Source organism: Zalophus californianus, chromosome 9 (genome assembly GCF_009762305.2).
Source record: "Zalophus californianus isolate mZalCal1 chromosome 9, mZalCal1.pri.v2, whole genome shotgun sequence".
Classification (NCBI taxonomy): Eukaryota; Metazoa; Chordata; class Mammalia; order Carnivora; family Otariidae; genus Zalophus; species Zalophus californianus.
The window spans coordinates 40820611-40892699 of record NC_045603.1 but is presented as its reverse complement, the minus strand read 5'-3'; positions in this window follow the sequence as shown (position 1 = coordinate 40892699).

The following is a 72089-nucleotide window of genomic DNA, read 5'->3' as shown; positions in this document are numbered from 1 at the left end:
GTTGTTATGAGGCCTCTGGGAGAGAGAAATATGATTCTGAGCACTGATGAGCACAGAAATGCAGGACGCACAGCTGGCCAGTCTTGCTCATTTTCTTCTGGGTAACCAAGGCTATAAACAAGGGGTAGTGGGAACGGCCTGGAAATCAATTTGCAGAATATTAAAAAGGTCACCATGGTGCAGAGAAGTATGCTGCAATATTTGGAATATATGATGTGCTAAACGTGTGTGCCACGTCTCTAACAACAATAATTGTTATAGGAGAGGGGAATACATCGCCAATCTCCCGTTAATGGTTTTTAGAACAGACTGAAACCTATTTTCAGGACCCTCGTTATAAGCTCTTTTCCTATTATGCCTTTGGGTAACTTATTTTGCAGCAATTTTATTAATCATTTTTTAATTAAAAATTTAACTTTAAAAAATCTTAAACCTGCAGAAACATTACACATTTATTACAATTCACTTCTATTCACCTCTGTCACCTTTCATTAACGTTGGTCACAATTGCATCCTCTCTCCACATATATGTATATGGAGATACTTTCTTATTTTCATGGATAAATAAGAAACAAACCTTCCTATTTTTAAACAAGCTGTGTGTGTGTGTGTGTGTGTGTGTGTGTGTGTGGCCATTTCAGTGTAAGTTCAGCTGACATCTCCAAAGAACAGGAACATTTTCTTATGTAACTTCACTGCTACTTTCAAATTCAGGTAGTTATCTATTTTTTGGGGGGAGTCCTCTGATTTGAAAATTGAGCTTTTTATTATCTTTTCCATGGAGATCAACTCCAAGATGAAACAACCCCAGATATCTGTGTATGACTGACACTGTCCAAATGAAGGCCACCTTACCACTCACAGCAACTCCCTTCCCGAATGTTCCTACATGCCCTTCTCGTCATCATCTTTATCTACTTTTTGTTCCCTTTACATTTCCCCTTCACAATTGATATTTTTAAAGGCCACTTACTGCTGTTCCCTGTTCACCTAAGCAACTTAATTACGTTTCTTGGAGCTGCATTGCTTATATAAGTGTATATGCCTATAAAAAGAAATCTGTGTGACATTTTGCAGTTTGGTGGTGACTATTATTTCCCTCCAGCCTTGGTAGGAGGAGACTTCATTCAAACTTGAAGAGCTTTCCAGAGGAAGTAGTTCAGTAGCCAATGCAGTAATTAACACTGCAGCTATTTGAAAAAGCACAGGCAAACGCACGCTGGTAGATCACTCTTAGAAAGCCCTTCTCCTGTCAGCAACTTGGCACCTGATGTTGTGGCTGACAGCTCTTTTAGGACCCTCTCCCCGGAGCTCTCATCTGTTAAACACAGAAATGCCATTGATCCTAAAGAAGTCTCAGAAAGAAAATGCAGTTTAGCAGTCTATTTTGGAACTTTTCAAAAGCAATTGCCAAGTAGAGAGGCAGGGTCTCATCCTAAGAAAAGGAACTTGTCCCCCAAAGATTCTCCCCTAAAGGATCCAGGTTAGTAGCCTGAAATCAATTCAGGCAGCTAAAAGGATGAAAGGAGATTTCATGGTCTGGGGTGTCTTCTTTTGAGTCTCTGGTTGGGGGTTTTCTTTGGCTGCCTGACTAGAGGCAAAGATTAGTGATACAGTGCTTGCTTTCAGTGATCTGCGCTTCTATGCTTTTCCCTGGAAGGAAGCCCGGGCTGTGGGAACCAGGGGTTCTTTTAATGTTTGTAGGTTAAGATGGACAGAGTTTGCTTAGCTACTTTCACACCAAGGCACCAAGAAGAACAGTATTTACTTTTTGAGAATGGCCAGGTTTTTCTTTCTTCTTAAAGCTACTACAGAAAGAAGAGTCCCCTCTTTGGGGAAAGCAAATCGGCTCATTTGTGTAGCCAGCGAGGGCAAACTTTTCATCAGCTTTTATGCTCTGGATCTGGTGGTTTGTTTCGAGGAGAGAAGGGATCATCTTTTGTTCCTAAACTTTTTGTGTAATCTAGCATAGTTGCTGAACTCTTCACAGCCGTATCTAGAACTGTGGTGCCTGCAGCTTTTAATTCTGAATACTCATTTTTTTTGACCCAGTATATAAGAGTAGGTAAAAAAAAATATATATATATATATATATATATATACATATATATATATCACACATATAATCTTCCCATAACCTTTTACTCTTGGGAATTAGGGACAAGAAATTTCTTTTTATAAGCTTGATGTAGCCACAACACATTGGTTTCATTTTGAGATAAGTTCTGACGGGGAGCAGAATACATGACCCCAAACTGTGGCACTTGGGCATGTGGGTTATTTTGAGTGGAAGGCAGTTGAGACCCATCAGACTCAAGGAAAAATTTTTTTTGCCTCTTTTTTCTTAATTAAAAAGAATTTATATGGAAGACCTGGACCAGAAATGGATGTCAAAGATAACTTTTGTATTAGAAACATTTATCTGTGTGGATGGCAAACATTTGTCTACTAAACATTTGCTTTTTTCATCTTCCTGTGAATTGTCTTCTTCTCCCTTGAAGCCCCAGACCCCTAACCCCTTCTCCTTAGCTCAGGTTAGTGTCTGTGCCTCAACTGCCTGTCTTTGGGGTCTTATGTCTTTGGGGCTCCCATACATACAGAATTTGTTTTTCTCTTGTTCATCTGCCTTGTGTCAGTTTCACTATTAGACGTGCCAAAGAAGCTAGAAGGGAAGACAGGATGTTTTCCACCCCTATGGTCCCCTTTGAAAACAAAAAATAAATCTCAGGATTCTTAATACTTAATTATAGGGACTGGCACATAATGGGACAGTGGTTCTCAAAGTGTGATGCCTGGTTCTACAGCATTAACATCACTAGAAACTTGTTAGAAATGATTGTCAGAACCACCATAGTAAGAGCTCAATAGATGTTTGCTGAAGGTAATGCTGAACTCTTAGTTCTAAAGGAGAATGATGCCATGAATACCATGTTATAAGGCAGTGGTCCCCAAACTTCAGTGTGTATTAGAATAATTAGGAGCACTTGTAGAAATAGAGAGTGCTGGAGCCCACCACAAGCCCTTCTGATTGAGTGGATCTGAGGTGGGAGTCAGAATCTGCGTTTCTCACACGTTCCCAGGTGATGCCCATGCTACTGTTCTGGGGACTGCTTTGAGAACCATTGCTCTGATACAGTGATTCTTAACCCTGGCTCAGCATCAGAATCACCTGGGTTGCTTTTAAATATAGGAAGGACTGGGCCCCACCCGGGCCAAATCAGAACCTCGAAAGGTGAGCGTGTGCACGGTAGCCTTTTACAATTTCTCAGGTGATTCAAATGAACAGCCAGATTTGAGTTCCATTGCAGACCATCTCAAAAGATGTGATTCTCAGTCCTGCTTCCCCATTAAAATCATCTGGAAGGCTTTAAAGATCCTGATGCCAAGATGGCAAGCCTAGAGGTTCTGATATAGTTGGTTTGAGGTGCAACTTGGGCATTGAGAGTTGTGATAACTCTGCAGGTGATTTCAGTATGTAGCTAAAGTTATGAACCACTTCCCTTAAAGATCCCCTCCAGCTGTCCGAATTTCATGACTTTAGCATAATCCTATGTAAAGGACACAACATTCAAGGAAAACAAACATCGCTAGAGGAAAGTACTGATTTATTCTACAGTCGTGTGGTTCCCAAGTTTATATAGGACTGATTTTATTAGCTATGAAAATTGGTATATTTATAGAAAATTAGCTAAATTTTTGATTGCAGACCTATCCCAAATGTCCATAATATCCAGTTACAAAAACAAGCTCACTTTTGTTTCATGTGTGTGGGGGGGGGGGCGGGGTGGGTTTGGATAAATAGCCAAAGGGAGCACAAATTTTATTTATCATACTCTTAATATATTTACAGATTTTCTTGCCAGTTAGTGTTTACCTCTCTGATAGTAAAATGTAGTATAATGGAAATATAGACAAGTAAAGGACTCTGTTCTGGTCTTGCCAATATAACAGATGTTTATCTGTCTGGTTTGGTTGGTCGGTTAAAAATCTATATAGCATTAAGGATATGATACAAAGGTAGAACAAGACCACTCAGCAGCCCCCCAGAGAGGCCCTTCACATCAGTAGACTGTTGAGTCAGGGGAGTTTCAAAAAAGCCATAGAGGTCTCTACCTTAGCCTGTGAACAAGACCCCCTTCTGGAGGGGAGGGAATGAGAGGTCAAGTGATCCTAATCAAAGTAACAAAAACTTGTGCATGTTAACAGGCTACCCATTGAACTTATTTTTACCTGTGGAAAATTGCCTTTATGGTGCTTAGAGTAAAGTATATCCTTCCCGCCTTAGCTCCGCAACAGCCACCAAAAGGCTGTGCGCAATTGAGCAAACTCCTGAACTTTTCCATGCAAACTCCTGAACTTTTCCATGCCTCGAATCTCTCATATGTCATTTAATATTGATCTTGCAGGGCTACTTTGAGGAATAGAGGAGGTAATAACATTGTCTTAGTCTTCTCAGGATGTTCTAACAGAATAGCAGACCCTGGGTGACTTACACAACAGACATTTAGTTCTCTCAGCTCTGGAGCCTGGGAAGTCCAATATCCAGGCCCTGGCAGTTTCTGGTGTGCACAGACTTCTTGGTTCATAGACGGCCGTCTTCGTACCGTGTCCTCAAATGGAGGAAGGGGTGAGGGAGCTCTCTGGGGTCTCCTTTACAAGGGCACTAAATCCCACTCACGAGGGCTCTATCGTCATCACCTCATCACCTCCCAAAGTCCCCACCTCCAAATACAATCACTTTGGGGGTGGGTTTTGACATATGAATTTTGGGGGGGACACAAACATTGTCTATAGCAAGTATGCCAAGCACTTAACTCTGTCTCTGATATATGCTGGAAGTTAAGAAATGTTAATTCCCTGTTTTTCCTCTGTCCTTTCTAATGTTATTACTACTTCGCTTATGTCACTCTTTTGTCTTTGAACATCATTACAATCATCAGCAATGAAAAATGTCATCTCTCTTACTCTGCTCCCATTTATTGAGCTGCAAGTTCTTTACCAATGTGCTAGGTGCTTGGGGATACAGGGATAAATAAGCTATAGTCCCTGACCTTAGCATACCCAGGCTAGTGAAGAAGCAGACAAATATTCAATTATTACACTTAAGGTGTGAAAAATGGGTACAGAGGCAGCACAGAGTGGGACCTAAACTCAGATGTGGGACCCGGGAGTGTTTGGCAAGGCATCCCGAAGTTTTGTTTTAGGGGTTGAACCAGTTTTCCAGATGGGGCAGTGGGACATGGGGAAGAGTGGAGGGAAGAGGATTCCTGGCAGAGAATAGCATTTGCAAGGTGGGGCTGAGTGGGTACTATTTGGAAAGCATAGCATAGGTTAGTAAGTTTGCCTTGCTTGCGAACTGTAAGGTAGGTGGGAGCAATGAAGCTGGAGAAATAAGAAGGGGCCAGATCATAAATGATCAAAGCCAGTGGTTCTCAAAGTGTGGGTCCCAGACCACAGCATCAACATCACCTAGGATCTTGTTAAGTATATACATTCTTATGCCTCACCCTAGACCTATTGAAAGGGAAAAGTTGAGCATGAGTATGGGCCCTAGAAATCTTTTAATAAGGCCTCCTCCCGGTGATTCTGATGCATGCTAAAATTTGAGAAACGCTGTTCTATTCCATAATAAAAAAATGGCCATTTTCCTGAAGGAAATGGAGAACTATAGAAGAATTTTAGATAAGACTACTATATTTTGAAGGCTTGCTCTGGAAGACAGGTAAAAGACAAACAAGATGGACATATGGAGCAGGTGTGAGTACTGGGGGTAACACTGTAGGGAGAGGTAAAAAAGAAATTTAAGACGTTGGCGTTAGAATGTAGCCTCTGTGCTTTGTGCAGGGCTCATAAAAATATATAAGGTCTAAGATATAGGAGTAATACAGGACTCCTGCCCACAGGGTGTTGATAGTCTAGACATAGATGCATTCCTTCTGAAAATACTTTCTATCAACCCAAAAGAGTGTCATTCGCATTTATTGAGCTTATTGAGCATCTGCTACTCTATACACAAGTGACTCTGTGGAATCAGTTTGGTTGATCTAGACAAGACCAAAGGGAGAGTCTCCTTATTGTCCCCCGTCCCCCCAAAATTTGGGTTGAACTTGTACCACAAAAAGAGAGTTAAGTATATAAAGCACTGAAAGGTGCTTGTTAGAATAGCAAAATAAATTGATTGGATTTCTCTGATGTTTCAAATAAATACATGGTGGCATTAGACCATGTAAATTTAGAAACACATTCTCTTTGGACTGTGTGTTGGAAACAGCACAAATGTGAGCCTTATTTGCAACAGCAGCGAGAGAAGTGCCCAATGAAAGCTGGTTTAGCTAGGGATAGAAAAGGGCCCGATAGACGCTTCTTTCTGCTGGATTCTTGCTTATTATCAGCAACAGGAGGAAGCTTGCATTCATGGCAGTAGAGAAAAGGTGCAGGCTGGAAGGTGGTCTGTGGGAGGATGCTGAACCACAGGCTGGAATATACCTTCAAGCCTTTTCTCCAGGGCTGAGAGAGAGAGAGAGGGGAAAAAAAGGAGATGCTTCGTTGGCTGAGAGAGGAAGAGAGAGAGAGAGAGAAAAAGATTTTTCTCGATATTTGACAGCTATATCTTCCCGCCACCACCTTCCCTCCAAACCCATGTGTCTTTGCTTGGAGTCTGACATAAAACAAGGAACGAACCTCCATTTGTCTCTGTGCTTTCAATGAAAAAAGTCGGTGCACAAGGACGAAAACGAGCGCAGCTGAAAATAGGTGCATGACTTGTTGAGCATACAAATCATTTCCCTCTTAGTCTCCAAGGGAGGGAAAAAAAAATCCCTCTTACTCTCTCCTTGCAGCTTATGGTCTACATTCCGGAGAGGAGGCCGAGGCAGGTCTTCACGTGCTCCCACCGCCGTCCCCGCAGGAAACTTTTCTCTCCGGGCCTCCTCTGTCCATCCCGCCCGGGCGGAGACGGTGGGCGCCCTGCGTGCTCCTCTCGAGGGCACCAGCCCCAGACCCCGCGAGGCGTCTGTCTCTTTAAATCCAGCTGCGCGGCTGGGAAACAGCGCCACTCGGCGCCCAGGCCGGCTGGCGGCTGCGAGCTCGCTCGCGCTCTCGCTCCCGGCAGCGCGCCGCGGAGGGCTCGCTCGGCCCGCGGGCTGCTCGGCGGCGGCGGCGGCGGCACGGGGTGGGGAGGCGCGGCCCGGCCGAGGAGGGAAGAAAGAGCGAGCCGGGCCGGGAGAGGCGCCGCGCCCGGTCCCGCGCCCGCGCTCGGCGGCCCCAGCAGTTTCCTTCGGAGTGACGAGGCTGTGCCTGGGCTGCGGGTTTTTTTTTTTTTTTTCCTTCTCAAGACGATTTCTATAATAACCTGATCAAGTGGCTCAATATCGCAAACCTGAGGATTTCCGCGGCCCGCCGGCTTGACCTCAGTCAGGTAACGCTGGGCTCCCGTTCTCTTCCATTGCAAACCGCAGCGCTCCTTCCAAACTTCCTTTTGTGGAAAATCGCCCAGCCCAACGCAGCCCGGGGTATTTGCAACAGCGTGTTCCCCCCCAGGTGCCTGCCACGGGTCTTTTCCCTGATGCTCCCCCAGGACCTATTACCACATTATTAAAAAAAAAATTTTTTTTGGTCGCCCCCTCCCCTTTTTGATTTTTCCATCTCTCTCTTTTCCCCACACTAGTGATGGGGGCGCGGGGAGCAGTCTGGGGCGGGGGTGGCGAGTGCGGTCCAGGGAGTGGCGGGCTCGGGTGGGCGGGCTGCGGGGGGCTACTTGGGGGCAGCTCGGCGTGGCCTCCGCTGGGTTGGGGTCGGCGGGAGGGCTGTCCGCACCAGGGCGGCGCAACCGGGGAACCCCACGGCTCCAGACGAGCGAGGGAGGCAGGCTTGGGGGCGATGGAGCGCTCGGCTGGGTGGCTGGCGAGCGTCCAAACATCATAGCTTTCCTTCCTACTCCCCCGCCCCTCTTCGGGTTTCTCTCTTTCTCTTTCCCCGTTCTCATTTCTTTCTTCCTTTTCTCATCACCAGCTCCATTCTGTTCCCTCCCTTCCCTCTTTTTCCTCCCCTCGTTTCCTTTTATCGTCTCCTTCTTAAAAGAAAGGGGGGATCGTTGGTAACCCTTCCGTTCTGCCAACATGGGAAGAGCTGTGAAACCTGCAGCGTGGCCACCTCAACGAGGTCGTTTTCAGACTTGTCCTCATCCATCAACATATTTGTTTCCTGAGTCTATTGATCTCCCTCGATTCTGCAGAAATGCATTCTGAGCTGGGCGTCTATGTCAGAATCAGAGTTCTGCAGCTCGCTTCTGTGCTCCAAGTATGACATGTATTGCAAGGGCTGAATATGTTTTTAAATCCACATATGCCATGGATATCAAGAAATCTATGTTTTAAAAAATCCAGTCTTATTCTATAGAAACTCCCTTCTTAAATTATTGATAGACACTTTCCCCTCTTCGATATTTCCTTTTAGGGGACTTGAGAGACAGCCCCCCCTCCCCAGTTTATGAGGAACATGCAACTTCTGTTGCCTTAATTATCTTCTCTTTAACCCTCATTCAGTTTTACACCTCCCAGTTACTGGAATGAATAGATCATAATGAAGGTCCAGAACCTTGCTTCCCAAAGTCCCAGCTGGCTGAAGTGGCAACTTCTGGTGGAAGGTGCTAAGACAATCAAGGGGGTGGGGAGTACAGACGACAGACCTTGCCAAAGATGAGATAAGGCATAGCAACTCCTGGGTGAAAAAAACATAAGTAGATTCAGACTTCGGTACTGAGGGCATGATAGTACAATAAAACCAGACTTTTGTTTTTGGTTCTTAGCATGTGTCTAACTATGCTAGGTAGGTATAAGTTAGAACTTATTTAAAAGTGGAGCCACTCTAGTATAGAACCCATTCTGCATTGTTTATGGTGAGGCACTTCCTCACACTGATTTTATTTTTCTTTGAAACATAAGATGTCTGTACCATGTGGAAACAAAGGGATAAAACAGGACAGCTTCTTTTTAACCAGAAATAGAATTTATATGGATTTTTGTTTGTTTGTTTCCCAAGAGATCAAGTTGTTATGCTCTCAAGTTTTCCTGAAGTCAAAATATTTGAGGGGTGAAAACAATACTAATCAATGATTATCCTCCGCTCTGTTTCAGTGGTATATACATAGTTCGTATGGGAAAAGGTCTCTGTTTCAGTGAGCTCCTCTTGCCTCCTTTCCTTTGTCTGCACATTTGTTTTTGAATTCAACTATCAATATAGAAGAAAGGGTCTTGGAGCAGAGAATGGATCAGGAAGAAGAGAAACTGCTGATAGATTGGAATATATAACCAATCCTAATCTAGAAAAAATAATTACTGCCCTGCCTCTCCACACTGTTGGCTTTGTTTTTGGCCAATTAAGAAGCTGTAGGTTTTAATATGTATTTTCATCTTCTTAATTCTACACCTAATACTTTTCATACTGTAGGTCATATTTATCCAGTTCAGATGAATATTTACAAAAGACTTAAAATTCCCTTGCCAGTGAAATCTAAAAAAGCATGTTTTTTCTTTCAACATGTTCTTCCTTGTAGTGAGCAATGATAGTAGTAATGGTCCTGCATTATTGTTTTTACCTGACTCCTGATTTTGGTGTTTCCTGGTTGGGTGGGTTCTCCTGACATGTACAAGATGCTCCTGGCAGACTGCATGGAACTTGAATGCACAATTAATTGTAGATGCATTAAAATGTTGATTTTTTTCTTGCTCTTGGTTTAAGAGCTGTCATGCCCTCCTGTACATTTAATATTTTGGTGAGACTGTCCCTCTTTTTGTATGTGTACATGAATGGTATAACATGAAGTCTCTTCTGATTAAGCCTTGCATGATTTGAAGTTAAAAGGTATATTAGTGACAAGCCATAAATTATTCTCTTATTTTAGTACATTGCTCCTGAAACTGCTTTTCCCTCTTGTGATTGCATCTATATATGAATCATTTAATGAAAGATTGGTAATAATGAGTTACCGGTTTTATAAGAGGGGGAAAAAATCCCTCAAGTTTACTTACTGCAAGTCCCCATTTTCATGCAGAGGGATCAACAAATATTTTTGATCTGGTATTTTAATAGACTGTATTGCTGAGCACTGCTAATTACCAAGAATATATTTTGTTAATTCTGAACATGGTACAAGATAAGACATCTTTCAAGTTGTCTGGAGGGCTCCAAGTGACTCATCCTTGTAACCCATGGCAACAGGAAATGGTTGTCCTGGGTGCAAGCTGAAATGTGGACACAAATCCACACTTTGTGATCATTCGGGGACTTGATGGGAAAAGCGTGCTGGCTCCTATGGATCATCTGATGTTAACTTTTTGACGTGAGTCAGAACAGTGATTCCCAGGCCTGGGTTTGCAGTTCTCTTTAGCTCCTTATTTCCTTGAGGAGTGTTCTAAAATTCTCAGAAGACACCTAAGTTGAATGTTATTTTTGTAATAGAAAAGAATTTATGGAGATGTGTGCACGTGTGTCTGACTTTGTGTGTAACTGGGATAATTAGGGTGAGAGTATCGCCAAATCAAATGAGAGGCTGTCAACTTTAGAAATGCTGGGAGTCAGGGAGCTGTGCATGAGGCAGGAGCCAAGAGATCAAGGTTATATTCCTACTTTTCACTGTATCACGGAGTTACTCTTGGGGTGGTCTCCTTATTCACAGATGTCACTTAGCTTTGTTATATCCAGAAGAAAAATGGGCATAATAATCTTTTTTTCCTGTTTTTGAATTCTCAAATATATATATATGACATAATCATATATACACACAGGTATACATATGTAGCCTTGGTGGATACTAAGATACATACCACACAAATATTCAGAGGCAGCAGACAAGACTTCTGAACAGAGAAAGGAAATCTTCCCTTACACGGTGGACAGATGGGTAATGGTGCTGAATATTTCTTTCCATTCAGGAGAAGGTGATTACTCTCTGTATTCTAGGGATATAGGTAGTAGATCCTTAATGGCTACTCACACAACCTAATGTGCAGAACTGAATAATCCCAGCAGGTATCACCCTTTTACTTGAATGCAAGTGAGTAATAAATTTCTCCCACTTTTAAAAAAAAACAATTTAAGATCTCCTTCTCCCCCTCCCCCATTTTGTAAGGAAAAGTAATTTTCTGTAAGGTTAAGTGGACCTCAGGGTAGGAAAAACTCCCCAGAGCTTGCTTTCTGCTCAGACATCATTTTTTCCTTCCAAGCCTGGCTGTCAACAATAATATCTGATATGAGCCTCTGGTGGTGGTGTTTCCGTAGGTCACCATCCTTCTCTGTCCCAGATGAAGTCTCAGGACAAGCAATGCAGTAACATAGATTCTGAATTTAATGCATCATTCAAATTGGTTATGTAACTGGGCAGTCTTGTTTAAAAAATAAAAACAAAAAACTCCCAAGTCTTTAAAATTATATGTGTTTACTATTATCTTAAAATGATTTTACAGTGTTCAGAGAAAATAAGCCTGGTCCCTGTAGGGATTTAAGAGCTGCTTGTTCATGTCATTAAACAGTGTTTGTACAATGATACTTTTTGTTAATCTGTGCCATGTTTTCGTAAGAGCATAGCAGTTGGGACAATTGCTAGTTGTGCTTGTTTGGATAAGTACTTGACATAATGGGGACCTCGAGATTTCACGATTTGGAAATGCTGCCAATGATATATAGGGCCAAAGTTTTCTTGAGTGAAGAAGGGGAAAAAAACAGCGTTTTTACAAGAAGTAATTTATAATTGTTCAGGTGTAGTTAGGATTTGAAACAAACTTTTACCTTTCTTTTGTCTTGTTTTGTATATATTTATATGTAGTGCATTTATATATGGAACCATGGGCCTCATATTCAGATTTCAGTTTTACGTACTGGGGAACATCATCTAAATCTCCAGCTTTACTTGGTGTCTTTTGGTAGGTTTGTAGGGTTAGCGTTGAGGAAGAAATGGTATCTTTTATATGCTAATGTTGCAAATACAAATGAGACCACAAAGTCATACCATTAGGAGTTTTTTTCAATCAAAAGAAACATTGTTCTTGAACACCCTCTTATGTTACTTTATTAGATGGGATCAGAACATCATGGCTGCTTAATTTTATGGCTCCATTTATTGCATAGCACTTAAAGATGCAGCTTCTGGAGTAAACTGCTTGAGTTTGAATCTCAAGTCTGTCACTTATTATGTAGGTTATCACTGGTGATTATCTTAATCTGAGTCTGTTTCCCCATAATGTTTGGGGGACATGTCAAATGGTTGTTGAGAAGGATTTTTGTGAAGATTAAATGAGAGAATATATTGATTTCATGTTTAGGAGTATTCCTGGCATGCAGTAAGTGTTCATTGCATAGTCACTATTATTGCTGTTGCGGCTGTTTTCCGAACTGTATTAGAAGGCTGTAGTTATTTTTATGTTGCTTTCCCTTCCAAATCTGCTGTGACCCCTATAGAACACTGGTCCACGTAGGAGCTATCCCACCCCCTTCCTTCCTTCTTTCTCTGCCACCCCATCTGAGCTTTCCCTAGAGTCTCAAGCTGAAAATAATGACCAGGTCCCTGGGAGCAAAGAGTACCTCTGTTTTTGGAGGGGAATCCGTTCTTCTGGTTTCTAGAAAAGTTTATCCTAATCTTTTTTTTTATATGTAGTATCAAGATTATCCATAGATTTTTTTTTTTTAATTCAGTAATTGAAACTGGAAATCAGGATTAGCTATGGTAGTATTATATCCACTAAAAACAATCTGACAAACAGAAAACTCCCAGCTTTAGTGTTCTGGTGCTTTTTATTCACAAACTACAACTGACTACGGTTACCCTAATGTAATCCTAAAGCAACAAGCCCTTGTTAAAGAAGGTTGCTGGAATTTTTTTTTTTTTTTTTTTTTTTTTTAGGAAGTTACTTGAGGTCTTAGCAATAAGATGTTATTTGTTTAAACGATGTCATGTTTCATCCTTTTTATCTTGTGGGTTTTGCATTGGATAGGTAAATTTCTTTATATATTGAGGGATATCTTCATCTGTAAAAAGAATGTTTTGGATTAGTCTACTTCTTTAAAAATATTTTTATTATGGAAAGTTTTGAATAAACACAAAAGTAGAAAGGATGATATAATGGATTCCCAAGGACCCATCATTCATCTTCAACAGATTAGATGACCTCTTAAGATCCTTCCTGATTCTGTGATATACTGTGACCATGGAAACTCTAACTACTCAGGTTTTGAGGATCTAGAATATTTGCTTTCAATAACATAGTTGTTAAATTACAGTGTTGAGCATTTAATGGCAAGTCAAAATAACATACATGTCCTATTTAAGAATAATGGTTAAGAAATTGGGCTATAAAAAAGGAGGTCTGAAACTATACTGAGTGTTATCTTTCTTTCATTTGGAAGCTTATTTCAAGATTGTAGGAATAGCCAGCCTCCAGATGGTCCCCAGTGATCACTGCCTGTTGCTATTCATGCCCTTGTCAAGTCCCCTCCCACATTCTATCAGGGTTGTTATGTGTGATCGATAGGCTATGGCAGATGTGGTGGCGGATGACTTCTGATGCTAAGTCATAAAAGATATGGCCACTTTTGCCTTGTTCTCTCGGATGACCCACTTTGGGAGAAGCCAACTGCCGTGTTGTGAGGACATTCAAGCACTCCATAGAGATTTATGGAGAAGGGAGTCCTTCTGCTAACAACTGGCAGTTTACCAGTTTATCAGCCGTCTGAAAGATCCACCTTGGAAAGAGGGTCCTTTAGTCCTGGTAAGGTCTTCAGATGATGGCAATCTTGGGTAACACACCGACTGTATACTTTTGAGAGACCACAAGCCAGAACCATCTAGCTAAGTCACTTGTGAATTCGTAACTCACAGGGACTGCCTGAGTTATTAAATGTTTACTCTTTGAAACTGCGAAATTTTGGAGTAATCTGCTATGCAGCAGCAATATAAATACCTTAAACGGCCTCAGGGTCGTTCTTATAAATACTAGTTATTGTTTTATAGATAGGTAGAAGTGCCAGTTAATAGAGTTCTTGTTGACAGAATGCTGTTTAAATTCTGCACTTAACCACAGTGAATTACTGGTATCCTGATCTTTTACACTTTAACTCCTCGGAATGAATCTTTTGTGGACATTATCCGTAATTAAATGAGGACAGAAGACCTGATGTTTCTTCTTTCATTAGTTGCTAACCTGGGACTTAATCCCAACCCTTCCTTTTGGCAATGGTATGTGCGAAAAGTTCAGCTGTCTTGGAATTTTGAAAGCGATCACGGTCTGGGGGTTGAGGACTGGGACATGTTTCAGCTGATACTTGGGTAAACTTTGACATAGTATCATAGTTTACCTTCAGGTTACTCCCAGCACGCACAAAATCCTTAATGATTTAGGCTTTCGTGGTCATACAGACTTTTCTTCTGTTGCCTACTAAACAGGGTAAGATTTAAGTGCCCGAAATATAATATGGCCCAAATGATGCCTGGTGACATTGCCTCATGTAGCCATTCTTTATGAATTTGTACTTCAGGCTTTTGTGTGTGTTACTAGGTTTCCCTTCTAAGCGTGGTTCTGGATTATATGTATCAATCTTTTTCTCATTGTTATATCACAAGTTTAATGAGCTCTAAAACTTGGATATTATCATAGGTAGAATAGAGTCTACATTAAGTGCAAAGTTTTGGTATACCTGAAATTGTGTGGATCAGAGAACGGAGAAAAGACAATACCCTCACTTTTTACTTAATGAATCTGTTTTATCTATATAAATTACCATCCATAAAAATTTAGAAGGTGACTGAATCTTTACTATGTATAAGTTGGTGCTGAGAACGTGGGAGAATAAATACTAAGAAGTGTTTTTGAGTCTTTAAGTTGGTGTGAATATTAGGTCCTTCTCATAAATGAGCCACCAGTCTCATGGTTTGGAGTGTAAGGTTTTAGTACTTTTGCTCTGTACTTTGTTAGGTAGGGTAATTAATAGGATTCTTGCCCCTGGGAGTTTTTTCAGATCCATGGTTATCTTGGTATGAAACAGTGATGCTCTTCACCTGCCTACACCAATATCATCCTCTCTGGGAATGGAAATTGATTTTTTTCCCAGGCCTTAGCTATTTGAACAAGCCTCACCTGGGAGGACTTGGAACACCACAAAGCAGTCATTCAGAAATTAGTTTTTAGGACATCACAAATGAGTTGCATCACAAGCCTCAGGAAAAAGTTAATGAAGTTACTAGTTCTTGATATTTTTGTTTGAGCACTGGGTGCAAAAGGAACTACCTTTAGAATTGAGGATAAACAACACAGATGTAATTTTTTTGTTCTTTGTGAAATGTGTAGAAATGAAACCACTCCAAGTTACCAGTGGAAAGGACCTATGGCAGACATGTATAAAGTCTGAGAATGTTGTCTGAGATGTCTTTTGATAAGCGTACTTTTGCTTATTTGTTGGCTAATATGTCCCATCTTGTGTGCTTGTTTTATGTGCTTTGCACATTTGTCATTGCATTAATTTACCCCACAAAGTAAACATGGTGTTTAAACAAAAGTAAAGTTTATAGATACACATTAATTGCCTTCTAGGCTGTGATGAGGATGTCAGGGTTACAGAAATGAAGAAGACAAGGTCCCTGCCCTGGAGGAAGTTGAATGTGCTTAATTAAAATTTTTATTTTTTATTTTTTATTTTTTCAGAGTGTTTGGCGGCTTATTTATAGCTAGACTTCACAATTTATTATGGTTAAGCTGCACTCAACACAAGATCGGGTTGAATTATGTTACCATAATTGAGAGTTACCCTGGGTTCTACACTGTTAATGAATGCTAATGCTCTTTTGAAGGTCTCCTATATATGGCCTTAATAACCACAAAAGCTTTTCTGCCGAGAGCAGATAAACTCTCACGAATGTCGCAGGAAGTTGCATTAGAAATTATACCATTACCTATAGCTTTTTCCTTTTCTGCTAACTAAGAATGTCTCTTCAGGGTTCCCTATAGGGCAAATATCTGTATCATACTCTGGAAATTATATTCCCCCCCCCACCGCCGGCCAGAGTGGAAATGCATCTTATGAACTTTTAAACTTCCTGATGTTAGTGCTTGCTAATTATAGTTTAAGAATTGAGGTGGGGTTTCTTTAGTAGTATGTTAGGGTCCCAGAAATGCCTGAATCTTTCCTGCCAGTTACCGCCATCCCTGTGCAAGGACCCCAAGGAAGATCTATGCAGGCAATAGCAGCCAAAAGGTAATCAGAGTACCACTTGATTAATAGCTTGAGATGGTGCAGTTTACCCTTGCTGCAGGGTTCTTTGGAAGATGGGAGTGCGGAACGCATACTTTAGTCTTGAGTCCAAATATGTAAATATATTTAGTCTTGCTATGCTCTGGTCTGGCCACAATTTAGGAAGGGGAAGTCAAAAGGAGAAAGAGGGACCCTAATTTCAACTCAATAGCCATAGAAAACTATGAAGTCAAGAGAGCGAGAGGGAGTAGACCTTGGTTTTGTGCTTTATTTATTTATTTATTTATTTATTTGGGGAGGGGTGCAGAGGGAAAAGGCGAATCCTAAGCAGGCTCCGTGTCCAGCACAGAGCCGGATGCGGGGCTTAATCGCACAACCCTGAGATCATGACCTGAGTTGAAATCAAGAGTCAGATGCTTAACCAACTGAGTCACCCAGGCACACTAAGGTTTGGTGTTCTTTAAAGCATAATCACTCTGCTTGCTAATAATTGAAGTCCAGGCACTGTTTTTGGATATGACTTAATAGAAGAGCAATTCCTTCTTTGAAGGGCGTGGACAGAGGTGACTGGTGTGGTAGAAGAGAACAAACAGTACCGATAAACTATGGTACGGGTCACAATCTCTTACTGAAACCTAGGGGTAAGAAATATTTCAGAAGTGGACATTTTCATATTTTAGAAACTCAATAGAATGTATGTGTGTGTGTATATAGAGTGTACACACACACAACCACACGGTATATTATGTAACAGTCTGACTATGGCCTGGGGCAGTATCTCTTGTCAAATAAATGACTATTTCTGTAAGAAAATCCATAAATAGAATAAGTGGGAGTAGTAGGTAGACTGATGCCCCTCTCCCAAAATATCCACATTCCAATCCCCAGAACCTGTGACTATGTCCCTTTTCATGGCAAAAGGGACTTTGCACTTAAAATTAAGGTTTAAGGGCTTTGAGATGGGGATGTGATCCTGGATTATTTGGGTGTACCCAATCTAATCGCACGGGTCCTTGAAAGCCGAGAAGTTTACCCAGCTGTGGTCAGAGGAGGAGATGTGATGAGAACGGTGTCAAAGAGGTGTGACTTGTCTTTGAAAATGGGGGAAGGAGACCATGGGTGAAGAAACGCAGTGTAGAAGCTGGAAAGGGCTAGGAAACAGATTATCCGCTAGAGCCTCTAGAAAGGAGTGCAGTCCTCTTGACACTGAGTTTAGTTCAGTGAGACCCTGGTTGGACTTCTGAACTCTAGAACTGTAAGACAGTACTTTTGTGTTGTTTTAAGCTGATAAAACTGTGGTAATTTATTACAGCAGTGATAGAAAACTAATACAGTGGAGATAAAGACTGTGTAACCTTATTTTACTTTAGGTTGGCTTATAAAAAACTTTCTGATTTTCAGAACACAAGCAGGGAGGAGGGGCAGAGGGAGAGGGAGAAGCAGGCTCCCCGCTGAGCCGGGAGCCCGATGCAGGGCTCCATCCCAGGACCCTGGGATCATGACCTGAGCCGAAGGCAGACGGTGAACCAGCGGAGCCACCCAGTCACCTGATTTTCAGAGCTTTTAGATTATGAATTTCATTTAGGGATTGTGAACCTGTAAAGGGAATCAGGAATCTTGATGTTTTCACTGGATGACTTCATGATGTTTGAATTTTTAGTCCTGGGAGGGGGAGATTCTTCAAAGAAGGCTTTTTAATCGCTCCAATCCTAATACTTGAGGCTTTGCTGATTTCTTTGTATTCATTTCCATTGCCTTTATGGATCTTACAATGGTTGGTGATGGCTCTGGCCGACTTGACTAACCATGGACCTTGGTTCACTGTAAATCAGATTAAGGTAATGTAGGTGAGGGGACTCAAACTCCAGGGTGCTATGCAAATGCACATTGTCCTTGTTGATTGTATTTATTGGGGAGTAGCTGCCTCCAGTCCTTTTACCGAGGTTGGGGGTTAGCGGGGGAGAAGTACTACAGGATGATGCTGTGAATGTGGCAGCAGTATGATCTCTTCCTCTGGCTGCGAGAAATCCTGCTCCTCTACCTCAAGTCTCTGTCAGTGTGTGGCTCCAAGGGAGGTGGCATCTGGAATGAATGTCTCACCACAGAAAGACTGGATACCCTTGGCTCACCCATGCACCTCCTTGTGCCATGTACCTCATTGTCAGCCATTTACGTTTAATTACATCGAAATGTGAAGTGAGGAAGAAATCTCCATGTTCTGCTTCTTCTCATGGTAGAATCCAGGGCAAAGTCTACATGTGGAAATTTTCTAGAGAATGCCCCACAAAGTATAAAGTGCACTTTAGAATACAGGGTAGCAGTTTACACTAAAAATGCAGTGTTTGTTTTCTTGTGATGCTGTGCTTTTGTAGTAGGTCCCATTATTATGAAATGATTGTAGTTGCCTGATTTATGTTTGAAGGTTATGCTTTCAATGAACTATTACAGAATGATGGTACTAGGTCTGATTCAAATTAAAATGCTAACTTTGAGCATGCCCCTTGCAATGTCCTTGAGGTGTAGCTGAATCTTTAGGAACATCAATTGTCCTATTGATTCTTTTGATGTCCAAGTGCTGGGAGACTGAGTCTTACTCTGGTGTGTGTGTGTGTGTGTGTGTGTGTGTGTGTGTGTGTGTGTGTGTGTGTGTGTGTGTGTGTGCGCGCGCGCGCACGCGCGCAGTTGTGTTACTGTTTTTCCTTCGTTTTCTCCCTTGACATCTTTCCTGTAATTGCTATGATATATAATCATGAATTTATTTCAACACTTATTGACTACTGAATTTTAATTCAAGTGTCTATTTAAAATAGTTGTAGAACCCAGAGAGTGCCTTATTCTTCACGCCACAGTATATTGGGCTCTGGGCTATGTGATAGGGATGTAGACTTTGCCCTTAACGAGTGTATGTCTAGCAGGTAAGGGAAGACTTGTGCAAAGGGAAATGTGGCAAGTTCTGTAGACAAGTACAAGTATCCATGGAGGGGAGGAGATAAAGGGGGGAAGTCCTCTTCTGGCTGGGGAAAATGCAGAATGCATGATGGACAGAGTGGCTTTTGAACCATTGAGGGTAGCCTTGAGACATGCAGAGATACACAAATGGGTATTCTGACTGGGAAATGGGATAGTAAATTATTCAAAATTGAATCTGTTCCATGGCATATGGATCCCTGGGATTTGGCCCTGCATCCTCTTACATCTGGCTATCTTTACCTTACATTCCAGCTGTGGGGAGCTATTTGTAGTGTTCTCTAAGTGTCCTCTTTCCACTTTGGACCTGTGCCAACAGGTACAGTTGACAGTGAGCTTTCTATATTGAGATTTTTTTTTTTAAAGAACTTGTTTTAAGAGTAGATATTACTCTCCGCAAATCACATCTTTGTACTTGTTCAGTACTGCCAGCTACAAAGTCCAAGAATTCCAGAGCTGGTAGTACGGGAGGTTTGTTATTCAACTCCACTTATGCCACTTATACCATTGTGCCTTTGCTTATTGTTTCTTCTTTTCTTTTTTAAGATTATTTATTTGAGAATGAGAGAGAGAGCATGTGCGCTTGTGAGCAGGGGGGAGGGGCAGAGGGAGAGACTCTCAGGCCAACTCCTGGGAGCATAGAAACCAACGGGGGGCTCCATCTCATGACCCTAAGATCATGACCTGAGTCAAAACCAAGAGTCAGAAGCTTACCTGACTGTGCCACCCAGGTGCCCCCCTTCCTTTGCTTATTCCTGAAGCATGTCTATTGCCAAAAAGGCAAAGATGACAAAGTAGTTGTTCTTACGGAGCTCATTGCTGGTGAGACACTGGAAAATAGTTTGAATATGAAAGTTGCATAGTCAGCCTAGATGTATGAAGAAGATGCATGGGAAAGCAGAAGTGGGAGTGACCATTCTGCCTGGTGGCTGGGCGTCAGGGAAGGATGCCCAGATAGGAGATGCTTTAACTGAGTCATGAAAGATGAGTGGGAACTTACCAGATGGACAAAATGGAGTGGGATGTTTCAGGATGTGACTCTGCAAGTGTAGACAGACATAAGGGAACATGAAAGGTTTGGGAACAGTCAGTGCCCAGGAGCAAAAATGTGTGCATAGGTCAGGTGCAACCTGGTGAAGCTGGAAGGGGAGGCAGCCCAGAAAACTTATAATTTCTAGATTAGGGAGTTTGTATTTTATTCTGGAGGTAGCAGTGATCATTGAAGAATATTGAATAGGGATGCCATGTATATGATTCTGTTTGAGAGGAGATATTAGAATTACAAGATCTTAATATGTAATTGTTTAATAGAGACACTACGATGTAAAGAGCTCAGTCTTTACAATATGATAACACTTCTAATAGACTGTATGTATGTGGACAAATGATTCAGTTTTTCCAAATCTTAGTTTCTTCATCTGCAAATGGGAATGATAATAGTACCTGTCTCAGAATTGATGTGACAATTAGGTGGGCTATTGTTGCTAAAGAACCCAACTATATCGTAAGTGCATAGTAATTAAATAACATTCATTATGCATTTTGATTTTATTAAGAATAGTGAATAGGTGTCCAACATGAGGTTGGCAATGTAGGAACTGGATGCTTCCTTAAAAGTCAATGGTATTATTTTAACTTTATAACAAAGGCCCAAACCCATAAACTGAATTTTTAAATATTTTCTGAAATCTGAGATTGTCTTGTTTACCTGCCTGAGGAAAGAGCATTAGAAAAGGAGATGTAGTAGAAATTAAAAATGAATCGCTAATGTGGCAAACGGTGTTTGGGACCCAACTGGGATTAGCCAAATTTGGGTGAGGCTATTGAAATCCCACCCCACAGTTAGCATTATTGTGTCTCAGTATCAGCAAAGGTAGCATCATTACCTGAGGTGATCTACAAAAAACAGGGAATGTTTAAGGTTGAAAGAGTTTCCTGTCTATGACTCAATTGGTCCAGAGCAATGTGAGCTGAAGCCTAGGGCACAAAATTGTATAAAGGTTGGTCATGGCTTCTGCTGGCCTTTTAAGGCTGAGTAAATTGTCAGTGACTTGTGGATAACCACAAAACTGTGTTTGAATATTCACTCAAAAATCCCTCACATACCATTCGTAGATATTATGGGTCAGCAGATAGTAACCACTTAAGTGTAATAAAAAATTTTCAGGAAAGAATAAGATGCAGATTTCATGGTTCTTTTGGTAAAAATGTATTAGTGAGTACAAAGTAGTTCACAAACAAAAACATTCTCATAATTTCAGGACTTTTGTATACCAAGATGTATTCTATATATCATTGGCCTTTCTGTAAGTAAAATATCAAATAATATTTTTGTAAGATAGACTGATACTTCATAGCATACTTATAATTTTATTAATTGATAATTGTATTTTCTTTGCTATTTTAAAAAGTGTTTCGAGTTATCTCCCTATTGCTGTAGCAAGGTTTTTAAGGTAATTACCATGATAATTTCTTTGGCTGAGAGTGGTTTTAGCTCACTGACTTTCCAATTGATATTGAAACATTCCGTTTCTAAAGAGCAGGACTTTTAAGTGTTTGTAACTTCTTATATAACCTGTCTAATATAAAGGTGAAGTCAGACCTTGGTCTTTTTTTTTTTTTTTTTTTTGAGAGGTTACTAAAGATTGAATGATGAATAATTGTTACTCTCTCAGTCATGTGAATCACCAGTACCAAAGGAAGGCACAGTCAAGAGAAGTTTTTAATGATAAGTTGGTGCCATTAATGAAAAAGAAGTGGGTGGTAAATTATAGATCCAAGCCCTTGAAAATTAACCTCTAGCTCATGTTATTAGTTTCATTTTTTGCTTAGAGCTACAGTTTAATTTTTTTGATAAAGCAGTTTATTGCCCTCTAAAAGATATTTAAATTAGAAAAATACTTCTTTTGTGTTGCTTACCCAAAAGGAGCAATTTACCAGTGGCCATGTTATGGTTGTTTTTTTCATTTGCATTCTGAACCACCTCTTAGGGCTCTTGTTAGGAGCCCGTATAGATTTATTTGTAGAGGAGGACACATTGAATTGGACCTCAGGATTAAATGAATTCCACGAATTAGAAGGATGACCTTGTAGACAGAAAAAGATTTCATTATATGTCTTCCCTGCTTCCACTGTAATAGAATTTGTGTTGTATGCCTCATGTTCAAACCTTTTGTGTATGTGTGCGTGTGTTTGTGTATGTGTATATGTGCGTATGTTACATCAAAAGAACAGACTGAAATTCAGCACTCAGGCAGTGGACAATAAATTGGCTGAGTTCTAATTGTGAGGATTGTAGTACTACATTTTATTTTCCCTCCTGTCATGCTCAGCAAATAAATAATTCTGTTTGCATTTCGGTCTCCAAACATCTTTGTTTGGGCGTGATGGCAATACCATGTGGGCATGTGGTTTTATGGTTAGGATCCGAGTTATACGGATTTTTATTTCTTGTCTGTGTAGCCAAGTAGTGTAAAGCCTGGTATTTTGTGTAGGTATTAAAGCTTTGCAGGACTGAGAGAGGATAAAATAGAGGGGGATGGAAGGGTGGAACCGCCAGCATCTTTTTCTAGTAGAAACACAGTTCACAGCTCTATGCTAGAAGGGGAGGCTTTGGAAACTTCAAAATGATCGAACCAAAGGGCAAGTTCTAACAATCTGCTGCTAATTGATTAGGTATAAGGGGGTGCAATTACATGCTATTGCAGCCAACTGTTTTGTTGTTGTTGTTGTTAAGTTTATCTGACTTTTAAACCAGATTCGTCTGCTGCCTGTTCATACTGCTTTTATTCTTCTTGAGGGCCTGATTGATTTGACCAGGACTGAGTCTTCTAGCTGTGACCATGGGGGGTAAATTAAAATAGCCTATGGCCAGGGTAAGACCATATCTGAGAGGTAATAGAAGAGTCCCTAAGGCCTGGTGACTCAAAGTGCTCAAATTCTGTTTTCTCCACCAGTTAAAAACAATTTTAAAAATGGTAGCCTTTAAAGTATGTGAGATATAATAAATCGTTTCCTCTTTTTACAAATTGGTTTAGAAAAAATCTCTAGGAAGGAAGACTACAAAAAAATATTTTACTGTTCCCATGGCAGCGTAATGTTAATAGGAAATAACTAGTTGATATTCGTTGCATTGTTGCATTTATATAATTTTTTGCTTTTTTCTGAAATAGTTCGGCATGTAATAGTTTCAAGTTTGGTAGGTAGATAGTATTTTTGCCCCCAGTTTAAAGGCAGCTAAACAGGCTTGGAATGAAGTTTAGTGGTTTATTTGAATTCACAAAAATGGTTAGTGGTAGAGTAGAATTAGAACCTGGTTTCACTAATGCTTAGACTTGTGAATTCACATCTATGATTAAGAAAGGGTGCAGGGATTCTGTCACTCATTATCTCTGGGGCAGTCCTTGATCCCACGACCCTGAGATCATGACCTGAGTCGAAGGCAGACGCTTAACCGACTGAGCCACCCAGGCATCCCCATGATCGGTCTTTAGTTATGCCTCTGCAGTGTTGAGGGAAGCCATACATAATTTAAAATTAGTAATGACAGTTGAAAGAGGCAAAAGAGAAGCCTGGTTTGCTTGTTTTACTAGGCACGAATGGAAAGAACTATTCTTTAAAACACTTCTGCTTGTGTTCTGGCGTCCGCGTGTTTCATTTGTGACATAGGCTTCGGCAAAGCTGGTAGCTTTGTGACTGAATGATGAATGATAGTTACACAATGCAGTCTCTTCTGTACATCGTAAATCGATCAAGTTTGATAATTTTTGTTGCTATTCTCACTGAAAATGATCGTTGTGGATACTTTGCTCATTTTTTCCCCAGGACTGTATGATTTAAAGTATTATCATGTTCTTTTCATTCTCGAAAGGGACTTAATAAAACCTGCCTCTGGAATGAATAAATACATTGTTATAGGTGTTGAAATTGTTTAAATAGGAAATGTTTATTCTCTCCTTGAGTAAAGCTACATTATCACAAACATAAACATTGCCAGTTAAGGGGTTTGAATGTGTCCTTCAGTCAACTCAAGATCACTTTGTATAGCTAGGGTTCAATCAAATACCACTTTTAATCATCTAATTACATAAAGGAGATCAAGTTTTCCTGCCAAACAAATGACTGGGGAGGAATAATTCTGTAAGTATACAGTCCTGAGTGCGTTCCCCACCAACAAAGTAGTTTTTTGAGGAAATGCTCACAAGGTTAAAGTTGTATATGCCTTTTGATTTTTGGAATAGTTGCTCATTACTTTGGAAGGAATATGGGAATGTTTTATTGTATTTGAGGAGGAAAATTAGTTTGGTATTCTGTTCCCTTCCCCCACCATCCCTGTCATTACATTCTTGAATCTCCACATTTCCCTTTCTGTAGTAACCTTTTTCTCCTCTAAGTCATCCAGGTGTCCTGAGGCTCAGAAGGCCAAGAATACAACCTTTTCCTTGGTGGCAACATCAGTTTGTCGTAGAGACAGTTTCCTGGATCTTACAGAAAATAGTTTTCAACTTCCTGTGTTTCTTTTTTAAAGCCATTTGCTTGTATATGGCTTTAGATATTTCAAATAAACCTTATACAATTTTACAAAGTTAGTCATATGTATGTTCACCTCATTGAGGCCCAGTGAGGCTAAGAGATTGGCACAAGCAGATTTGTGTTGGAGTGGAGATAAGAATGCAGGTCTGTTTCTTCCTGGATCTTTGCATTTAAACTAGGAAATTGGAAGGTAGTACAATTGCCAAGGTGAAATAACCTATTCATCTTTCTTGTTACAGTACAGTCTCCGTTGCAATAGGAAGTCCTATCTCAGCTAGGCATCTATTACCCTGAGCACATGCAAAATAACTTATTGTTCCAATGCAGGGTCTACTGGAAAATATGCTATAGCTTTTCTTATCACAGTTCCATTGCTTATTGCCTACTTCTACTATTTAGTTTTTCTTCTGTCACCAGTAAAATTTCATGTGAGCATCAGGAAAAGAGTAGACATTGACAAGATTTTTTTCACAGCAACTTCTTAGAATATTGCTGGGAACCTGGGAGTGTACGATATTGGGAATATATTAATAAGGGGCTTGTCTTAATCCTTGCTCTTTTCTCTCTGCATTTGCATTTTCTAGGCAGGCCTCTGGATATGAAGGCAGCATGCCTATGCTGAGGTGATACGGCTGGGTCAGCATTTGCAGGGAAGTGCATAATTTGATCCTGAGTGTGTTTCAGAAATCTTTCCTTCTCCTAGCTAGGAAGAAGCCCTGTTGGGATGGACTGGATGTGTAAACAGCCCTTTTCAGGGAAGCACAAAATAAGGGATGCTCTATACAGAGATGAGGTCACATTACGAAAGGCAAGAGCAGTGACTCATGGCATGTCAGGGGTATCCGCCATAAAGAGTGGTCATGAACCATCTGCAGAAACATTTATCAACTTGCAGCGCTCCCAAAGATGGAAGGAGACTGCAAATACATGCCCTAAGGTTCATGAGAATAAGTAGGAAACTGCTCGGAAATCTCACATTTCATCCTAAAAATGAATGCAGATTTTACATTCCATTTCATAATTTTTGTGTTGTTAGTTACATTACTCAAAAATAGATAAAATTGAAAATCTAGAAATAAGGACAGTTTGTACCGGATTTCTCCTCTCCTTTGGTGGATGTCTCTGGGTCATGTTCAGATAGTTTTTATACCTCAATTTAAGTACTAACTGTACTGAAAAAAAAAAAAAAAAAACACCAGTATGACATAACTTTTCAAAAGGACCATACAAGTAGACTCTACAGTGTTTGATTAATATCCAAGGCAAAGAATCCGTGTAGTGTATAATAAGGAAAAATGTCCAGTGACCGTTTAAATTCTTTCTATGACTGTTACTAGGTTATAATGGAATTCTTTCCCCTGTTAGGGGAACAAATAAAAACAAAAAGCAAATAAAACTTTATTTGAGAAGAGAATAGTACTGTACAGGAGGAAGAATCTTATGACAGATGCTCTGATGCTGGCTGAACCACATGAAAATGTGGGTTCTCAGGCAGATCTAGTGTGGGTGACTGCATAACTTATTGTCCCTTTGTGGGGATGTTTTTTAAAATTACAGTGGGTCATCAGGCATAAACCCAGACCATCCTGGGCAAACCAGTCACCCTCTCTTCAGTTTTTTTGTTTGTTGGTGAAATGAGATGATTGGATTAGGTTAGAAGTTTTTAAGCATTTCCTCCTTCACGAAGCTCAAATATAAAACAAAAGGCAAATTCAAACTGAAGCATTCCAGTTCCCCACCCTCCTGCCCAAGCACACCCCGCCCAATGATCCTAAGGGACCCCTGGAGCAGTTGGAAAACTCTGACATTCCGTCCCTGTATTTACACCCATCCTTTGCCCTTTGCTGGATTCCTGTGCCCCATCTGCCTGTTAGGCAAATGTGAATTCTAAGTATTGGGCCAATGCAAATCCTAGCAGAAGAAAAAGGATATAATCTCACCGAAGGCCGTGGGGTATTCCTTTTGGGCTTCATGACTTCTTTGTGCTTCCCCTTAACTCCTATTGGCCTCTCTCAGTGGTAGGAGCTTGGGCAAAGTTGTTTTCTTCTAGCCTTTTTATTGTTTGAAAGACCTGAACCTTCATAATATACTTCTAGGAACGGAAACCTAGATAAAGCCTTTAAAAACAAATGGTAAGTGATAAATTCCTCTGTGTGCCTACAAAAGTGATTGGGCTATTCCCTGACCCGCCATAGGCATGAAGAAGAACATCCCAGTGCCGAGACCCTAGGTCCTACACAGTGTAAACATAAGGCTATTTTTGGGGAAGTATATGAAGGTACACAAGAAAGTAATAACCTTGACTTGCCTACTAATTTCCCCAGTGCAACTAATCAGTTAATTCTATCATTTGTTCTCTGTCTCCTTGTTTCTCTGCTGTATTCTCTTCCCTTCCCAGTCTCTTTATTGCAGACATCCCATCCATCTTCCTGCACATGATTTGGAGTGTTGTTCCTAAGATCACCCTAATCGCTGTGTCTCAACAGCTGCCTCTCCTCTAGGCCTGTAACATCCAGGCAGCAGGAATCCAAGGTCCTTGCACAGGGAGGGGGATGAAGTCAACCCCCTCTCCCCTGCCATGTCGCTGATGTACTGACAGACATGCTACCAAGAATGAATGTAATATTCCATTCGCACTGGACATTAGCTGTAACAAAAGGGAGGAGAAACCAGCTTCTGGTCACTCCTGTATTTGTTTTCTCTCATTGACTGGGGCAGGCTCTTGCATTTTTGTGTCTAATTCCTTCTCAGTGATCATTGGGGGGCTTCTCCTCTTGGATGCCATCAGATTCTTGGACTCAGTGGTCTTAGACCTCACTTGAGGCAAGTAGACTTTTTTTTTTTTTTTTTTTTTTTTTGGTTATTTCTTTTTAAAGCATTATAGGTTTTTTTCTGCGTTCAGTTACAAGACTGCCTTGGGCTAATGATATTCCTGTCTAGGTTTGCTCATCTTTGGAATTCAGCTGCTGCTTTGTTGGTGGTACCTCCCTTTCTGGTTCATTTAGTTGTCTGGACTATTTCAGGTGCAATTATCTGAGAATGAATGGCTAGAGGATGATATCTATCTATAGCTGTTTGATATGTGGTAGGAGGTATCCAGGTTGCTACAGGTAACAGACGTTAGCTGCAGTGGAAAACTCCATGACTATGGTTTCTCTGAGAGGCATGAGCTCTCCCTGGTCATTGACTGGCGTGTATCAAAAATAATTAAACAATTTGAATAATTCATCATTTATTCAGCCCCTACTATGTGCCATGCTCTTTTCACAAGCTTTCCCACTTAATATATTGATAAGGTGGTTATTTGTACCCTATTGCTGCTGTAACAAATTGCCACCAATATAGTGGCAACTTAAAACGACTAAATTTGATATAGTTATAAATTAAAAGGGCCACAAATTTCTTATAGTTAAAGAGGTCAAAAGTGTAAAAATTAAGGTGTTAGCAGGGCTGTGTTCCTCCTGGAGGCTCTAGGGGAGAGTCTGTTTTCTTGCCTTTCCCAGCTTCTGGAGGCTGTCCATGTTCCTTGGCTCGTGGCCTCTCCTCTGTCTTCCACGCCAGCAGTGGGTCATCTTCAAATCTCTCCTCTGATTTCTGCATTTGACCTCACGCCTTTTTCTCTGATTCTGATTCTCCTTCCTCCTCTTTCCCTTGTAATTACATTGTGTCCGCCTGGATAATCTTCCTGCCTCAGGATCCTTCACGTAATCCCATCTGTAAAGTCCCTCTGACGTGTAAATGAACAACCCGCAGGTTCCGGGGATTAGGATGTGGCCAGTGTTGGGAGCCCGTTATTCTGTCTCTGGGAGGTAGTGATGGCTTCTGCCACCAGAGCCGTAGCAGTCGCTTACAGGTTTGAAGTCCCTGCTCTGTTCCAGTCAGGAGAAGGGTCTTACTTAGTCTTCACCGCAACTGGAGGAGGTTGGTATTTTATGGGGAGGTGCTGGGGCTTGGGGAGGTTGAGTAACCTGTCTAGAGTCCTGCAGCCACTTGGCTGCAGACGAAGGATTGCAGTCCAGGCTCTTCGATGCCAGTGTTCATACTCTTAACCACTACCCAGTGCCACAGTTATTACATGTTCAGTACAGACAGGCCTGAGTGAAAAGAGGCTGTTTCTTTTGGCTCGCACAGGTAGTCAGTGAACAGGGTCGATATTCAAACTGCATCTCTTGGATTCCAGAGTCTCTGTCTGCAGTGCTGTTCTGCGTGTGCTGATATCGGATACTGGTTTTACCAAGATTTTTGCCTTCAGCTGTGGTTTTCATGACCTTTGTTTTGTTTGTTTGTTTGGTTTTTCCTTTCCGGAGTGGAGTGTGCTTCTTTATCGGTGAAGTCAGGTGGAGAAGGTTGTCACCCAGGTCCTGATGTCATGGTGTTGACAGATAATGGGCGATGGCCTTGGCCGGTGCAGCTGAGCTACCCTTGGTCCTGCTCTGCCCTCTTCAAGCGGAGTTCTTGGATGGCCTTATTGTAGGTTGAGGCGACCACTGCTGCCTCATTTGGAGCAGAGACCCTGACTTACATTGAATTTCAAGCACCGTCCCTGCAATGGAAAGCTAATATTTTATGGAACCAGCCACAATTTCGTTACCATAACAACTTGGTAATACTCATTCTGTCTTGGCTTACTGCCTCCGAGTGTGACGTACAGCAGTCAATCTGGCCACCTGAAATGGGCTCTCACCTTATTCTTGTCAGGCGTATTGATAAACAGCTCTGTTTCATGACACATTTCAAAGTCATGCCCCCCCCTTTTTTTATGTTGCTGACCTTCTCTTAAGCTGCAGGTTGTATAAAGACAAGCTGCAGGAGTAACACCGTGATTGTGCCACGTTTCTGTTCCTGAGCTATTTTATCATGAAATCACATGTCTGTGTGGTGGGGGAGGGAGGTAAGGAGAGATATAAGTAGACAGTTGAGTCCATATTCTTGGAGCAGACTATCATAGTATCATAGCAGTGTATTTATGTCATCTGCCAAAAAGAAAAAAAAAACTTGAAATAATACTAAATTTAATCTCATTCTTTATGCCATAAATCTGACGTACTCTGGAAAAGGTGTGGGCAATACAAAGAAAGGATTCATTTTTTTTTTCAGTCAAGCATTTTATATGCACTAAACCATTAATATCTAGTATTGCCTTGATAATCTGTAACCTGTAGCAGAATTTAAATTTTGCATAGGGGAAATTTTGCATAGATGGGCTGGTGGGAATTTGAGGGGAAGCAGACGTAAGGATTTTGTTCTGTATTCTAGTTGGTAGGAGAGTGCTCTCTGTTTCAGGAAGGATTAATAGGTATTCCTTGGGGAAGTGAGGAGGAAAAGACAGGGTAATGAGGCATTCTTTATTCCTCTCTGGGAGATACAGAATCTATCTTCACATTCCAAAGCTCTGAAAAGTCCAGCAGCAGAGAAACCTATTTAATTAACTGCTTTATTCAGCCATGGGGGCTGTGGGGACCCCCTTTCCAACAGACCATCTGTGAATATCTTCTAGAACACTGGGAAATGGTGCTTTCGAGCAATAACGATAAAGAGGAAACTGAAGCTAGGATTTCACCTTCTGTTCGTAACCATTTCTGTAGTGATTCAGCTATGGGACAGACTCAATACTTCTATTCTTCATTATTAGCTAATGTGTTGTGTGCTTCCCTCCCCAAATGTTTAAAATGGCTTTCTTGTGGTTTGTGCCTTCCAGGATTCCATATATGCGTTGATTTTGAGCAATCTGTACAACATTCTGTTCAACTTTTCTTTCTCTAAATATGTGAGTTCATTGCTAAGGAAGGTTATGAAGTCTCCTTTGGAAAATTCTAAGGAAAAGTACTGACCATTTTTATGGATGGCTATGGTTTGGTCTTCTAAGAAACAGGTAATACATATGCTGAAATCTGTATTTTTATCCTAATTATCTCATTGAAAAAATGGAAGTCTAGTGCTTAATAATAAAGAAATTCTTTTTTTTTTTTTTTTTTTTTTTTTATTTTTTTTTTTTAAAGATTTTATTTATTTATTTGAGAGAGAGAGAATGAGAGATAGAGAGCACGAGAGGGAAGAGGGTCAGAGGGAGAAGCAGACTCCCTGCCGAGCAGGGAGCCCGATGCGGGACTCGATCCTGGGACTCCAGGACCACGACCTGAGCCGAAGGCAGTCGCTTAACCAACTGAGCCACCCAGGCGCCCAATAATAAAGAAATTCTAAGCTCTCTGTACATTGGAGAGCATAAGTTAATACCTCTCTTCTTCTAATGATGCAAAAACTCATGTCTAGAAATAGGAGTTATTCAGTATTACCAAGTAAGAAGACTGGCTACAGAAATTGGAAGTTTGACTTCCTAGGAATGTACTTCCAAGTTTTGTTGTTGATAATTTTAAGCGATTGGACTACTAAGCAAAAATACGTAGCAAAGAGATATAAGACGCCTCTTGATGGCATCCCTTCCTAAAGAGGCAAGGTGGAAAGATCTGTGCCCTCCTCCTTGTTGATTCTCTAACACGTTCACTGTTTAAGATAGCTCTTATTGAGGAATGGAATTTTTAGGATGATTTTCAGTATATGTGCCTATCCAAAGTATTATGCGGTGTTAATTTTTTTCCCCTTCCGATCCAAAGGAGTTGGAAGAAAGCATATTTGAGTAACTGGGTATGGAGGAACAAAGTTGTTGACTACAGTTTTCTTCATAGATGTTCCATCCCTGGCCCATCTGGCTTGCTGGATATTTGACCACAATCCCATGAGTGCTAGTGGTCAGTGTATTGTATTTGATTTAGCAGAGTCAGTAGCTTTTCTAATTCAGAACAGCTTTTGTGTCCTGTGTTGTCTACCCATGGTTCACATTATCCAAGTAACAATGCCACACCATGATTGTGAGGCAATTGTTAATCTGTCTGATGAAGCTTCACCATGTCCCATTTGTTAAATTTGTTAGAATTTAATGTGCCTCTTTCTTCCTTTGTTCCTTTAAAAAAATACATATATATTTTTTTCAACAACAGCATTGTCTGGCATTTTTAGGTAATTGATTTTTGCATTTACATTTTGGTTAGAAAAATGGCTGTGGTACTAAGCAAAGGGGTTGGATTTATCCAGCACTGTCTATATTGTTAGCCAAGAGAATTGTGTGCTAGAGTAACTTGATAATAGAGCACCCAAATGTATACTTTCATTTAAAATTTTCAAGTAATTTCTCCTTTGGTGTTACAAAATCAGAGCTAGGGGCAATCAACAGATAATAACCCAAAGTGTTAACCCAAGATGTTTTGAAATATTTGGGTATTATACAGAGCTCAGGGAAAGAAATAGCCGCTCATGTGTGTGACTGCTGAAATGCTGACTTTGTTTATTTTCAATAAACATAATAACTAGTTTCATATGAGTACATAATTTCTTGGAAGAAATTTGGAAGAGCTGGAGTAAAGTGGAACGTACATAAGACATATATTTACCCGTCAAAAACATACTTCCTGATACAGTCACTCTATTTTTATTTTTAGGAGGGAAATCAGATAAAGACAATGTGTTAAAAATCTTTCTTGGCTTCAGGAATGTTAGTAGTTTGCATATTTTTTTAGGTGCTGTTAGCAGGGTTACTCATTTCCTGGCATGATATGGTGAAAGCATGTCTTTATGACAATTAAAATGAGAAGGAAAAGGGATCTAAGGATTGGGCTTTTGAAAATTATCTCCCAAGGCAGGGTAGACAAAGAAAGAAATCATCTATGTTGCTTCAATGAAGCTATAAAAATAACACCTGCTGTGGCCAGAATAGGATCAGAACCCAATGCGAGTGGTTGGATACAATACAGACAAGAAGAAATTTGTTACACTGTCATTTCATATGCTTTATTTTTATTTTTTTTTCAGTCCTCATTAGATGCTGGGATAATGTCATTAAATCTTTGTATGTATGTCACTGAATTCTATGTCATTTAATCTTTGTTTAGTATGAGTATGATTTAGCTTTTCCAGTTGGATCATTTTTTTGTCACTGATAGAATTGGCTTAATAAGAACCATCCCCTGGATTGTGGAGAAAGTCAGAGTTTAAAGGATGCCCTTTGGGTGGGCATCCAGCCCTCTCCTTTTCAACACCACACACTCTCCAAATGACTTCCATAGAATGGGCATGCACTCTGGGGGCGTGAAGAAGAAATGCCTACTTTTTGATTGTCATTTCTCGACGGGTGGTGGTTGCTGGGGGGTGGATGAGGGTCATAGAAGTTTTCAGAGGGGATGTTGGAGTTGAGTCTTACAGGATATGTAAGAGTTTTCAGGAGGCATGGAGAAGTGAGGCAGGATGGCATGTTTAGGGCAATAAAATTGTGTTGGGAGTGCTAAATTGTTGGAGCCTAGAGCACATGGTTGGAAGGGGCAATAGTTTAAGTCTCCAGGGGCTGACAGGGACCATATAAAGCAGGGTCTCACATGCTGTGCTAAGAAATTAGAATCTCTGCCGTTGGAGAGATAGTGATAGGCTTGCCTTTTATAAAGATAAGTTTGGGGGAAGAGTCCGGAGAGGGCTGAGTAGTGAGAGTGTGAGTTTAGTAATGACAAAACCGTTCAGCACTTTATTTAAAAAAGTTTTTTTTTTTTTTTTTTTTTAGGTTTGAGAGTGTGAGCAAGAGAGCAGGGGAGCAAGAGAGAGGGAGAACACAATCATGAGTAGGAAGGGCAGAGGGAGAGGAAGAGAAAATCTCAGACTTTATGCTGAGCATGGAGCCCAACACGGGGCTCGATCTCAGGACTCTGAGATCATGACCTGAGCCAAAACCAAGAGTCGGACACTCAACCAACTGAGCCACCCAGGCGCCCCAGCCCTTGGTGTTAAAGGAGATGTGGACCTAAGTTAAGGTCCTAGCAGTGGAAATGGAAAGGGAGGGGTTGGCTAATGAGCAATTGAGGTGCTATGATTCTAAAGACTTGGTAACATGTTAGAAATGGAGAGTGAAAGAGTGGTGGGAATTAAATGAGATAATACATTGTTTTAAAGTGTTGAACACAGTACCTGGCACGTGGTAGGCATACAGGAAATGAGAACTTGTAATTCTGTTGTTGGTCAACACAGACAGTAGGAAACCTCTTGGAGATTCCTGTTTTTAGTAACAGTAACTCAGGGCTTCTCTATACATCCCCATCTTCAAACATACACCCTAGCAGATTTCACACTCTGATTTTTTGCTTGTTAGGGAGACTGTGGTCACTTTGTGTTCACTTTGTGTGATGGCCTGACAGTATTACTGAGGTATTTTATAGCTGTTAACACGATCTTAATTTTTACATGTCCCTACCCAGTGACCTGATGCGTGTTTGAAATCCAACTCAAAAGTGAAACACATCTATTGTTGACCTTTATGCTGTCATTAAGGGAGAAAGGCCCAGCCCCCGACTCAGATTTGATTATTTAAGGTTTTATCCTGAAAGTATTTCCTTTCCCTTCATGTCTTCAGAGTTATATTTTCATCCTTGTTTCAGATATGTTACTTCCACTTGAGTCAGTTAGGAGATCAGATTTATTCGTAACTCTGTTAGTAATGCCAGCAAACAGTTCTTTGATATAATATGTTTAGGGTAAAACTAGTGTGTTTGTCTACTCGGGCTGCCATAACAAAATACCACAGACTGGTTAGCTTGCACAACAAAAACTTAATTCTCATAATTCTGGAGGTGGGCAGTCCAGGTTAAGTCCAAGATCAGGGTATCCAGGGATTCTGTTCCTGGTGAAATCCCTCTTCCTTGCTTGCAGACAGCCACCTTTTCCCTGTGTCCTCACATGGAGGAGGGTGCTCTTATAAAGCCACTAATCCCGTCATGAGGGCCCCACCCTCATGACTTCATTTACCTTAATTATCTTCCATAGGTCCCATTTCCACATGTTGGGGGTTAGGGCTTCCACATATGGATTTTGGGGGGACACAGTTCAGTTCATAGCAACTGGGATTGAGAAATGTGAATTTTAGGTTATTTGCAACTCTTATGTCCTGCTTACCTTTTACCTTTTACAGATATGTCTTGACTGTCTTAAGCTGGTTCTGTTGGTTGTTTAGATGTCTTACGGAGTTCTTCATTAACCATTCATCAAACAGTTATAGAGCTAGGATTCAGAAGTCAATAAGATAATTTTGCCCTTAAAAGCTTTAAAAGCACAGCTGTAGTTTTTTATTGGAGGGGGAAAAACAAACACATGTGCAGATTGTTAGGGGAGTAATTGTCTCAGGGGATGGGAATCAGAGAAGGTACAAAATCAGAATATTGGCAAGAAAGTTATTCTTCTGAGATCCCTTTCAAGGCCAATATGGTACTTTATGTGCTGCTGAAATTGACATTGCATCATGCTGTACTTGTGTCCCGTGATTAAAGTAATGATGGAGTTAATCTTCACTACTAGCATACTAGCATGGATAATTTCCCTTCAGGTGTGGTCCTGATAAAGGGAGCTGTTAATTTAATTACTTATAGTTAATATAATTTTTCTTTAATGGTAAAACACATTTTTCCACATTTTAAGATCTCTGAAATCAGGATGTATCTTACAATCAATGATGCATCTTAATTGACACTTTTTTCTTTTCTTCCCTATTATGGTATTTATTTTATATTGTTTCTTATTTTCTTATTGTAACATTATGGTACATTTTACAGTTGGCACAGAATATTCAATGAAATACAGTTGTAAAAGCTAGGCTAATATGCACCTGAATGAGCTCTTCCTTACTATCTCATTTAATGCTCACAATGACCCTATTGTCATGTTTAATTTATAGAAGGTTTGGTGATATTAATTGCTCAAGGTAATTTTTCCTTTATTATAATTATTTTCTCCATGAAATAAATACATATTTTTTTCTTAGTAAGCAAGACCACAAATCTTTTAGTAATTCTCCAAGACTGCATACTTTAAAGGAAAATATTGATGAGTTTTCAGCAAAACTCTGAATTTCATATGAATTTAAATTACATAGTTCTTGGGGAGAAATTCTATCTTCTTGTGTTTGCTGATGTTCCACATGCAGTATAGTAGTTTTGTCCTTCAACTTATTAGAAGATGAAGAGTTCTTTCAGGACAGCTGAAATGATACCCCTGGACCCTGACTTCCTCCAATTCCAATCTCAGTTCCATAGCTGGGACTCCTCAGCTCTTGTCTGCAGGATTTTCTTTCCAGTCATTGAGGGGAATCTCTCTCTTAGAGGGAATTTTAGAAACCTAGGCAATTATCTTGATTGGCTTAGCATAAAATTAATCATGATACTGGTCCTGCTGTTACAGTGGCTATGTTCTGTTCATTGGGTTCTCTTATGAACAGACTTTGAAGTCAGTAGCTACATTTTCTTATGCTGGGGCCTCTGTAATGGTTCTTTGCCTGATCTTAGAGGATACGGGTCCTGCCTACCTTGATCCTCCTTGACTATGGCCTGTGTCTCCTATATCTAGATCTGCTATCTAATGCTTCGTAATGGGATCCACATTCGGACTTTCTTTGGGAAATTCCCTACTGAGCCCTGCTGGCATTACCTGGCCCTTTTTGTGGTGGATGGGGTCTGGGGCTCTGTACTCTGATTCACTGCCTTGGGTTCTGATTCAGACCTCCAGGACCATACCTTGAATATTACCTAGCTCTGTCTTAACCTGTTATTCAGAGCTCTCCAAAATCTGCCTCTGACTTTTCTTTCCAACAGTTTTGCACTACCCAGTACTATCAAACTTCCTTATGGTAGTTTTTACTATATTATGATTTTTGTATTTGTATATTTGTTTACACTTGGCTAGTGTACTCTGAGCTCCTTGAACATGGGTCCATGTCTTTTATATATAAAAGATAAAAAAGATCCCTCCCATAGTATCTTGCACGTAGTAAGCAGAATGGGTGAATGGTAGAGTTAATGTCTGCTAGGCACCCAATGCTTATCTGATGACGAAAACCTTATAAAAAACAGAAAAGCATTCATAGGATGTGGTCCCCGATCACAGATCTGTGCCTTATGGGGCCATGCATCTGGACTTTGGAATGATGCTCTTTAGCTTTTGAGTATTTGCTTATATATATTTTTGATCCATCTAGTGAATAATCTCTTAACTTTCCATAGAATTCGGTTTTTTTTTCAACTTCTGGGATCATATTTTACCTATGATTTATACCTGAAGTATATACATTGTATAGCTTTATAAATGTTTAAAATGGTTTAAATTTTTCATGGTTCAAGTACTTTAGACTGTTTAAATGTGTCACTAGAATATAATCTTATGAGGGCAGTGACTTTCATGAGTTTATTTCTACATGCTCAGTTTCTGTAATGTCCAGGTACTCAATAAATATTGAATAGTAGGTGGTCCATAAATAGTGAATAAATGAATAATTATAACAATCTCTGCTTTCCTGGGGAGAGGGGGAAAAATCAGTATTTCAAAAATCTTTAGATTTTGTTTATTGTTTGATTCAGCTTTAATTTCCAAGTTGTAAGAGCGTATAGACTCTTAGGTTTGGGAGGGGACTTAAAGCTGTATATAGTCTGGCTTCTCTACCATGGAAGAGCTAAGTAAGGATCCTACATGTCAGTTAGTAAAATATTTAGTTCAGAAATTGTCACAGGAAGTATATGACTGTGACACCAGTGAGGAAGGACCAGTTTCTCAAGCACTTTTCCCTTATGCCCCCCCCTTAAAGGATTGTTTATATGGGAACAAATAAAAATTCCATTATATTAAAGCAATTTGTGATGTCACCTGAAGGGGTGCAAAAGTGGCTTGTTGCTGATTTGAGAGATCAGAAGCAATTCTGTTGTGTTTATTCTGTTTCTATTCCATCTTTTCTGCCAGTGGAAAATCGCCTCAGGATTAGGAGAAGGAAAGGGTTATGAAACATTTGAGCTGTCTTTGGTGCCATATTGAATGTTGAGAGCATTTGCTTTGTTCATTTGCTTAGCCCTGTTTTGATTAAAACCATATTGCTGTAAAAAAATATTAATAACTTTTGTAGTGGACCAGTTGGCATTGGCAGCAAGTAATAACTGGGTAGCTAATTAGTCCTTAAGAGTGTTTCAGAGTAGAGTTTATCATTTTTTCTATTCTGGGTAAATGATATTTCCGGTGATGAAACATAGTCTGTCTGGTCCAGAAAGACCTGAAGTGTGATGGAGTCATTTTTCTTAGCTTGGATTTTCTCCATCATCTTCTTCTCAGGTGTTCTTTCTAGATTATTCTTCTTATACTTACAAAGCCTTTTGTATCTTATAAGGCTAATTTTTCAACATAAAAATTTCCCTTATTTTCATTGTCCTCTCTTTGCCTGAGCCTCTTACTCATTGTTGCTGGTTTGATATCTGGTGCTATCAAGAGCTTGTCTCATTCCCCTCATCTATATCTCCCTTCTTGAGTTGTTGGCTTCTCCAGACTGAATAACTACAGACCTTCAGCTACTTCTCATTCCATTGCTGGACCCCCTTACTATCTTAATATCTTCAGATTAGATATATCTCTTCTGTTACATGTGATTTAAAAAATATCATGGACAACATGAGCATAGAGTGATTATATTCTTGGATATCATAGGGGCTTCCTGTTGAAATAAGTGAAGTTTTGTGTATTGTGAAGTAAAAATTTTATCTTAACAAATGAAGCAAACATCCCTTTTCTTCGATTTGTAGCATGTTTGAAAATGGTCCTCTGTATCTACTGTTGTGATCTTTACAACAATTCAATGATCATGGTTTTCCCTCAAATATAAACATGTACAAACAGAAGGGACAGAAACCTGAAATTGCATAGCTGAGACTTAATGCTAGAAAGATTGTTTAATAATGTATTTAGCATACATAAATGAGATTAAAAATGAGAAGCTACAACCCGTGCATTTGCTCCAGCCCAGTTATGTTCGTTAAAAAGAAAAATGGCTCATTCTATTTTGGAGCATTGCCATTATAAAAATAAATGTCAATATGTTTCGTACTTGCAGACTTTTATCACTTGTCTGCAAAATGCCAGAGGATGACTAGCCCAGTACTTCTGGGTGTGGGCAGTGTATTCACAGGAGAATGACATCGATTACAAAAATGTAAGATTGTCTTCGAGGAGTTTCCCCGTTGTGATGTTTATTTAATTACGCCAAATGCCTTCTTCGTTGAATTCTTAGAAGAAGGATAAAAACAGCCTAGGTGTGGAAGTATTTGGTGGTTTTCTCTCCACCACTTGCTGTCATCAAGTTCCTATTCTTCTTTCATTTTCCCTCTGGCTTTTCTAACTCCCTCTTCAATCATTTTTCCCCCTGCCTTGCACTAAGCAGTGTGGGCATTACTTTGTCCCAATGGTGGCATAGGGATTTAATAAGATTGCTGACCTCTGGGCCAGAATGACTCTTGCCTGCCTGACAGTTGTTAACTCCTAGTGGGCTATGTAGGTAAGAAAAGTGAAGTGATAGAATTCACAGGAGCTGCGGAAACAGAAAGTGTTGAAGACCGGGGACCTCTGTCAACAGGTTTTTTTTTTTTTTTTTTTTTTTTTGGCCTTTTTTTCTTTTTTAGCGCTGGGTTTGGATGGGTGGTGATCTAATTGGTTCAGAATTAAATAACAGGAAGGGATAGGTAGATTTGCCATCCATGTTGCTTTTAATCACATGTCTTCACTCTACTCAAGGCCTTACATGTGGTAAAAGGGAACGAGAACCAGATAAAGAGGTGCTGAAAAAACCATTTGTATTTTCCTTGTTCTTAGAGAAAGGTTTCCGGTTGTGGGTGTGGAGGTGAAGGTGCTGTATTAGCGATGGGGATTGGGACCCAGAAAGTTGGTTTGAACCACCGACACCAGGTTCTGGGAGTGTCGGGGCTGATGCTATAACTGTAAGGACATTAGCAGAGTGGAGACCTAGAAGAAAACGCTAGTTCACTGTTTGCACAAGTTAAGCCAGCTTTGCAAATTAGGTATTTGCTTTACTTATTCCTGTTCACAGTAGAACTGCTCTGAGGCATACCAACATTTCTAACTTTGGGACTTCTTATTATCAAATTGATGGAGATGGTTTTTTAATTTAATAAAATATTCCATTCTGGATGCTGGTATCTTATGACTTAGAATATGAATTCTCTCTCTTGTGTATCTGATTCGAAATAAAAAGGTACTGATCACAAACTGGTGTCCTATAAGGTACCTGTGAATTCCTAGTTGTGGGAACGGACAGATTAGAGTCAGCTAAATAGCTTACCCTGCTTATGGATATGTAACCATTTTCTATAAAGAGCTGGGGGCATAGTGGGTAGGTGGGTAGTTTAATCTATTGAGTTTTTTTTTACCCAGTACAAAATCAAATAACTAAAGTAATCAATTTCTTCTCTTTCCCCCTCCACATACTTGACTGGGATATAGGATTTGAAATTTGAAAATACTTCCTTAAACTATTCTACAAATATTTCTATGCCAATTATTAAAAATGAAAAGTGTTTTGTCTTATTTGATCTTGCACTCCATCCCATTCGCCAATAAAACAAAATAAAACTTAGTATCAAGTAAGTCTTTGATTAAGTTAGCAATGATTTATGGGGAGCCCATTAATGTACTGCACAGAGAGGAAGTGTAGAGATTTGATGAATCAACAAAGCAGAAAATGGAAAGTACATTCCCGTTCCTGAGTTTTGTGAGTCAGAAAACTCATCCCGGGCCATGGTGATGCTTTAATATCAGTCCTGCCAAAGAGAAACTGATTTTCATTTGTGCTGATCTATTCTGTGAAAATACTGTGTGCATTTTCATCCTTAGAAAAGATTTCTGCAGACAGAAATTTAAGAACTGAATATAAGTGATTGTGGGGATTGTTTTATTTACCCCTAAAAACAATATTCTTCCTGTTAGAGCAAGGGATTTAGATGGCAGGATCAATAAGTTTGTTGCTGTGTGAGACTTGCTAATATACAAATTAATGTATGATGCTTATGAGCTTGATAAAAAGGCCATATTCTCCCAGGACTTCATTGCCATGCAGTCAAATGAAAGAATAGATAGAAACAATGTAAAGGAATGAAACAACCTATATCATGATCTTTCAAGGATGTTGATTCACATCTGTAGTGACTACAGCAGTTATCTATGTGTTATAGGTAGTTGCTTTGCTTGACAAATACTTGTGACAAATTACGTGTGGTATTACGTGTGGTGTGTTTTCCTAAAGCAAAAATCAGATAAAACCTGGTAGGTTTGTTCGTTTGTTTTTAATAAGAAATCCTCCTCCTTTGGCACGTATAACTAGAAAGCATTGGCAAATGGACACCCAACTATGAGATTCATTTCCTGAAATGCTCTTTTCAGGATTCCGTGTGAAAGCGTTAGCTGTGTCAATTAGTTGAGATGAAATGACATAATTTATTGACCTGTGGTGATAACTTTCTAAATACATTGAACATTAGGCATCACGTAACTGAATGCCTCACTAATTGCTCAGATGCATGCCTGCTTTCATAATCAATGTGCTCCTTGGGCTAGCCTCAGCAGGATTTGTTGCCTCATTTTCTATTTCAGACTGCTTACCCATTCATTGGGTGGTGTCCCTGAAAATGAGAGTCCCTAAGGATCAGAATCTGTGTCAGAGGGCAGAGGTCTGTCTTTTTCATGGCTTTGGAATCACTCTTTCATATTCTAAGAGGAAGGCAAACCTGGCCATTTGCATTTAAAGCCCTGCTCTCCAAGGTTACATTCTGTTGAGTATATATTTCAGATAGTGGACATTCATCATAGTGTAGCTCTCAAATCTGAAATTGCTGCTGAAGGTATAGCCGAAGAGCCATCACAGTCTTGGGGAACAAGGTAATAAATCAGAAGCTGCCACATGATCACTATGGTAACCGTCAGGCCCTGTCACACTGCAAGCATTATTGAAGGGTAGGTACAATGTTCAGCCCATCAAGTGTTTGTGATCATAAACCTATTGACACTATAGATTTGATATGACCACATTATTGTCTTTGTGAATGGGAAGGGACTGCTAGCATATTTAAGGTAACGTTTTAGGACTGTAGACATGAACTTGTTGCCAGTGCCAATTGGTTTAATATGGTAGTAGTATGTAGTTTTTGTTTTTAAAGGTAAAACCCAGTTTTTCAACATTGTGAAACTAAACATTTTTTTTCTAATGAGACTATTCATGCTGAGCTGAACATGTAGACGTATGTAATTATGTATCCACATTGATCCAAATCACTTAATTCTAACATTTTAACAATATTTAACACTGTTTTTAAAAAAAAATTTTTTTTTTAAGATTTTATTCATTCATTTGAGACAGAGATGCAGAGAGAGAGAGAAAGCATGAGCAGGGAGAGAGGCAGAGAGAGAGGAAGAAGCTGGCTCCTCGCTGAGCCAGGAGCCCGATGTGGGGCTCGATCCCAGGACCCTGGGATCATGACCTGAGTCGAAGGCAGACACTTAATCATCTGAGCCACCCAGGCACCCCAATATTTAACACTGTTTTGACAGTTTCGTTATCATGATTTTCTGAAATATAAATGGGAGATCTTGAGATGATGCTTTCTGCCTTCATTTTTAAATACATGCACATAATTGTGTTTTGAAATTTTGTAACATGACATTTAGATTTAGGTATAGGTAGCATCTTGATAACATTGTTGATGAATTTGTTGTGAAGCAATTAGAGTATAAGGCCAAGATTCTGAAAGGTAATTCCTTTTGTTTATAAAAAGGGTACATTCTTGAAATTATAATGACAACTTTAAGTGAAAACATATGTTCTCTAAGAGCAAATTTCACATATCCATTATATTTTATATGAATGTAGGGAGTAGTAGTATTTTCACTTACATTTAGTCATAACGGAAGGTGATTCCCCGAAACAGTTTTAACAGATAATTGTCTAGCATTTTATTAAAGAACATATATTTAGAACTAATCAACAGGGGAGAAACCCCCCCATGTATTATTATAATAAAATTGTTAGTATTTTCCTAATTATTATTGCATTTGAACGTCTTTCTTCCAACTGAACCGAAAGGGCATTTCTAAATGTTCAAGGCAGTAACAGTGGTAATTCCCTTGTGAGGGAGACAAAAAGTCATTAAGATCATATTAAGGCAGTCACTGCTACACATTCCTCATAAGGATTTGGATTTTCCTCTCCCTTGTTTTAAAAGAGTGATGCAACATTATGTTAGTAAGCTCCTATCCATCCTTGCATCTTGGAAACATCCTATCCAACCTCCCAACCCAGGTAGAGTACATTGTAAGTTTTGCACCGACTATGAGCATAGTGCTTTGCTCTCTGTGTTGGAGGGTGGGAGGGAATGAAGGACTGAGGCGAGGAAGGAGGGAAGCCCTTGAGCATTTCCTATCTCCTTTCCTGTACAGTGCATGAGTTTTGGATCTTGGTGTTCAGTGACTCCCAGAGGAGGAGGCACTGTAGATGTTTATAAGTTTTCAAAGAAAAACATTTCTCTCTGCCATCCTTCTTTTTTATCTGAACGGCAGCCTGCAGTGGGGGCCTGTTGCTGCTGAAATGTGGTAGAACGCGGTGATGGGGCTGGCGCAGGAGAGTCCGCACTGGATCCTGAGTACTGCTCTTTTGTGTGGGATGCTGAACAGCTGTTAGATACCCAACAACTTTGCACCACGTACGGGCCAGAGTGGAAGTCGGAGGCTGGAGAGGAAAGACTTGGGGCCAGTCAGCTAGCTCCTGAAGCTCTGAGAGTGTTTACAAAGGCAGCAGTTATGTCTACTTGTTAGCTTCATTCAGTTCACTTTTCTTGGCCTCCAGTGTCCATTATTCTTATTACATTAGATTCTTATTCAGAGGCACTTGCTCTAGCATTTTTATACATTTTGAAGAAGTTCAGGAAAACTGTCCGTTGTAAAGGAAGAATACGTATTCTTATTGTTCCCTTGCTGTGTGCTAGGTACTCTGGTAGGTATTTGCATACATACTTTAATCCTGAGAGCAACCCTAAGGAGTGTTTTAATTCCCATTTTACTGATAAGAGGGCTGAACCTAAGAAAGATGTAAATGTCTGGAAAGTGGCTGAGCTGAATTTTCAACATCATTTTCTCTGATGCCAGAGTCTGTGTTCCTTTCTGTCTTGTTTGCATGACTGTTCAAGAAGGCATAACTTCTTCCGATTTCTTTTTTGTATTCTTACTGTTACTGTGGCAAGAACACTTAATAGGAAATCTACTGTCTTAAGTTTTTAAGTATACAATACAGTATTGATACCTCTGGGCACAATATTGTATGCCAGATCTCGAGAACGTCTTCATCTTGTACACTTGAAACTTGATAACCACTGAATAGCAACCAACTCCCCATTCTAACTGCCCCCTAATCCCTGGCAACCATCATTCTACCCTCTCTTTCTAGAGTTTGACGACTTTGGATAACTCAAATAAGTAGAATTGTCCTTCTGTGATTGGCTTACTTAGCATAATGTCTGCAGGTTCATCCATGTTGTCCTGTGTCCTACTGTGTGGTTCATCAGTTCTTCAAATTACATTCAGACCTTGTGCCTGGTGCTGGAAAAATATATCTAAATTCAGTCCCCTGTACCCTTAGCTTTAATGGAGTCAGATTGGGGTAAGAAAATCATACCCTAACAATCATATTTGGTATTTGATTTCAGGCCTTATTTTGTACTAACTCTTTAATTTTCGGCAAACAGCTTTACCTTTTTGGACCAGATCCCTCTTTTGGAGGGAAGAGATGATAATGCCTACCTCACCACATTATAGTGAGGATTGGATGAATTCATGGATGCCAGAGACCTGGTGTGGAGTAGGTACTGCTCGTCCTCATTCTTACATGACAACACTTCCAATTATAAAACACTAAACTGTTAGGTTAGGTAGGGTAAGCCAAAAAATTTTAGATGAAGGTCAGTATTGATTTTCATGCAACTGCACTGTATATAATATATTAATCGATGGTGTAGGCGACATTCATACTATAATGGTAGTACATTTGTATCTTCCTATTAGAGATTGATTAATTGCTGTCTTCATTTATACATTTAAAACTGAGCTATTATTTTGACCATTGGAGGCAAATATGGAAAAGAAAATGAGAAGCACTCTTCTGCCCAAATCTAAATTTGCAATGGGGCCCTGATGGTCTTTCACCATCAATCCTGGAGTCTGTGCAGAAGAGAATCCTGCCGATTAGAGTCAGGAAGGCAGAGCCTAATACACTAATCCCTAGCGTTTCTCTGGGAATCCATCCTACATCTGTGTCTGCTTCCGTTGATTTGCCTGCCTTTGTTTTCCTGTCACTCTTATCCTTCAGAGCAACATCTGAAGATTTGTACTTTGCACCTTCTGTTACAATATTGGGGTATAAGCCTTGCTACCCAAGGAGGGGCAGTTGCTTCATTTCATCTGGTTTGTTACTGTTACATTGGCCTTTTAAGTGGTAGGCTCCTGATCATGCTAGTTCAACACCTGGCGAAATCTAGGTAGCATGTAAATGAAGGCTCAGCTCTCCCCTGGTGTGGAGAGAGGTGGGAAGTGTACTGCCAAGGGCCACACATGGAGGTGTTGCAGTTACAATGATGTCATTGCCAGACTGATTAGCATTCTTTTGCAATAATGGCAATTATTTGATTAACTGAAAGATCCTTCTCAAAATAAAGGGTTAGTTTTTTTTTTTACAAAAAAATACATGAAAAAGGTTTCAGTCTTGTAATAACTTATTTGTTCAATGATGTCAATAGTTGTTTTTTTTTTGCAAAAAGTATTAAAAAGGTTTCATTTTCGTGATACCTCTTATTTGTTCATCGCTGTCAGTTGACTCTGTTTTGTTTTTTTGTGTGTGCTTTTTATTTCAAAGGCTTATGGATGTGTGTAGAAAGCAGATAAAATTCTGTAGGTTTTGTTATCTCAGGTAATGCTTAAAGCAGAATTGCCATGGTAAGGCTTGTTTGGGTAGAAATTCTGATGACATTGACTTTTCCTCTGTCAACTCTATTCAGTTCTCAACAACAGGCAGAAGCTGGAAATTCTTGTTTCTGTTAGATGAAAACTCACTCTTTTTCTGAAATGTTTTATTTATGTTGGCTTTGCCTTTCCAGTAGTAAACAAATAAGCATTACCATTTGCAGAGCCAGACTAAGATGAAAACAGGCTTTTGTATTTAGGCATCTTGATCCTAGTTATACTAATAACGTATATTTTGCTTCACTGCTTTCTAAGAAGTTGAAACAGAAATACACATAATTGATGAACCAGGGAATTGTGATTAAGTGCTTGATGTGTGTGTGTGCTTGCTTATTGGTTTTCTTGTTCCAAATATGATTGCTGCATTTTTCTTGTAAGGTTTGGGAGAACTGTAGCTAAATGAAAGGCAACAGAAGACTTAGGATATAAAAATGACTTACTTTTGAAACTTATGTGGTTTTTAAAAAAAATTTTTTTTAAAAGATTTCATTTATTGTGTGCGAGGGGCAAAGGGAAAGAGAGAGAGAGAGAGAAAAATCTCAAGCTGACTCCCTGCTGAGCATGGAACCCTTTGTGGGGCTCGATCTCAGCACCCTGAGATCATAATCTGAGCCAAAATAAAGAGTTGGATGTTTAACCGGCTGAGCTACACCTGAAACTTATACATGTTAAAAGTCACTTTTTTGATGCGTTGTTCTATGAATTATGACAAATTGCATCAGCACAGTCAGGGTTCAGAATAATTTCTTCCCTTCCCCAAATTCCTTTATGCTTTCCCTTTGAAGTTAAACCCTCCTCCTGCTTCAAACCCCTGCCAACTGCAGATTTATTCTTCCCTATAATTTTACCTTTTTCAGAATGTTGATATAAATGGACTCATGTAGTCTTTTAAATTTGAGCTTTTTTTCACTCAGTGTGATGCATTCGAGATTGATCTAAGCTGTTGTATCTGTAGTTCCTTTTTATTGTTGAGTAATATTCCATCGTATGGATGTACCATAGTTTGCTCACTCACTTACCAGTTGAGACATCTAGGATGTTTCCAGTATAGGCAACTGTAAATGTTTGGATATAAATTTGTATGTAAATGTAAGTATTTATCTCTCTTGGATAAATACCTAAGAGTGTGATTGTTGGATCATATAGTAAGCACATATTTAACTTCATAAGAAGTTGACAAACTTTTTTTTTTTTTTTGGTTTTCAAAGTGACTGTAACATTTTGAACTACTTCAACCCGCAAAGTATGAACTTCTCAGTTTCTCTCCCTCCTTCTTAGCACCTGGTATTTTCTTTCTTTCTTCCTCCCTTCCGTCCCCTCCGTCTGCTCCATCCCCTCCTGTTTAGCTATTCCAATAGTTATGTAATGGTATCCCATTGTAGTTTTAATTTGCATTTTGCTAATAACTAATGTGACATGACATCTTTTCATGTGCTTATTATTTGTATACCCTCAGTGAAATGTTTGTTCAAACCTTTTGCACATTAAAAAAAATAACAAGTTTGTTTTCTTACTAAGTGCTACTTGTATACCCTGGATATAAGTCCTCTGTCAGTTATGTGACTTGAAAATACTTTTTTCCCAGTCTTTGGCTTGTCTTTTAATTCTCTTAACAGAGGCTTTTGCAGAGCTAAAAGTTTTAAATTTGATGTCCAATTTAACCATATTTTCTCTTTTAGATTGTACTTTTGATGCTGTTTCTAAGGACTGTTTGCCTAACTCACGTTCAAAAAAACTTCCTCCCATGTTTTCTTATAAAAGTTTTTAGTTTTATAAATTACATTTAGATCTGATCATCTATTCTTAATTTTTATTTATGGTGTAGAGTATATGCAAGGTTTTTTATTTTTGTTTCGTGTATGGATGTTCAGTTGTCCAACACTAATTATTGAAAAGACTCTTCCTTCTTTGAATTGCCTTTGCATCCTGATCAAAATTGATTGTATTTGTGTGGTTTTACTTCTGGTATCTTTATGTTGTTCCACTTACATGTGTCTGTTTTTTGTAATACAGATACTCTCTTGATTACTATATCTTTATAGAAAGGCTTAGAATCAGGTACTGTGAGTTCTCCAACTTTTTTTTACAAAATTGTTTTTGCTATTTTGGTTCCTTTGTCTTCCCATAGAAAGTTTAGAATCAGTTTGTTGATAGCTACAAAAAATTCCTCCTGGCATTTTTATAGGAGTTACGTTGACTCTATAATGCAATTTCTATAGATAAATTTGGGATAATCTACATCTTAATAATGAATCTTTCATTCCATGAATGTGATGTATCTCTTAAAAAATTACATCTTCTTTTGTCAGTGCTTTGTAATTTTCAGTATACAGATACAGCATATTTTGTTAAATTTTCACTCACCTAAATATTTTGGGGGGTGCTATTATGGTACTTAATTTTTTTTATTCCAGTTGCTCATTGTTACTTATAGTGATATTACTAATTTTTTGCATTTCTACCTTGTTTCTGGTGACCTTAGTAAAATTCACTAATTTTAGAAGCTTCGAGGATTTCTTGAGATTTTCCACATAGGCAATCATGTTGTCTACAGATAGGAATAGTCTTATTTCTACCTTTCCAATCTGCATGACTTTTCTTTTTTCATCTTATTGCACTGGTTAACACTCTGAATGAGATGTTAAACACAAATGGTGAGAGCATTTATCTACATTTTTCTCAATTTTAGGTGAAAGCATCCAGGCTCTTATGAAGATTGATGTTAGCTGTAGATTTGTGTGTGTGTGTGCGCGTGTGTGTATGTGCGTGTGTGCGCCCATGTGTGCGCGCACACGCGTGTGTATGTGTGCACATACATGTGTGTATGAGTGTGCGTGTGCGCACGTGCGTGTGTGTGTATGTGCGTGTGTGTCTGTGTGTGTGCGTGTGGATGTTCTTTGTTAGGTGTAGAGAATTCCCTTTTATTCATATTATGCTGCTAATGATTTTTTTTCTTAATTGTGAGTGGGTGTTAAATTTCTTCAATTATTTTTCTGTATCTACTGATGTAATCCTATGATTTATCTTCACTACTCTGCGAATATGGCAAATTACATTTATTTTTAGAATGCTGAAGTAGACTTGTGTTGGAAGAAACTCCAATTACTTATGAAATAATAGATGTCTATATGGGGTGTGTGTGTGTGTGTGGATACACACACATATAATCTAATATTTTTTTGAGGATTTTTACATCTGTATTCGTGAATAATATTTGTACTTTCCTTGCATGTCTTTGGTTTTAGTCTCTGTGTAAGGTCAGACTCCTTTTTTTTTTTAAAGATTTTATTTATTTACTTGACAGAGACACAGTGAGAGAGGGAACACAAGCCGGGGGAGTGGGCGAGGGAGAAGCAGGCTTCCCGCCGAGCAGGGAGCCTGATGCGGGGCTCGATCCCAGGACCCTGGGATCATGACCTGAGTCAAAGGCAGACGCTTAACAACTGAGCCACCCAGGTGCCCCTAATGTCAGACTCCTATAATGAATTGGGAGGTGTTCTTTCTTTTCCCAGTTTCTAAAAGAGATTTTGTGGAGTTATGATTTCTTCCTGGAATATTTGGTAGAACTTCCCAGTGAAACCATCTGGGCCTGGAGTTTTCTTTGTTGGAAGGATTGTGATAGTGAGTTGAATTTTAAAAGTAGTTGTAGGCCTCTTCAGGTTATCTTTTTCAGTTTGGTTGTTCATGTCTTTCAAGGAATTGTCTGTTTCATTTATGGTTTTATTTGAATTTATCTTATTTGAGGTTCACTGAGCCTAGTGAATCTGTAAATTAATGTGTTTCACCAAATTTGGGATGCTGTCGGCCATTATTTCTTCTAATATTTTTTTTCCTGCACCATTATCATTCTTTTCTCCCTCCAGGAGTCCCATGACACAAATGTTTGTCCTTTTGATATTGTCCCACATGTCCCTGAGATTTTATTCATTAAAAAAAAAAATCCAATCTGAAGATCAGAGAGGACAGTTCCTTTTGCTCTGTATTCAAGTTCACTGACCATTTCCTTTTTCATCTTGATTCTGCTATTGAGACCATCTACTGAATTTTTGAATTTCAGAATTTTAAATTTCAGGGGTTTTTTGAGTGTATGTTTTTAACATTTTTTTAAAATTGTTTGGCTCTTGGGTCAACATAAGGAGACAAAGAAGGAAAAACAAAACTAGTAAATGTGCCCTTTCTTTTTTATGGTTTCTTTATCTCTGGGGAGACCTTGCTCTTTCAATTCATTTCAAGAGTGTGTTCATATTTACCACAGTTATAATTGCCTCTTTAAAAATCTTTATTAATTTTAAGATCAGAGTCATCCTGGGCTGGCTCCCTATTGTTTGTTCTTTTCCTTGTGAATTGGGTAGAATTTCCTGGTGTTTTATATGTTGAATAAGTTTGGATTATATTCTAGACTTTTGGAATATTACTTTATGAGACTCTGAATCTTGTTAAAGTTCTCCTGAGATTGTTGACTTCTTTCATTTGTTTTAGCAGGCAGTGAACCCATTTAGGTTTGTACCACTTCAGTGAGTGTTTGCTCAATGTTTGTTCTCTTTTCCAAGCCTTTGCTGTGCTCTTTGGGTCCATTTTGTACATTCCCCACTCTGGGGTTCGTTTGGAACTTGGGTGGTGGTTTTGATCATAGCTTAGTTCTCAAAACCTTTGTTAGGTTTCTTTGTGTCTGTGTCATGAAAGTGCAGGTTGGGGTGGACCTGGGATTTGGATTTTTGACATACCCCAATAGAGGATCTTTTCTCCAGTCTTTCCTCATTGGATTTTCTCAGTACTTTCTGACTCCTAGTACTCTGTTCTCCTGTTTCTTTGGCTAAAAAGTCTAGTGTTTCTCTCAGTTTAGCACTCTGTGCTGTTTTATAGTTCTGCCTATCTGGGCTGCTTTTGGGATGGAGCAATGGCGGTGGGGGTGGGAAGTTTGGGGGAAGACAGGGACAGAAAGATAAATGCTGATATCCTCACATTCTTTAGATCACTTGTGTTCATTAGCTCCATTCCTTTGAATCAAGAGATAAGTTTTCTTTCCAGATTTTAAATGCCTGTGTCACAGCTGTGGCAGTAGTGAAAGATTGTGACTACAAGTAGTCTCTGAGCAGGACTGGGAAACGGAAAAAGGAAGGGTTCCTTCCATATTCTTCTGTTCACAGGGGTCCCTTTTCCAGTCCTCTGGAGAGAAAGAGAGAGGCCTCTTGGAGTTCTCTACTGTCTACATCCACTATGGATTTCAGGGACCCAGACCCAGCCTTGGGTCAAAACAGGAACATAGAAGATCTAGAAACCACCACTGTACTGGTTGTGCCTTAACTTTTGACTTTTCTCCCTAAATCATCTGCTCTTGTTTATTTCTCAGAGATAAGGTGGGGAGAGAGAAGGTATAGGGGACTTTGCTATCATAAAATTGCTGTGATTAGCATCTTTGTGTATAAATATTTCCCTAAATTGAGATTATTCTTCAAGCTATCTTTCTGGATGCATAATTACTAACTCAGAGGGTATGAATGTTTTTAAGGGATTTGTTATGTAATTATAAATTGTATAATACCATCATCTTACCAACAGACTGTCCCACTGGTGTTAATGTAAGAGTGCCTAACTCCTGGCAATTGAGGTTGCTCCACACATCTTCTAGAAGTCCTTATCCTAAGCAGGGCTCTGTCCATTTCCTTGAACCCGATGGACTTAATCAAGACTCTGCTCACTACCCAGGGCACTCCTATTCTGAACCCTGTCTTGCTGTCCCTTACAAGCTTCATCACACGTCGACCTGGTGATATAATGACTTCTGCAAGACTTGTTCTATTGGATACCACCACTTGAGAAGCTCCACTATGACCATCTCACTTTTCTGTGTAAGCCCTATTAGCTCTGCATTGCTTATGGGAAAAAGTCTGAGTTTCTTAACATGGCATAAAAGCTATTTTACCGTCAGCTTTGCTTATTTGTGATGCTCTAGTTCTTATCATTCTTACCTCATAAGTTTCATTTGAGGCATACTCAACCATTTGTTGATAATATGTGCTTTCTTGCCTTCAGATCTTTATTCATGTTCTTCCTTCCCATGTCCTGCCTCCTCCTTCCTTCCCCTACCCCTGCCACATAATTCCTGTCCCTCATAAACAGAAACAGGCACACACACTTGCAAGTTTCTATGTCTTGTATAATTTAGTTGATGTGTCACTTCTTCCTTCAGGATGTTTTTTCCTGAACAAACCTCTGTACCACTCCACTCACTATAGTAGGGTATGTATTTGTTTAAGCTGCACTCATTATTTGCCTATAGATTTTCCCCCTCTTCAGTAGATTGTGAACTCTGCACTGTGTGTGTGTGTGTGTGTGTGTGTGTGTGTGTGTGTGTGTGTGTGTATAAAATCTCCAGAACCGAACACAATGCCTGATGCATACTAGGACTTTAAGAAACACTGATGAGTTGAATGAATGTGTGTATGAATGGATGGATGGATGGATGGATGGATGGATGGATGAATGGATGAATAAATGAATACCTCTGAAATACCCTTCTGTTCATTTTACATGTTGAGGGCTTTAGAGGAACATCTTATTTCTGTTGTTGTTTGTTTCCAAAGTATGAATATTTGTTACTGGTGATGGTGGTCAGTGACGTGGAGACCCTCTCAGCATTGTCACATTATAAACAGTAGTCATTGATGCACAAGGTTCAGATGGTCACAGTTTCTTGAGCAGTTATTTCTGGCTCTGGAATATGGCAGCAGTACACAAATCTTTGTATATCTTGGGTTAGCTGATGGTGTGTGCCCTGGAGTAAATGCTTATTTTGTTTTTCTCTTTTTTTTCCTACACTTCTCTCTCCCCCCCCCCCCCATTCTTTCAAGTTCTACATTTCAGGATACATGGTCGAAATTATTTTACAACTGGTCAGTTAAAGTACTATGAGAACCATTTGGTTTCACTCTTGTAAAGTAAAAACAGATTAAAAATGATAAAATGTGTAAGTGGTTATTTGGGGAAGGGCATTTGAGACCGTAAAATTGTTTATCTGTAAAAGTATTGCTTAGGCTTTCTACTTTTTTCTCTCCCCCGAATTCACTAGGACACACCCAACTCAGTTAAATACAGATTTTTAATACTTTCCAAGTAGGTATTTGGTTTCAGGTAAACACTCCATAAAATCAAATGTAGGCAAATAAGTAAAACAGAATATAAGGCAGAAATAAAGTGAGGCCAGATCTCACCGGACTGTCCAGCTACATGCATTTCCTTTGCATCTTAACCTATTAATGTGGACTGTAAGTTAAAAGTCAGAATTGTCATCCCTCACTATTCACCTTTTTTTCTCTGGTATTGGTTTCCATTTTTACTTACTAATAATTATCCTTCCACATCCTTTCAGAAGCACCATCATGGGGCAAACATCTACCTCTTTATTCTCCCATTTCCTAAAATATTTTGTGCTAGCTTGGAATTCCTTTTAGGTGGTCCTGAATTCTTTAGGAGTCAACTCCAGCTCATGCTGTCTTTGGACCTCAGGATGAGGTTGGGTTTAGCATCTGCCAGCTTGTTTGTCTGCATTCATTCATTCAAAGAAGTTATTGAGTGTCTATTAATGTGTCAGACATAGAGGTTACATGAGGTCAAGGCACAGTGTGTGCTGCTAGGGAGCTCACAGGGGAAGCAGCCCAGTGATGAGGTGACCAAGTCAACAGGCAATTGTAGGTAACACGGTAATGTACAGTGTACCAGGATAAGAGTGAATGGAAGGTTCTTTGAGTGCATCTAAAATAACTGTGGTAGATCAGGAATAATTTCTTGGAGGCAGTGAGAACTAAATGTTGATGTTACTGAGTTATAATTTGGGATATAAAAAAATCCTTCTGTGCTTTTGGATAAGAGTGTTTAGTTCTTAGCACTGGGTTTCCAAGTATGTCCTTATTACTCTGCACCTTACTACTCTATCAATCTGTCCTCTCTCTTTCTGGCATTGTATCTTTAACACCATGGAGCATCCAAAGAGTTCTTCTTGGAATCCAAAACCAAATCCATAAGGCATATTTATGCAGGGCACCTAGCTTTATTCCTCCCTCTGTATTTTTAGGCCAAGTGGGAACAGTATTGCCATCAATGTTTGCCAAGAGCAATTGCCAGCAGGAATAGTGCTGGAGGCAGGTTGTTAAGGTGAGGTTATGCAAGGCCCAGCTCACTCTCTGGCTATTGACAAGTTGCAGTTTAAATTACTCAGGGGCAAAAGTGGTAACTTTTGTCAGCAGTTTTGAATAGAGGAGAAAGTGTTGTCTCTAGAGAAATTACAATTTAAAGCATGCTGTTTTTTATTTTGGAGCTGGTCCTAGTAGCTGTGTGTATTTTCTCTTCATAGCTGGGTGAATGACACTCTGCAGCACTCCAGCAAATTGGGGTGAGTCTATTGGATCCATTCCCATGGTTATAGCTGAGTAACTGCAAGTGCCATGTTGGCTACACATGTATCATTGAACCATACAAGTACAATAGGAATTTACATCACAAAACAAACAAGGGCTTGTTGGTCTTGTGCATCACTTCTAAAATAGATTCTTAAGTATAATTTGGGGGGGTGCTTTAAATAATTACCATCTGTTTATTATTTGGTATAGTTAGTGGTAGTATAGACTTTAGATCTAGATTGTTTGGGTTCATATTCTGGCTCTGTGGATCCTTGCTAAGTCAGTTAACTTCTCTGTGCCTCATTTTATTCACGTGTAAGGTGGGAACAGTCATGATCACTTACTGTAAGAAGTAAGTTAATATACATAAAGCACTTAAAAGCACAGGAAAGTGCTCAAGTGCCACTTAAAAATTAACAAACACTGAATTCTATGGCATCAGAGGATGAGAGAAGAAGGAATGATGAGGGTTTTGTGATAAAGCTCTGCATAGCCATTGAGGGTTGCTTTGTGGGAGGCATTGTATATACATTCGCTGAAAAAAAATCTGAGTCTGATAGCAATTTCTTTATCCACTGCTATCATTCAAGTTTTTCATTTACACCTACTCTGCTTCATATCCAAGGAAGCATTTCTGTTCCCTTTGAAATATCTCATTCCTTTTTCACAGTTAGTCATCATATAAATTAATTTAAATCACCCTTGAGGTTTTATAGTCTGGCGGTAACCTGTGGCTATTTTATATTTATATTTATAAAATATATTTATATATTTTATGTAAATATATAAAATATATATTTATAAAATCAAGCTTGTTTGAGAGTCTTGGTTTATTTGCAGTCTCCTTCATGTTATTTATGTACTTGCTCTGTTATTTCTTTGGAGTGCCTTTTTCTTTTTGCATGAACTTACTGTGTTTTGTGAATTGAAGTTCTCCCTTTGTTTATAATGTGGCTTCGTGATGCATTTTGTCCTTTCATTTCTTCCTGTTTCATTTCTTTACCAAATGGAGGAAAATTTTTCCCTCAGTCATAAAGTCTTGAAGTGAATGTAATTCAGTTTTTACATTGTCTTATTCTTGTGTTCACATGTGAGCAGTGAGTGAATCTCAGGTTCAAGGACAATTGTTGCATTGCATGTGGTGTGCAGCTTTAAAAGCAGTATAAAGCATAATTTCCATTTGGTGAAAGATGATGTAGTCCTCATCTCTACAAAAGTTCTTTAACATCACTAGGCTAGGTTCTTTACTGAGTGTTTTGTGATACGTGTGGGTTCTGAATCTGTGATAAAACTTTCAGTGTCTATGCATCTCATTATATATGTTGCCCAAACAACTTTTTTATTATGTCTCATTTTAGTCTCCATTCAGAGAAGACCAAGAAATGTGCCCTTAAACATACCTCCTATCAAAGTTAGTAAGCTTTCCCTGCATTGCCCTTCCAATGGCATATATGGAAAATCTTACTTAAAAGCCAAAAGGATGTTTAGTAAGGGAAAACGTTATGTAGCAGCTATTAGGAAAATTTCGGCAAGGGGTCACTGTGCAGGTACAATACAGTTTCATTTTTTCCTTTATATATGGAACTCACAATTTATTTATAAACCCATTTCTCTAATATTTTCAGATACTTTCCCCCTACACATTTTGTTTTGTCTTCCTATGTGGCTTGATTTTAATTGGGTGCCCTTCTCTTTGTTCACCTAGTCTTTCCCAAAGATGAAATTGCGCATAAGCAAATGCAAAATTTGGTTATGCTGAATTGTTTGCAAATATAATCAATCATGTTGGGACAAATTCATGTTTTCAAAGCAAGTGCTATAGCAGAATTGACTGGCTTGTACTCTTGCAGGATAACAAGAGGTGCCTGGAGTGGCCAGAGATTTGGGTGTGGTTCCCAGCATAGGGTTTCTTTTTCTGTCTCCAGCATCTTTCTAGTATTAGCAGTGGAATAAGATTATTATTGAACCTCTAGCAAGTTCATAGGATCTTTCATGACCTCACTGGTTTTCCTGTCAATTCTCTTCTCTTCAGCATCCTCCTTGCACCCCCCTGGGAATTTTCACTGTGGTCATATTGTCTATTTCTGACGCTTGTCACTGCTGAGAGTGGCGCACAGGGTTGTCAGTGGCCTGGCTTTTCCTCCGCCTTCTATCCTCACCTGTCACACCTTTTCTACGTGAGTGCAAGGGCTGCTGGGAATTCAGTCCTGTTCTACAACTGCTACCCGGATTCTTCTTTCCCTTGAGTAACTAACTTGCTGTGGTTTGGTTTCTATGCAGACTGGTGGCTTGCACCTAACATGTTGCTGCTGGTATGTTGTCATGCTTTTTGAAAATTTACCCTCAGGTGCTCACTGCTTGAATCTATGCTTAGCAATTAAAGTGGACCTGTGGGGAATCAGGAGTTCTTTTAGATCATTTACCTATGTAGGAAAACTTAAACCTTGCATATCTCTAGTTTATGATTATTTAATTGTAATAAGTAGCTGCTAACCTTTTCTGAATATATAGTGTAATGACAGGCACAGTGTCATATTAGTTTACCTGGATATTCTCATTTCATCCTCTCAGTGGTCCTAGGAAGTATGGTTAATCTCCATTTTACACATAAACTACTGAGACTCGTTAAGTAATTCATCCAAGGTCACATAGATCCTTGTTCAAGGTCATGTGGTAGAGTGTCTATAAGAACCTGTGTGGTTTAATCCAGAGCCTACATTTTTAATCATTACTGCATAATTGACATCGTTTCTTTCAAACACTATTGTAGGTACCTTGAGCTTGTGCTGGGAAGAAGGCATACCTCAGTGTGAAGGACCAGGATACTTGGATAGTTTTCAGATCAGATCTACAAGCAACTAAGTCTCTGCCTCAGTTACATAGATACATTATTCGTCACTTTGTATGTTGGACATTTATCAGAATATTTTAAGAGTACTTGAGTAGATATAGGCTAAATTTGCCAACCACATTTTTGGTAGTCTTTTTTTGGTGTTAACTAAACTTGGTCTGTAATGGTAGCATAGGTTGTGAGGGGAGAAACAAGACCTCTTTCCTATTACGGGTTATAGAGTCCTTCCATGTATCAAAGTGTAAAGTCCCATGTACATGCTGGGGTGGGGGTGGAGGGAACGTGTGCAAAATAACCATGAGAAATATGCTCAGGTATGAAATATGAGAGTTCACGGCTATAAATAAGTCAACTATTTGGTTCTGTGTTTATAAGCAAGATAATGAAGATGGAAACTGAAAACAAGGAAGCTCTAGCGCCATCTTGTGGAGAGATCAAAGTCAGGTTCTGCCCCTTCCTTGCCCATGCTTCTGCTGGTGACCCGTAGTGATGGGGTGTGACATCATGGGGTGTGACAACATGGACAACATGGATGTTGTGGCATGCCTCTGCTAAGCACCTATGTTTCTAACCAAATTTTTGGCTTCCAAGAATTAGATATGATGAAATTGGATAGCAAACATAATGGGTTACCTTGGTTTACAGTACCCTTCTCTATATATTATTTTATTTATTGCATTTCTGTAATGTAGGCAAGGGAAGCTATTATTCTTATTTAATAGGTGAGGAAATGGGTATTCTGCGAGGGTTAATTGACTTGCCCAGGGTCACAACCAGTAAGTGATAAAGCTGTGACTTGAAATATAGTCTTCTGTGTCCTAATCCAGGGAATTTTCCTGTTGTACTGTGTTCTTTATAGTGTGTGAGGCCATTTCATGGGCAGGCAGCAGCTGTCCCATCAGACAACTGCTTTTGCAGCTGCTTTTCCTTATTATTTTGTAGTATTTTCATGCCTTCATCATTTCCTGTATGACTGGAGATCTGGGATCTGAGGACTTCAAATTCTTGTCAAGAAGGTTCCAAATCTATTTTCTCTAGAGTTAGATGGACCAAGTGGCAAGTTCTTATATAGAATCTTTGTTTGGAATTTGCCATCAGATGATCTTTGGCAGGGAGAGAGAGCTTTCTATCTGAAAGGGGGAGAGAGGTTTCATTTTAGTTTGTAACAGCGCAGTGGACTGAGCATATGATTACATGGTGCTTTGCATTAGGCTTTTTTGTTTCTGTTTCAACCTTGTGGACTTTAGGGGTTGGTTGGAGTCTGATGATAGGGTCCCATTCTGCATGTTCTGTATGCCCACTAGTTTCTTAATTGTCTGAGATCAAGGCACTTGGGTGTCCTCTCCATTGCTGTGTTCTTAGCTTTAGGAGGTGCTCAAATAATTGAGTGATACATGAAGGAACATGGGTTGTTCTCTTTCTCTTGGATCAGTGCTCTGATTCATTAGGAAGTCAGTGGGGCACAAGAGTTGAAGGTAGACTCTGGAGTCAGTCATACTTAGATTTGACTCCTAGATGTCATCTTTCTGATTATTACCTTCTCTCTCGGAGCCTCAGTTGTTTTTGTTGTTGTTGTTTTTGCTTTTTAATAGAGTATGGTTGACATATGATGTTACATTAGTTTCAGGTGTACAACATGGTGATTTGACAACTCTACATAATGCTATGCTCACCACAGTGTAGCTACCATCTGTCACCATACAATGCCATTGACCGTAGTCTCTGTGCTCTACCTTTCATCCCCACAACTTTTTCCATACCTGGAAGCCTATATCTCCTACTCCTCTTTACAGATTTTACTCAGTTTGTTCTCTGTACTTATGGGTCAGTTTCTGCCTTTTTTTTGTTTGTTCATTTGTTTTGTTTTTTGGATTCCACGTATACATGAAATCATATAGTAGTTTTCTTTCTCTGACTTACTTCACTTAGCATAATACCCTCTATGTTCATCCGTGTTGTCACAAATTCAAACCTTAGTTTTCTTAACTGTAGAATGGATAGTTTATAATGACCACATGATAATAATATCATGTAAAGAATTTAGCACCTATCTGGCACACAGTAAGTCTTGAATCTGTGCTAGTTGATATGGTCATAATCATCTGAATTCGTTTGGACTTCTGTACTTTTCATAGGATGGGCTAAAAATTCCAAGGTTATAATGTTTGCTTTTGCTACATCTCTAAATATGGTGCAGTTCTTAAGATTGTGGTATCAGTCCAACCCATAATTCTTCATCGTGTCAAATCGCTTTGCATATTTGAATGCCAGTGCACTGACTCATGCTCATTTTCTTTGGTCAGTTGGAGATGAAGCCTTGGATATGGACTAGACCCTTTCACACTGGTATGTACATTTGTCCTAACAAAGTTTTAGAGAAAACCTAGGCCTGATTCTGATGTGCAGATGAGCATAAGCAAAGTGAAATCTCTGGAAAACCTTTGTGTACCTGGCAAGAGACTCTTGTTTAATTGTTCTTTCAATCATTTTTCATATTTCACAGACTTTTAGACCAGAGTTTTTCCACCTGAGCACTATTGGCATTTTGAGCTGGATAATTCTTTATTGTGGGTGGCTGTTCTGTGTACTGTAGGATGTTTAGCAGCATCCCTAGCCCCATCTGCTAGGTGCCAGAAGCCTTCCTCCTCTCCCAGTTGTGACAATCAAAAATGTCTTCAGATGGTACAAATGTCTCCCAGGGAACAAAAATCACGCTGGGGTTGAGAACCCCCTGACGTAAACCTGTCTGTTTGCTTCCTGCTGGATACTGTCTCCTTTCAACTAATGACTGAGTTTCCTCGTTTATTTCTTCCTTTCCTCCTGTCGTTTTCACTTACTTCTTTTCCCTCTGAGAATACTGATTTGCTTAGGTTGAGGGAATTACTAAAGTGCTATGTGTGAGGGCAAAGGTTTAGAATCAACACAAAATGTTTTAAAAGTGTTCAATGATTATAAGTCTCAAGGGACATGTTTCCCAGAAAGTAAAAGTAGTATTTCTGCTCCTCTTTAGCAAAGGAAATTTGTCCTTTCAAAGGAAGGATAGAATTTTGTCAACATGGAGGCAAGTGACATTTGTCTTGCTTTCTGCTCTTCCTCTTCTCTTATTTCCTAATGCTCCCTTTCCAAAACTTCAAACTTACTCCTACTGGCCTTCTGTAGTGCACAACATTTTATTGTCAATCTTCACTTTATAAGGAGCTCCATGTGCATTGGTTCTTAGCTAATGAATAGGAGAGCCAGATGATCAATCAAATTTATTTGAAATTGGAAATAATTCATAGGAGTCACTGTATTGGGTCTCTTAGCATGTGCATTTTGTTCAAAGTACAGCTTTTAACATCAAGAAGTCTCATGGGTTTTGCTACAGTGAAATGAAGAATTGTTGGCAGATGGATGAGATAGTTGGCATACGTAAGAGTCTTCCCAGCACCTTGTAAGTCATGTCTTCTTGACTACCACTTTTTCTATATAGAGACAACCAACATCCATTTCAAGAGTTTTTTGTTTCTGTTTTTGTTTTTTGTTAAGTAGGAGCCCAACGTGGGGCTTCAGCTCATGATCCTGAGATCAACACCTGAGCTGAAATCAAGAGTTGGACGTGTAACTGACTGAGCGACCCAGGCGCCCTTCAGGAGTTTTTAAATTGGGGTTGTCCCACCTTCTTGCTATCCCTGTAACTTCTTGGAGTCTTCCTCTATATGGTATAATCCTTTCTTCCGATGATACTAATTTTGTTGCTACTAGTGGTGGAACGTTATTCATGGTCTGTGAGTAGATAAGGATGTTGAGGGGAGGGACAGGTTGTGCACTGATGCAAGCTGCCGGAAGACAGAAACTAAGTTTTAAAATGGTATGTAAATTATGTGGGAGGCTTTGTAGAGGGTGGTGGCACAGTTCTGGTTGGGGGAAAGAGTTAATTTATTCTGAAGATTTAAATAACTCTAGAGGAGGAAGGACAGCTGGAAAAAAATTTGTACGTGGCAGAGTTGAGGATGTTACAAAGAAGAAGACTGGGCGTAGACAGACTAGAAAAACAATTGGTGCCTTGCATATAAGAAGAGGGCTAGGAGGATTTATATATGATCTGTAAAATGAGAGTATTGGCTTTCTCCCCTCTGAGTCTAATACTCTGTTATTACTAGATGACATTCTTGAGAAGCTGGGAAAGCGGCGATGTTTGCCATTTAATACCAGAAATGCAGTAGGAGCACTCTTCTCTACCTCATTATAGCAAAAATCATGTAGCACAAACAACTGCAGAATGAGAGTAGCTTTAGACAAAAACTTGGGCATACTTCCTCCTCTCCTGAGTATTTTCTATCCTTGAGTATATTCTATGTTCACAGACTTAACACTCACGCATATATCTGAATTAAATTCAAAAGTGAGTTTATCACTTAAAATATTTTCATAAGGTTAATTAGGCTTCTTAGGTCTTGCTTTCTTTCTGGATGTTATAAAGTATCCTATAATAATAGAGTCACATTTAGGGGATCAATATTGCCTTTCATTATTCCTGAAATTTGTATAGGACAATCTTCTTTTTTTTTTAAAGATTTTATTTATTTATTTGACAGAGAGACCGTGAGAGAGGGAACACAAGCAGGGGGAGTGGGAGAGGGAGAAGCAGGCTTCCTGCCAAGCAGGGAGCCTGATGTGGTGCTCAGTCCCAGGACCCCGGGATCATGACCTGAGCCAAAGGCAGAGCTCAATGACTGAGCCACCCAGGCGCCCCCTGTATAGGACAGTCTTGAGGAACATGGCAACAGCGCCAACACAGACGCAGTCAGAATGGCCTACAATCACAAATAGCACATACCATTAAAAAAAAAAGAATTCTTCAACAACTCTTTGTTAAGTGCATACAATACACGATGTATTTTGCTATGTGCTGGGGCTGTAAAAGGAAACAAATAATCAAACACAACAGCAACCATTTCCAAATTATAGTTTGCTTTTCTCAGTTTGCAAAAGCATGATGATTAGAATAGAACCAGTGCACAATACTAGAGACCCTCAGGCTTGGAATACAAATGCATATGAGGGCCCTTTGCTCTAGACAGCTCTCCACATAGGGTCAGCTGCAGAGGAAGTTATTGATGGCAGGAGAAGCAGAAAATGATACATCCATGCGGGGGAGTGGCCTAGAATACCTCTGGATTCATTTCGTGTTGTTCTGGATAGATGCTTGGAACCCTGCCCCATTTACGCTTTTCTGAAAGATTGATTCAGCGTTCACGTTTCATCTGCAAGTGGTGCAATTTTTGGATCTCTTCCCTAGTTTTGGAATTGACAAAAACAGATTAAAATCCTGGGGCAGACTCTCCTGTCATAGAAAGTCCTGCTACCTACACGTGGTCTCCCACATGCTTTTGTGGGTTCTTCAGGCTGAACTCCTCCCTGCTTGGTTTTCTTCAGGGAAGTTCTGACAATCCCAAATGGGCCAAGGTTGAGAGAGAGACTCAGGACAGGAGGAGTAGAGGTAGATTGTTAATGATGGTTTAATACAGTCAGTGTTTATCCTGGTAGTAAAATATCCAACTGGCAAAGAGATGGAGTTCTCTCTGTGACTTTGGGCAAGTCACGCTTCCTTCCAGGACTCTGTTTTCACATCTATAAAACAAGGGAACTGGAGTAGATAATTTTCTAAAGTCGATCAAAAGAGAAATTATCTCTAATCATGTCTTCTTGGTAATTCTCTCTTAAGAGAATAGGATTGGTTCTAAAGCCGTCTCATCGGACCCTTAACTGAATTTTGCTTGTACAGTTTTTGCTTGTTTGCACTAAAGAGGGTAGCCTTTTAGGTTGAGCAGGAGCACCCATACTCCCTGTTGTGAATAAAATAACCCAGTCAGTTTCTACTGTACAGACCAAGATGGATTCTTCAGTTACCTTTAGCATCCAGAATAGTGGCAATGAAATGGGAGAGAATGAAGTAATTATTATTGCTGCTTGAACAGACATGGGAGTAGGGCTTCAGAATTCCTGGCTACCATTTATTACTGTCTTGTAATTCCTTCCACTCCTGTAAAGAAAATGCAACCAGGATAAGAGATGTACTCCCAAGTTAGAGATACATTTTTTTCCTCAGGCATTACTTTATTTATTTATTTATTTTTGTTTGTTTGGTTTTTAAATCAGTAAAAGAAAGTGGGTCCTAAAAGCTGCTCTGATCTAAGCAGCAGTAAGATTGTGCCTTCATCTTTTTTTTGGTTTTCATTTAAATACAGTTAAATTACCATGCTGCCCACACACCTCATTTCCTGCAGTTCTGCCCCATACATACTAATTGTAGTCAAGTTAAGCCCCCCCATCCCAGGAAAAAACAAAACAAAACTACTCTGGAAGAATAATTTTCACTGAAATCTAGCCTAACTTTGTTAAGTGGACTGTGACAAGGTTATAAAGGGTATGATAAGTGATATCAACAGATATAACTTCTGTGTAGAAATAAAAGGGTAAAAATGGAGGATGGTATCCAACTTCAGACTGGTTTGAGATGAAAAGCCCATGATGTCCAGAAAAATGATGATGTAGAAATGGCACGTTCAGACGGGAGATGCCCTCAGTCACAGTGTTTGATGCATACCTATTTCTTTTACTGGAAAAATAAAAGATAAGTACACGTTGCTATTGGCATCAAAGAAGCAGTCCAAATCTAAAGAAAGAGCTGGGATCTTTTTTTCTTGCATTATCTCCAAAGCTGTCAGTGATGTAAATTATGATTGCCGAACTTCTATTATTGGGGCAGTATTAGAAGCAGGAAGAATATAGCAGTATTTTCAGATCCCAGGTGGAGTATGTCTGACTGGCCCTTACATCCCAGATTTTGATTTATAAAGCAAGAGCAAAATCATGAAGGGATTGTGAGTGTTGCCCCACCTCATCTGTCATTTTTTGAGTTACGTCCAATTTTATAACATCAGGGAAGTTTTTTCTGCTTCCCTCTTATTTAGAAAAATAAATGCAGTGATATCATTGTGCGAAAGAAAATTCCAGAGTTTATTGTATTTAGAGACGATCATAAATGATTTATTTACATTAAGAAGGAGAGTTTCCAGAACAGTGACTAAAAAGGTTTTCAAATTCTAGATTAGAAATGGGGGACTTTCTATTTGTGTTAAACGCATTTTAAAAAAAGTTACAATTAAGTTGCCTGCTCTCTGGTTCATCTCTGTACTGAATGTGTTTGGGACCACTAAATGTCTAGTGTCTGGAATCTAGTCATAGATTCATAATGGTTGAATAAATGAGTAGGAGTTAAAAAAAATAAAAAGTGGGCGCCTGGGTGGCTCAGTTGGTTAGGCGACTGCCTTCGGCTCAGGTCATGATCCCGGAGTCCCGGGATCGAGTCCCACATCGGGCTCCCTGCTCAGCAGGGAGTCTGCTTCTCCCTCTGACCCTCTTCCCTCTCATGCTCTCTATCTCTCGTTCTCTCTCTCTCAAATAAATAAAAATAAAATCTTTAAAAAAAAAAATAAAAAGTTACAATTATACAACTCCTAGGAACCGATTAAAATTAGGTCATTTGAATTTTATTCTCTTCATGGCAGTGTAAACCTTACATGTTGTGAATTTTGATTCTTCTTTTTTACTTGGAATCAGAATGCCGACCATTTATTGGTATTTAAAAATAATAGGGCTCCCTGACTTAATGTAGTTGAAACAATTCCTAAGAGACACAGCTCTTTAGCCGCTGATTAAACTCATTTTACTTCTACCTTCTTCAGATGACTGAACTGGAAGTAGGGATGTTTAAACAGGAACGGAGCACCCAGTAATCACGAGTCATCCTTCTCCAATAGTCTTTCCTGGAAACGTCTGGAATATGACTAATGGTTTGGGGAATAGGACCTATGAGTAAAAGTTAACAGGAATTGAAAATTATTTCACATGTAGATAAATAAACGGTGATTTAAATACAAACTCTAAGGTCATGAGGAACAGTTGGAAGGAGGACAGTAAACGTCATCCGTTCTTCTAAATAATAAAGAAGAGCATATATGACATCCAGAGAAATTTGTGTTAGAACTAAAGATGGAGAGTTGTAGGAGTGGCTGAGGTAGATGTTAACTTCTATAATATGTTAGAAAAAAAAAATAGTTAACTATCGATAAAGTCCCAGGATTTGGGGTCTTGCACAAAATGATTTCCAAGGTCCGTTGAAATTGTTTTTCACTTATCACGTGCACCCATATCCTTAACATTCGTATCACGTATCCCTTATTCTGCAAAGCTGTGATGAGGACCAGGTATTCTTGGAAGCAAACCTGAGGTACCTAGAATTGGTGGTTCTAGAATACAAATTCCAGGAGTCCGAGACTCTCCTGGGTTCTCTACTGAGTATGTTGGAAGTATTCTGGCAAGAAGTAAACCACAGTAAGCTGTTTGTAACTAGAAGGAGTCACTGATGTCATGGTCCATGAAAATCGGTGACTAGGGAGTCATAATTTGAGGTAGAGGAGTTGTGGGCAAAGAGAACTCATTGGTTTAAAAAGAATCATTGGAAAATGTTTTGTTTTTCTTTTTTTGGTTCTCAGACTTCCACTACTGAAAATAGGGCCCTGTTTAAGGAACTCAAATTAAAATGTAGCAAGAGCAATGTATTTAGACACAATTTTCATATATTTTTGAGAAAGTGTTAAACACATTGTAGGTATTTCTTGGCTTAATGGCATTCTTTTTATTTCTTAGGACGATATTTCATGATGCATTCTTTTATTCCATAGCACCTCTTTTCTTCCTCTATGCTTTTGTGTGGGATTGAAATAAAATAAAAAATTTAGAGCTATACAATGCTGTCAGGCCTATAATGAAATCTAAGTTTATTGATGTGTACTTCGAGGGTTTAGAGCAATCTGAGCTGCTGACTGTGGTGTTAAACATTGTTTGATAATCCCCTCCCTTACATCCTTTGAAAAGAGCAGGCATGAACGCATGAACATTTTTTGTGTTCATGCAAAATATCCCTTAGAGGAGAGTGAAGGAGCCTTGTGGTTTGCTCATACATGGGACTATTTTATTATTATGTAACCTGTGCAGTTGTTAAAGGAAGAAGCAGCTGTGTGGTAAAGTAGTACTGAGCTGTTTACTATAAAGTCCAAGGGCTCTACAGTTTAGGAATTTCACAGGAAATCTTAATCATGCCCATAAGTTTCAGTTATGTAAATGTGTGACCAATGCATTATGGTATAAATAAGATCAGAGTATGAGAATGGGACCCAGATCATCTCTCTTAAGTTTATATATCTAACATAAATTAATTTAAATGACCAGGCACCTTAAAATTTTCTAACAGCCCAACTACAGATGATAAGTAGAATGATGATTTTTTAATGGGGCTTCATGACCTAAAATATCTGAACTCTTTCCATTGAGCATAGCTACCTTGATCTTAAATAATCACAGCCTTATCCTTATTTTTGTATCAGGATGTCGCTGATACCATGTGGGAAGGGACGAGGGTACCTCACATTTAGTCAGAGGAGTAGCCACCCTAGAAGAGCGGGTGAGGCCTAACAATTAGGAGTGTTAAGGTCCAAGAAACTGAGGGATATATAGAAATACGCTATTCAAATCAGCAAGACCTGCAGCCCAGGCATCACCTGGGAGCCTGTTAGAAATGCAGAATCCGAGGTACAACCCAGACCTAGTGATTCAAAATCTGCATACTTAGCTCCTGAGGTTGTTGGTATGTGCTATGTAGACTGAATGATGTGTCTGTTCCCTCACCCCCCAATTCATATGTTCAAATCTAACCCCATTGTAATGGTATTTGGAGGTGGAGCCTCTGAGAGGTAATTAGGTCTTGAGGGTGAAGGCTTCATGATTGGGATTAATGCCCTTTTAAAGAGTCACCAGATTGCTCCCTCCCTGCTGCCACCATCTGAAGTTCACAGCGAGAAGACCCCGGTCTATGCGTCAGGAAGCAGGTCCTCACCAGACACTGAATCTGCTGCTGCTTTGATTCTGGACTTCCCAGCCTCCAGAACTGAGAAATAATTTCCTGTTGTTTATAAGCTGTCCAGTCTATGGCATCTTGTTACAGCAGCCTGAACTAAGATGGTATATACATTCGAATTTAGGAACACTGATCTACTTCCCTCTTATGGAATGGGCCTTAAATTGAAATTGAAATTAGGGTACACAGAGTGAGGCATCTTGAGCCTGGGAAGCTCAAGTACAGGATCAGGATCAAAGGAGAGTATGTGAGTTTGGGTTGGTTTGTTTTAGTAATGGGGAGGGTAGGGTAAGGGAAAAGCTAGTATCTTGAGTGGTTGCTACAGTTAAAACCCCCATTATTGCTTGGCGTTTGGTTTTATGGCGTGTGCATGAGGGACCTTGTTTACAATTAGGGGTGAAGCACACACTGGCTGACTATGGAGTCTGGCAGCTATTACAGGTTGGAATGGATCAGAGACTTGGAAGTCTTGTGAGAGTGGAAGACCCCAGCTAAGTTTGGGAAAATGAATGTTGTTGGCTGAAGGTAAGCCAGCCTCTTGGGGGTGGAAAACCAATCAAATCTCACTCCCAAGAGGAAAGGCATTTTACTTGTGGGATGTTTGCCGAGTCTGGCTTAGCTGTGTCCATCTCTCAGGTCAGATGAAGAACTACTGCATGCACATGTTCTCTCCAGATGTCCGTGAACCTGGGACATTGGGGCCATGGCCCAAAGATAGAAACACTAGTAAAGCATTGGGTTTTGCTAGGGTGAGATATGAAAAACAGTAAAACATACATTTTCTGCTGGAAATAATAGGAAGCCACCCATCTTATAGTTGGAGAAATAGCAATAGTTATTTTTTGTTAACTTTTAAAATTTAAATTTAGTTTTAATTAATAGTAAAATATATTTTTATGTTGATTTTTGTTAATTTTACTTAAATGCGTATGTGGTAATACAAAAAATTAAAAATATTGGGTAAAAATTTAAATCAATTTGTACTATAGGTGTGTAGGTAGCTTTCCATATTTTGGGAGGAAAAAGAACTTATTCATGATAGCATGTGAAATTTTCAGAGGAGAACAGAAGCATCTTTTAGTGACAACAATTCTTTTGAATAAAAAGTGTATAGGGCTTACTAAGGCTACAATAAGGACCAAAAGTCGAGATCTTTCTATGAACTACTAGCACTCCGTAGGCAGGAAATGATGAGATGGGTTGCAGTATATTTTAGTCTGTGCCAATTATGTCAATGAGATCAGAGGTATATATAAAATATATTTTTAGTGGTTGCACAGCACTTAAGCTGTGGCAGTCCTTATCCTACGCTCTTGTGGTTTAGCTTGGCAGATCCGAGATGGGACATAAGCCACAAAGTGCTATGGGTCTTAAGACAAAATGAAGTCATGCATTACAGTAAAGGGTAAGGAGGAGGAAAATCAACATTTTCCAATAGCTGAGCGCTACATGTGGATGCTTCAGATACATTTCACTCTTTCTGTATTTATATCCTGTTAAAACTCTGTAAAGATTGCCTTAATAATTTCTCTACCTCTAAATTTATGGGACTAGGTGTCTGGCCTTCGTTCAAGTTCATGGTTATTATTGGTGCTGCATGGAGTCCTCCAAAGCAGGGCTCTCTGGCTCTCCTGTCTATACAGTAGGTGTTACGTGATCGATTCTTTGGTTCATTGGTATTTTGTTGCGTGCCCATGGTGCAGTGTGTTGACAGTGTAGCCAGCGATGAACTATTGAGGTCATTCCGCTGGCGAAGGAGGCGAGTCTAGATTGAGAGGTGAATGTGGAGAAGTGAGGAGATGGTGTGGGTAGACTCCAGACAGACAGGAAGGATGGCAGTGACCAGGCAGCTGATGGTTCAAGCTCCCTGGTGCTCAGGACTTGGGATGCCAGCAGTAGAACATTCCTGCAGGAGCTCCTGGACTGTGATGAAGTAGGCTGACTGGGAGGCTGCCTTTGGTCTGCGTTAATGTTTCAAGTTGGAAAATGGGGAAAATTATCACCAGAGTATAACCATCCCTGGTAAAAGGATGCTTTGTTGAGATAAGGTAATCTTATTTGTGTTCTAATTACTTGTAAGTGTTAGAATGCGAATGTATGTGGTAATATAAAAACAAATGGAGATGTTGATCTTATGGTTGATTTTATTGTGTTTTCCGTTCAGAATCGTAACTGTGCCTTGTTTCTGGCACCGGATTATATTAGAAGAGGTCATAATATGAATCCCTTATAGAAAATAGGTATTTTTAACCATTTTTTTAAAGGGAAGACATACTGGTTTTTTTTTTCTTTTTTTAAGATTTTATTTACTTGACAGAAAGAGAGAGCACAAGCAGGGGGAACAGCAGGCAGAGGGAGAGGGAGAAGCAGGCTCCCCGCTGAACAGGGAGCCTGATGTGGGACTCGATCCCAGGACCCCAGGATCATGACCTGAGCCAAAGACAGACGCTTAACCGACTGAGCCACCCAGGTGCCCATATTGGTTTTTTTTCCAAGGGATAATTTGGTTGGTATAAAAATGCTCATTTATTTGAGACATTTTCTTCTTGTATGTTTCCTGTTATTTTAGCTTCATTTGAGCCAGTAATCTGTGCCCTGTGCATTTGTGTATTCTTCCTTCTGATTGGGGGGGTTATATCCCTAGGATTAAATCGATCTCAACTCTAACACATGTGTTATGAGTTCAGGAAGGGTAGCTGGGAACTATCCTCTGAAAAAAACCTTTTTTTTTTTCATTTTTTAAAGAATTTATTTGAAAGAGAGGGAGAGCATGCACAAATAGGGGGTGGGGGGAGAGAGGCTCAGAGGGGGAGGGAGGCACAGGTTGCCTAACACAGGGCTTGATCCCAGGACCCTAAGATCATGACCTGAACTGAAGGCAGATGCTTAACCAACTGAGCCACCCAGGCATCCTGTTTTTCTTCTTCTTAAAAGACACTAAAGGATATCTTGAATTATCCCCACTAAGATTAATTTTTGTTTCTGAACGGCCATAGATAACTGAAAAGTAATCCAATTATTGTTTAAAGATGGGTTGTTAAGATTCATCTGGAGGTGTTTTCTAGGAGGAAAAAAAATGTCAGCATTACAATTTGCTGTTTATTTATTGTAAGACTATACTGCATATTAGACACTAAATATGTATGTTAAAATTTCCTAGACTAAATTTGTATGAATGCATTGTAGATATCCAATTGTTTTATATTAATGCTTCTGATTATTTTTGGTGTTCGTGCTTTGAACTGTTTTTGAATCAGTTACATGTTTATGTGTTTTGAGAGACAGATGATTTATCATGGGAAAGAGCGGCAGCCTTTTGTCTTTTGTAAGTGAATTCATGGAATGCATTTTAGAAATGGATTTTCTGTGGTGAGACTTTATCCCACACATTGTTGAAACTTTTATTAGTCAGGCCTTACCAAATTTCCATTTAGCACTTTTCTCCCTCCATTTAAACATTCGGACCTGAAGAGAATTTCAATAGCCTAGAAAATTTACATATATTATTCAGGGAATCAAAATATTTCCTTTAAAATGTTTTATTTGACTTTGTAATGAAAATTATGTAGTAAAGGGTGATAACTGTTAATAACACAATGTGGGGTAATGGAACTATAGGGCACCAGTGACCAGTAAAATGAGTTACAATTTTAACGTGGATTTATTTTTTGGAGGGGTAGTATTTAAGGTCCCATTTTTTTTTTTAAATTGCCTTGACACCAGCTCTTAATTCAGTTATATTTCTGCCTAAAAGCCCTCACATAATAATCAATTAGCAAGCCAAGCTGGAAGAAACTTCACTGTGTGTAAATACAAAGAGCTTGTGCGTGTGTGTGTGCGCGCGTGCGCGTGCGTGCGCGCGCACGCGCACACGCTCTATGTGCCTGTGTGTAACTAGTACTGAGGAGCACGTGTATGTGTACGTATATGTATGTACTTGGCTGTGCGTCTGGTGTGTGTATGTATTGGGGGGAGGGGAGGCTCTGCTCCTGAAGATGCTTTGTAAATGTCTTTTGTTTTCATGTATTTCTCTTTCCCTTTGTCTGCAGTCACTTGGATTCTCCTCTGCACCAGTGCCCTAAGTGACAGCCACTGGCAGTAATGAGGCTGCGCGCTCCACCATAATTGAACCCTGTCAGCGCTGCCCATTAGGGTCGTGGTGTGCATGCCAGCTCTTTAATCCAAAACCCATTTCATCTCCTCCATCATTTCCCTTTTACTCATGGCACTGTTTCAAGTCCTGATCCCCTCATTGTGCATGTGGAGGTTCAGGAATGGAGAGTAATTGGTGTTGGTGCACCTGTCTTAAGGAGCAACCCTTTTAAGAAAGACATGTTCACATCTGCAAACTAAGATCATTGTGTCATGATTGAGCATTGTTTGGGCTTCCTGGATAGCCTATTTGCAATTACTTTTTTTTGTTTTGTTTTGTTTGTTTGTTTTTTTAGTGGATTCAGATCCAGCATCTCAAACTCTAACAGTTCCATGATACAAAGACAGGTCATTATGATTAAACACACACACACACACACACACATTCAATTTGCTTTTATATTCAAACTAGTTATGTATTGTGAAATCTCAGTATAGCCTAATGGTTCAAGTGGCTGTGAATTTTCTTCCATGCACCAGCATGAATATAATGGGCTTCTTGATTATTATACTCCTGGTTAGTCACAATTTCAGAGAAAAACTTCTTTCTTCAGATAGTTTTGTTAAGTGTTATGATATTAACACCAACATAATAGCAGATGAACACCAGCATACTTTCATCTTCTTACTTTTTCTTATACAATGCATTCAAATTTCTCATTGTTTTCATTCTTGTGCTTTGCATATATGATCCTTCTGCATGTTCACATCCTCTGGTATAAGCAGAGATGACTTAGTTATCACTTACATGGTGACAGGTCTAACTGTTTAGAGCCTTACTTTCATCTGCTCATGCTAAGTATATCCTTTTTTACACCCCAAAAATGTAATTGAATGAAATCCCTTTTTGAATAATTTGGAATCTGTAATCTCAGTGAGGCTTATCTTTTAATGTATTTTCCAAGTAGGAATCAAAGAAAATATACTTTGGGCCTTAGTAGGGGGGGCAGTTCAACTCAAGGAGCACCTACTTGAAATGCAGAAATGTCACAATGGTCCAGCCTATGGATAAGGAATGAGGGGAGGGGTTGTGGGAAGGTAAATGGGAGGAGGTACTGACAAAAGTAGTTTAAAATTCAGCTGAGTCCCT